Here is a 66270-nt window from a genome sequence, read left to right as displayed (position 1 = left end):
CTGGACAGCACACACACACACACACACGTACGCACAATAGGGATGATCTCTCTCTTTCTCTTTTTATTTGTTGGACACGAGACCGCCGCCACGGACACCAGCGCCCAAGCAATAAAACTTCTAATCCCAAGATGAACCGCGCGTGATTCTTCTCGCGACGTTTACGCGTCGCCGGCGCGCACGAAATTGGGGCTAATCTTCACTCGCGTGATTCTCTCGCGTCTTATTGGCTCTATTCGATTCTTGTCTAATATAGACGTATTATTATGAATAAATAAAACAGATTAAGTTCGTAAGCGTTACGAGAATTCTGTGCCGTCAGAGGAGAACGACCGATTTTGCAAATAATTATGGATGATGATTCACTGGGAACCGTGTCATTGTCAACGAGCCTGTCCGATCATTGCGTCACGTGTACGCGAATTAATTTCGCAACGTTACCGTGGTAAGCTCCATATTTTTTGGTAGTCCGCGTCCGATGACCAGGCGTTCGCAGTGTTCGTCCCCGATTCGATCCTCGAAATAGAGCAGCAAAGGTGCAACAGATGTTACAAAGATTTACATTCGGGATGCCTGCGCCTTTAAACGTTTGATGTCTGAAGATCCTTCCGCGCCATCCGACACGAACTACCAAAAACCGTTCCGCGTATACTGTTCGTTACGATTTACGTACTTCGATTCTCCGTCCCGCTGGTTCCGCTGTCGACCGCGGTGGCGCAGGCGAGGATCATTTGCGCGGGACCACACGCACAATGAAACAAGACGAGACTCAATTACTTCGAGGAATCATCGGGACGCCCTTTGTGCCGCGCACTGCTTTTACGATCGAATTCTGACGCTGCATCTTGCGTTTTCGCAGCTACGGTTGACTGGCGCGGAGAGAGAGAGAGAAAAGAAAAGGAACCAGTGACGGATTATAACACCAGGGGGCCTCTAAACCACGAGCAAATACAGGGTTTTCCATTCGCGACGATAGAACTTCGATCCTCGAGTTAAGTGGATCTTGTAGAATCGAATGCACACAAGTCCGAGGAATGTTAACCTCTTAAAAAATTTCATGGATTGGGTCTGGCGGTCAAAGCGTTGGAAAAAAATATTATGGGCCTCGAGTCGAGAACGGATCAGTGTGGTTATGAATTTTGTCCCGAACGCCCATATACTCGTCACGCTGAGCGTCAGGCGTGAAAAGGATCATCCGGCCCGAGGACCATTCACCGGGGCACGGCTATGACAAATGTAATAGATTCTTGGCGACTCGGGGGCCCCTCGGTATAAGGGGGGGAAAAAAGCATCGCAGGAAGGGAGAAGGATGGGTGTTCCTATTGAATGGTAGACGAACGGATGTAACGCCTTCGTTGGACCCTTCGCTGTCCCTTCTAACAATGATATCCCAGCTCGCCGCGGCAAAGGAGAGCCGAGAAATAAAGTCAAGCCCCGAGTTGCTCGCCCTATAACGCAGATACGCTCGCACAATGCTTATTGTCGTCCCCCAGGAATGCGGGGAGCTCGGTATTGTCGGCGCACGCCAAATGTATATCCCCCTTTTGCCTGCCACCACCGTTCAACACTGAGGCGTTCTACGTACGTACGTTCCTTCTTCCACGCACACCCAGGCGCCATCATTCTCTTATTCGTCCGCATATTAACGTCGATTCTCCTCCTCGACGTCCCTGCCTTACAATTCGATACATCGCGAGACGTTTATATCTCGGGTTCTATGCCGCCAAGGCTCTACGATCGCTCTCGAGGCTCGTTCTTTTCCCTATTGTCCTTCCCCGTTGCAGAGATTCTTAACACGGCCATGCACACGCGAACCTCCCATTGAAAACTAACATTCATTGGTCACAATTAGAGATGGGATCAAGCGTCTTGGAAGCAGGCTCGAATTTTACGAAAAGGGAAGTTCCCCTAACGGTGAACGGCAGATGATAAAGCAACTTTCCCGAACAAGAATGTATTTAGAATACCGAGGAATTATTTGTCGACAAATATTTTCGTATTATTTCGAATCTGGTTTATTAAATCGAAACTGTAGGTATTCAAGCGCCGTTTAAATTCTTATGGGATTTCATCCAACTTTCAGCGCGGTTCTACGTTGATCGATCGCAAGAATCGAAATTAATCTTCCATTAATTCTTTTCCACTTTCACTAAAGGCTCGGTGGAAGGCCAGATTTTATTGGACGATGGCTGGAGTTGTATAAAATGCCATTTACATTCAGCGTGTTTTATGTATGTACTATGAAGTAACCACGCACGCTCGTATCGAATACTTGGGCAAGATTAGTCGAGTTATGAAAGTTGCCGATTTCCACGTTCCGACTAATTCCGATTTTGAGATTTTCAAACGACCTCCGCATTAAAAAAATACAAATACCAGATATATTGAAAGTCTCTTCATATCAAATCTAATACCCTCAACAATTCTAATCTCGTAACGAGAGATAGGAATACGTCGAGCAAAATGGAACGCGCGAGTCAGACCAAGGATACAGTTATACTACTGAACTAATAGTACACGTCAGACTATCCTAAACGTCTTCACGCTCTTATTATTAACACATTGCTCAACTGCAACTTATCCACATTTTCTTTAACGTCCCCTTTTTATAATACCAAGAGTGTCTAGGGTTAATAATAGCCGACGAAATAAAGTTAAAAGCTGCAATGGGGCGTGTAGGCCGCGTGCCACGCGGAAATCTTGATTGCAGAGTTCGATTTAATTGCGGTCTTAAAATATGACTCTCTAGCGACATACGGAACAAGATCGATATATCCTTGGCCGAAGTCGGGCTGGCCTTTGGTTTAAATTAACACGCCGGGTTCCGGCTTGTCGTTCGAATTCAAAAACACGCGGCGGCGGCGGCCGCGCTCGTGCGCGACACATTATTTTGTCGTTCCGATAGTCGACGGTAGGGGTCGATAAACTAGGTCCTGGGGGCCTGAAAGGGCCCTATCATCTATTATTGCTCACATTGGCGGATTTAGAAGAAAAAAATTGGAAATTTAGATAATTCGATGGGGTCAATCTTCCGGAGCTATATTTGATATTTTCTGACCTGTTCTTTCGGGGTTGCACAAAAGAGCAACGGACGTGACGGGGGGTCCACCGGGATGATTAATTTCGTCCGCCAATTAACAAGTCCCACCGGGCCAGTGCGCGTGCCGCGGTGAAAAGGCCCGGGTTCGTGAAAGCGGGACGATAGAACGAATATCACCCCTCGGGACTTAATTTCGTCGGTCAGAGCCGTCTGAATGGGCCCCGAAACGAGGCCAGGCCACCCTATCTTTTTCGCGCCTCGAGGGACCGGCGTGACCAGCAGTCCAGGGCATTGTGGGCCCAGTGCCTAGTCGCACAATGGATGCGAAATCTCTTCCCTGGGGTCTCTGGCTGCACAGGGCCCGGGAGGAACGGTTTACGCGGCACTATTAATCTCCGAGACAATGGAGAGGGTTCTACGAAAAACTGAGGCGGGCCAGCGTCTGGCCCCGAACGAATAAAGTTACTACGGGCGATGGTAGTTTCACCTGGCTGTACCCCCGCGACACGGATAATCCCGCGGTCGGGCACGGAAGCACGTTCGATCGCGCGAAACACCGGACAACCATAAGCTCCCGGTCCGTCGGTCGTTCCGTACGATTTAAGACGTTATTACAGTGTAATAGACGGTATTTGCCAATGTTTTTTTAGCGTTTGTTTATAAAACATTTAGCAGTGAAATCTCTCTTATTGTTAGACCCTATATATATATGTATATGTTACAGTTAAAGTGTGAATTGCAATGTGTACGGTTACACAGTCCCTACAGACTTCTGTTTACAAGACAATCATCTGTAACCACGAACCGAACAAGTACAATACTATTTCTTACTATACATTCAATATGTACAATATATTACAATATGTCAATATGTAATATGTCAATATTACAATATGTACAATTCGACTTACGCTGAACGCTCAAGAACGAATAAAGATGTGGAGTTACTTGTAATATTGTCCAAACGCATTGTTCGGCTGGTTGAACTTTAAGAAAATGTCACGGAAACGGAAGAATCGACGTCTGTTGACCCGAGGAACGAGAATAACACCGTGATTCCCAAAGGTTAGGCCCTTTCCCTGCGGTCGGATCCGATTTCAAAATTTTGCGCAACTGGCGCCTGTCCAAGGCGCCGGGAAACTTATTGCAGAGAAACGAACGCAGCCGCTCGATCGAAACAGAAACATGGTACCCGACTATACGTATAGTGTTTGATCACCGTTCCTCGTAGCGCCTCGTTCGTATTTCTCTATGTATATCCAACTACATACCATCGATACATCATTCAGGTGGCGCGACCAACGGAATGCCAGACTTGACGCGCTTGATGTTCGCTACAGCTTCTCTTTTTCCTTCCACCTAACGTTATTAAACGAGAGTTGCACGTTGTGCAAAGAGCATACCCGCGTCACAGGCCGTGCAACGCCGTTGTATTTTGTCGGGAGTCGCGGCTTGATTTAGATAGAGACGTTCCAAGAAGATTCCAAAGTGTTGTATCTCGCGAAATCTATTCTCGTTAAGTTCGATGTCGTTAAAAAATCAACGAGCAAGCTGCGAACGTTCGACCCGGGCAGTGTATGCATTATCGACGATGGTATAAATAACATTTTCCTGGATAGAAATTATTTTCCATTCGGCCACGGGTATCTGGACCGTTAATTCGTCGAGCGACAGTTACGACGTTGTCTGACAATGGAACAACCGACATAGGAGCCTGGACACGCTCGAATCCGATTAAATATGTCTCCCGCGTAAAGCCAGCCGACCATTAACCCTGTCGATCTCATTTCACGCGCTGTCACGAACCTTATCTCGAAACGACGATAGAACAACAAACGCGTCGAGCTAGGAGTAGGCCGCTCGTTTACATTCGATTTAGCCGGCCGTACTATGTAGCCGACGGTGCCCACAACGATCGCCGTTCCGAGCACGAGATAACGATTATTATTGCTCGTCGTCGATCTATTCGTGGCCCCACGAGCCGTTAATTAAACCGGATCGAGGGCGACGCCGTGTACGACGCGTTTCACGGATTTCTCCGCGGCTACTCGGCGCGCTCGATTCGCGTCGTTTCCGAGGACTTCGCGATAAATCCCGTCACCGGACGTTCTCTGACGTCCGGGAAAAAAATAATGTTCTTTCCGCGACCGGGTCTCGTCCCTGGCAGAGGTGTGCGAATAACGTTGAATCTGTACAGAAAGAAACATCCAAGAGAAAACACGACCTTACGATCAAACAAACATCTAAATTCTAACCTAAATTCTGTTACGCTTAAAGGTATTCATGATACGGGTATAATTTAATTTATCTGTACCTGGCACTTTCAGAGATAACAAGGCGATGTCCCAACATTCCAGCTAGCGTCTAAAGAAGTCAATACATAGTAAAAATTAATAAATATTCGCTCAATACGTAAGATAATCAACTGTATTTCGGTACAAGTCCGTGGTTAATCTATAATTCATGTAAATTTATCAAAAGTATTACAGTGTAATATCTGAATTAATACTTTCCATTCAACATAACCTCATTTTCCCTACCTTATTTACATCGCGACCGTTCGCGAACTGTCCCAACGACCGATAATCACCGATACGCTACCGCGATTTCGTTTTCCACGCGCTTCGAACGGCACGGGGAATATACATAAAATCGAGCGAAGAAAAATTCGGCGGCCGATAGCGTTATTTTATTTACGACGTCGAGACAAATTCATTTCGATAAGCAACGGAATAAAAACACAGCCGTCGAGCCGCGGCCGGCAATGAGGTCAATTAATTACGGGCGCCGCCGTCGAGAAGGAAAAATTCAAATGAACGTACGGACCTGACCAACGTTGCTCCTTTTTTTTTTTTTTTTTTCTTCTTCCGCGTTAAACACCAGTTTCTGTCGTCGTCGCGTTAAATAATGACCGACACGGTCGCGGGGAATTCGAGTGGCTCGCGTTCCCCGCAACCGATACGAACTTCCCAGCCGCTCGACAAATTTCCACGCGCGCTAAAAGGTTATGTACGGCGTCTCGTGTGACAGGTCCGCGTACAAAAACGATTTCTCGACGCCGGTATTACGTCGCCGTGCGAGCAATAAAGACGAGAACGGTTTCTCGATACGGTGTTACGTTGACAATCGGTAATAAAGATGAGAATCGACGCAATTTGGCACACCGTAATCGCGTATCGTCGTCGCAGCGAACCCGTTAATAACCGTTAATTAACTCGCACCATTGACGCGCACGATTCTGCGCCGTTGCAACGCGACTCGATTACGGGGCATTCAATACGCATAACCCTCCGGGGTTTCGCAACGATAACGTTTCGTTGAAAATCGACGGTTAATAACGACCGATTTACGTCTCGACGAGAATAACCAAGGACGGCACGGCGCCGAAAGCACGAACTTGCAGCCATAACCTCGTTCTAGGCACGCGAGAAATTTTGGCGCACCTATCGGGCATTACCATACCGTATGTATATTGGTTCTCCACAGGGGTCGCTGCTGTGGAATCTGTGCAACGCGGCCGGACGTTACGGATTTGACGATATCCGCTCTGCATTAATAATTTTCTCGGTTAATGGTCTGGATTGTGATCGTTTGACGGTTAGAGCATGCACAACCGACCCAAATGCATACATTACTCGCGGTGAACTGTCTCTATCTTTTATGAAACATGTACACCACGGAATAGTACCTTTCCTTAATTACAGGATCAAAACGATAATCTCGTTCGTTGTTGTTTTCAGTACAATGGAACACCGTTTATACGAACAAGCTTTAAATATACACATTTGTTGTAGTTTTAACTATACGTTTTTAGAAACATTAGGACTTACCTGTAACAAAAATGTTTCCAATTAACTGCGTGCGAACGTGTCCGATCAGAGACATTTTTTCCAGGGGTTGTGCATACATTTTGTACACGTTCGTCGAGTGGAGAGGAGCTGGTGTCGGTTCGTGTTGCCCCACATCCGAGTTTTGCAAATCTAGTCACATCAAATCTGTGTCATGTCGCGTAAACATACTATAATAATAATATACTATAAATACGCTGCAACAAGAGAGGCAGAACAAAGATCGAGAGACAGAGACGCGTGCAGGCGCCGGCGCCGTCGGACGGGCACATTACACGCGCCAAGGAAGTATTATCCGTCCCACGTAAGTATTCAACGTGTACGCGTACCCTTCCCTCTTTTTTCCCCCCGCTCTTTCCACCGCCATCGTACCGTCTCTATCCCTCCGCCTACGTTTTCCACTCGCTCGACTCGTTCGATTCACTTCGCGCCTAAGCGTTCGCTCTGTCCTCGTCTTTCCCGTCCCGACGCTTTTTTTCATCGCCCCCTTCCTGTTTCCAGGCTTCACCGTCTGCGGCCCACTCACAGCACTCACCCCGTCTCACCCCTCCCTCGATGTTCAATGGTTTGCTTTGGGGCGATTTTAATGCTTGATTCTCACTGGCGCTTCGAGTCCCACCTTTGAAACGGTTCGAGGTTTTTAAGGTTATGATCGTTCGAATCGCTTCGAATATGATTCAAAGCTTAGAACTTGTAAAAGTCTTGATAGATTTGGGAATGTCAAGAGTTTCGATAGCAAGTTACAATGTTCTGCCTGCTTTGTTTCTATAACCGTTTCATCGTTTCTCGTGCATTACTTTTTCTATTGTTTCATCGTCTCTTGCCCGTGTGCTGTCCGGCTAGTCGTCTGTCCAACTCTGGACCGTACCTCGAATGCCAGTAGGAACGAAGCTTAACTCTCACCGTGTTCCTCCGCGCGAAACTGACCGGATCACGGGCGCCGTCCGTTGTAACTGGCTCGGTTGAACGACCAACCAGCTCGATCTCATCTTTCCGTTCCTCCGCCCTTCTTATTTGTCCCGCGACCAGGCTAGGGCGACGCTCGTTAGACGTGAAATCGATCTTAATTTCGCGCGAAACCGAGCCTCGCTGTGTCCGACTGTCAGTGTACGCCGCGTTCGATTTAGAGGCTCGCCGGTGAGGTTAGTTTTTCAGAGGGGTTGCTCCGACGAGTTTTAGTAAGCAGACGCGATATTTATGACAACCCAGTCCCCCCGACACGAACCGAAAGACCCAATTACCGTCGCTACTATTTCACTTAAAATACCAAATAAATCCTAAAATTTTATACACGAAACAATGTAAAATTTGACAACACTATGATTACCAACCGGTATAATTATCGTTAAATTCTTAAGTAGGTCTTAAGTAGGATTTATATTCATAAGAAACCACGCAGAAGTGGACTCGGTTATCGGTGATTTTACGTACATTAGAAAATCTCTCAGCAAGAAACGAGAGTTTCTAAATCGAGAAAAAGAAAACGGTTTAATGCTTATTGCCGATTACCGAATCGCGACTGACTTATCCCGCGTATCTTAGACGGGAAAGCGTATTATTATAGTAAGATATTACGACCCCTAAAGAAAGGAAGACGAAAATAGAAACGTATCTTGGTTAAACCTGGTTTTAAGGCTCTGTGGGTCGTATGTTAATTGTTCAAAAATAATCCCGGAAACGAGCAACCCCTGTCTTCGTATGTTTCGCAACGAGTCTAAAATTTATTAACAACGACGTGTTGCAACGGGACGCGATAACGCAGATGGAGAACGACTGTATAACGATGCGCCGAGACAAAGAATTTACAGCCAATTACGTGCTTCCGACAGCGTAGAAACGCTTGCATCAGGACACGATTAATTAACTGTTCGAGTGGAACGCCGGTGAAAGCCCCTGATCATAACAAGCTGACGTTTACGAGGGTCCGTCAGATCCTTTTTGTGCGCCGACATCGTTTCAGGACACGGTTCGCGTGAGCGATACCTAAGCGCGTCAGTTCGTGGGAGAGTACTGCCGGGAGAACGAAAGATCGTTCCTGAAAGGCGCTGCGTGTCGCGTCGGTCCAAAACGCAATGACGGATCCAAAATGGCGGACCGTAAACGCGAATTGTTTTGTAATCTCGTTCCTGTAGTCTACGTGTCTCGGCTATATGACTAAATATTATTATTATCACGTGCATTTTAAGCGTCTTTTCAACCGTTGGCTAATTAATATACGGCAATAGGCGCGGTTCGGGCATTATTAATGTCCCCGCGGACGGCTCCGTTCTAATTTGCTCCGGTCGCGCTCGATTTCTGCCGTTTTATCGGTTCTCGGCGGCTCCCCTCGATAAATAGAGACGCTTGACACGCATCCGGAAAAAACGCGAGATAACGTCAAGACCGTTCTGCGAGCCGAGAATAGAAATCGATATTAAAATTAACTGCAGTAGGCCGTGGCTGATTACGACATCAATGAATAATCTTGCCGGCTCGTCGCGGATGCTTTTCCATTTCCGTGAATCTTCGAAGGAAATTTAATTCGAAACACGAAACGCGATAAGATTGTGTGCCGTGCAAGATGCGTCGCACGACCAGAACGTGTTACAAGGCACCGAGTCGTTAATATGTAACGTAAATTAACGCGTATGTAAAAAAAAGACAATTAACGCGTTTCAAGTATTTTTCGAAACTGTTTATTTGAATCGGAATACCGAGATGGAAAGATTTCCGCCACGCGAGCCTCGTTCATGTTTATTAAGTTCGCGTTGTATGGAAACCGCGTTATAGGAGGTCTCGTGTGCACTGTAAGGCGCCTATTAAAACCTACTTCTACATTATCCTCGCATCCAACAGTCTCGGCGACTTCTCTGTCGCGACGCAGTACATAAATATGAAATGCACGTATGCAAATAAAGCGTTGTTAACGTATGTGCATAATCGGTCCAAGTACACACCCTGCGCATTGATACAGGCCTACGTGTTCGGAGCAGAAACATTCGCCCTTCTGCATCCACAAATATATATTCCTTTGGATCTATTAGTCCACGCCTGCGGCATTATGTGGACTCGCATACTCGCGTTCATACGTGCGTCTCGGATGGGATAGGATCATGATACGCGAACAGCAACTCGAAGACACCTCCAGCTTTTCAGTTGGACGTTCTACGTTAAATTTGGTCGATTTATTTAACACTAGATTGCCCAAGGAAGTCACTTTGATTGCTTCTTAATTTCAATTATAAAAACAATTATTTTCAATTTTGCCGAAAAATTTGCCCATCTTCTTGAATTTTTTTCTCGAAAATGGTTAGGAATTCGAGGGTGTGTCTATTTACCGAAAATGATCGTAATCGACCTCCGCGACCGAAAATAATTTTTTTAGAACGATATGAAACTTTTCAATTTTGCCGAATAATTTGCCCAATTTCTTGAATTTTTTTCTCAAAAATGGTTAGGATTTCAGGGGTATGTCTATTCACCAAAAATGATTATAATTAACCCACGCAACCGAAAATAATTTTTTTAGAATGATATGAAATTTTAATTTTCTCGAAAAACTTCACACATTCCCGAATTTTTTTCTCGAAAGTGGATAGGATTTCGGAGGTATGTGTATTCACCAAAAATGATTGCAATTGACCCCCGCAACCGAAAATAATTTTTTTAGAACGATATGAAACTTTTCATTTTTGACGAAATATTTGCCCACCTTCTTGAATTTTTTTCTCGAAAATGGTTAGGAATTCGAGGGTACGTCTATTTACCGAAAATGATCGTAATCGACCTCTGTGACCGAAAATAATTTTTCCAGAACGATTTGAAATTTTTTAATTTTGTCGAAAAACTTCACACCTTCCCGAATTTTTTTCTCGAAAGTGGATAGGATTTCGGAGGTATGTGTATTCACCGAAAATGATTGTAATTGACCCCCGCAACCGAAAATAATTTTTCCAGAACGATTTGAAATATTTGAATTTAATTGTTAATAACTTTTTAACGAGGCCTCGATCAACAAATTACTATTCTTTATTTTCGTCTTATTTTGGCCTCTAGAATCGCCCATTAAAATTTTTCCCCGATAGCTGAACATCCTGTACATCGTATCAAAGAATTCTATAGTGTTGGTTAGGATTGCAACATCGGAGAAAGATTATATTTTGGCGATCGAGCGCGCGTCAGGCATATTTTTCTTCGTAGGGCGCGCAAGTGCGGTCCCGACGTTCTTAATGTTCACACTTCGCGTCGCGGATAACGCGTAAGTCACTCGGTGCGTACGCGGGAAATTTACATAAACACGTGCACACCGGCTAAAACGCATTCGACATAAACCACGGGAAGGATCGACGCCGAGCAATAATAACGACCGGGGCCGTGTGGGACGAATAATGCCTCGGCGCTACGTGAACCTATACAGCCGAACGCGGTCGATGCATGGTTTTAGACACCGTTTCGCGGACGGTCGTAACTCACGACCGTTTCGTTATTGGGTATTCTCTTTCGGAATCGCGAATATTCTATTTATAAATCAACGCGGAGACTCTGCGGTCGCGATTCCGACGCGCACGGATCAGGATTTTACGAGGGCAACGTCTCGATTTTCTAGACAAATTTCTTTTTCACTCTCGAAATACTTTTATCACTTATACAGACACGTTACATCGAAATGGTGAAAAAGAAAATGTTACAAACGCCGTCGAATCTCCACGGAGAGTTTAACGACCGATTTTCTGGGTCGAACGTGAAAAAAGACGACACGTCGACCGTAGAACATTGGTGTCGATTGATTTAACGCGCCATGTTGATTCTAGAAACATAGTCCCCTTGGGCAAGGGATTACGATACGCTCCAATTGGCCCACCCACACGCCACACATGGCCACGGATTACCATTACGCCACCGAGTTGCAAGCTACCAGGTTGCAAGCCCGTAGGTACTCAGACTGGTCGTTACAAATCATTTCTGCACCTTTGCCGTATCTACTGCGACCGTTGACGCGCGCAGCCTAACTCCCACGACGCGCATTAGCTCTTTACTCGCGATATTAGGCTACCACCGGCCGAGACAGGTGAAAGGCGAATAAATCATCCCGTTTCCGAAGAGAACGCGCGACGATGGTTCCGTTGGGAAGCAAATGACCAACGACGGCGCGCCATTTTATTTATTCTAGGTTTCGCGTACAAGGTTGCTGTGTCGTCCTCTACAGGATACATCCATTAAACCCATCGGTGCAGCGGATGCAATCAATTTTCTAACGGCGTACACGTTCGGGAACTTTTTGCCGAGAAAAGAAGACATTTTCGAATTCGTTTTTCTCGAAGGAAAGCTAAGATCGACTGGAGGAAGGGTTCGGTTTCAAGTAACTCGTAGTATTCTTGAACGATAGCCCATCCCGGACAAATAAATATTTACTCGAGCAACAGCCTAACGCCGACGTTCCTCAGATTCTGTGGGGTTCGAGGGACGGGGAAGATCGATGGCCGGCGATTCCCGAAACCCCGGCGAACGGAATCTTGGAAGACCGCCGAGCTCGTCGTAAAGTACACAGCCAAAATTGAATTCCAATATTTCGGACGCCCGTCGACGCGGTTTTCGCGAACCCGATGGTTTATCGAGCGTCTCGTATCGCCCGGGGGCACATCTGGTTAACTGAGTTACGATGCTTTGAATCGCTCGACGAAATCCCCGGTCGGATTATAGAAATGTTTCGGTGTCATGAATCATCGATGCGACGTAGAAAATACAGAGTACGGCGCAAAATGTAGAAAACGACCGAAACGACCGGATGTTTTCCAAGTAGAAGGGATTCTACGCGTGATTTAAAGTAAATGCATGATGTTTGACGGGACCAGAAATATACAGGGTGTTTCAGATTTCAATGAAAAGGTAAAAGAAATACATTTCTCCAGAATAATTTGAAACTTTCCATTATCGTTGAAAAATTTGTCCTCGAATTTTTTTTCTCGAAAGTACGTAGGATTTCGGGGGTATGTCTATTGACCAAAAATGATTATACTTAACCTACGCAACCGAAAATAATTTTTTTAGAATGATATGAAACTTTTCAATTTTGTCGAAAAATTTGACAACCTTCTCGAATTTTTTTCTCGAAAATGGTTAGGATTTCGGGGGTATGTCTATTCACCGAAAATGATCGTAATCCACGACTGTGACCGAAAATAATTTTTCCAGAACGATTTAAAATTTTTTAATTTTGTCGAAAAACTTCACACCTTCCCAAATTTTTTTCTCGAAAGTGGTTAGGAATTCGGGGGTATGTCTATTCACCGAAAATGATCGTAATCAACCTCTCTGAACGAAAATAATTTTTTTAGAACAATATGAAACTTTTCAATTTTGCCGAAAAATTTGACAACCTTCTCGAATTTTTTTCTCGAAAATGGTTAGGATTTCGAGGGTATATCTATTCACCGAAAATGATCAGAATCAACCTCTGTGACCGAAAATAATTTTTTTAGAAAGATATGAAACTTTTCAATTTTGCCGAAAAATTTGACAACCTTCTCGAATTTTTTTCTCGAAAATGGTTAGGATTTTGGGGGTATGTCTATTGACCAAAAATGACTACAATTGACCCTCGCAACCGAAAATAATTTTTTTAGAAAGATATGATACTTTTCTTTTTGACGAAAAATTTGACTACCTATTCGAATTTTTTTCTCGAAAATAAGTAGGATTTTGAGGGTATGTCTGTTGACCAAAAACGATTGTAATTGACGCCCGCGACTGAAAATAATTTTTTCGGAACGATTTGAAACTTTTCTTTTTGACGAAAAATTTGTCCAACTACTCGAATTTTTTTCTCGAAAATGGTTAGGATTTCGGGGGTATGTCTATTCACCGAAAATGATCGAAATCAACCTCTCTGACCGAAAATAATTTTTTTTGAAGGATTTGAAATTTTTTTTTTCGTCGAAAAATTTAGGTACCTTGGGATTAGAAAATTCTTGGATTCCAAAGATTATTTTGGGGGGTTGGTTTCTGATTCTCTCTTAAACTCTTGTAGATTCGCTCCCCTGCTCCTGGACGCGGGTCTTTCGATCCGTAACTTTATCTGTTTTCTCGTGAAACACTATCATCCCTATATCGAGCGACCGTTCCACGCTACGCTCTCCAGTCACGAGGACGTAACGACGCGAAAATCTTTCGCACCTTCGGAATGGGATTCACTTCGTCATCGAGGAGCGTGCATCCGAGCCGACAGCCAATATCACTAAATTCGCGGGAGCGACGTGAATTATGCGGCTGTAAAATAAATTACGCGCAGCTTGCACCTAGCGCGGGTGGTAAATCACGACGCTAAGGGTTTCTCGTGTTGTATCACTGGCGAGAATGTTATCGAACTCGTAAAGTCGCTTCCGCTATCCAACATCTACGAATACAAACAGGGTGATTCTAGCAACCGAACCGTTCCTAGCGAAACTTTTTAAAATAAATTATCAAATTATACCTCTACTGATCGAAAGAGAACGCATAAATAAAGAATCCTCCGTTGCATCGTACAACCAACGGATCCCAGAAAATGAAGACAGAAGAAAAATGTTAGCCGTACGGTATCTTCGATTTTCATCTCGGAAAACGCGAAATGTCAAAGAGGAATCTATGTTTAAACGTCGCGCGAAAACGTATATTTCTTGCTTGTCTAGCCGACGACGATTTCCATTAATCGGATTTGCATGAGTGGCAATCAAGCGTCAATTAATAGCTAAATTATACGACATTCCTGTACGCGTACGGATTTACCTGCACCGCGGCGAGAGAACAGCGATCCTGAGTGCGTGTTCCAACCGCGACTAATACAACTTCTATTCCTAATGGTCGATTCCCACTAGCGTTCAAAGGACACCACGTTTCTAAAGCTGGTTAGGAAAAAAACTGTAAAAATAATCGGTGACCACAAAGTTCGGATCTCGCGCGCTACCACTTTCCTTCCCGCGAATAACAAACGACGAAACATGTGTTAATAGTGTGGAACCACCGTGGAAAATTTATTACTAACCACGGGCCTGTAAAGTTGCGTATAAAACCCTCGTGTGACCGGCGACCGTGGCCATAAAAGTCTTTAGCACGAATGCCGTATGGATCGTGTTTTAACTGCCGGTAGTCGGGGTTGTACAGTTTGCGTGGAATTGGCAATAAAAACCGCGTACAAGGTGTCCCGTACGCGATAACTCGAAAGAGTTTGAAAATTGGATAATTTGTCTCGCGAGATAAACAGTTTCCTTCGTTACCATCCATTTCGATAAAAGTAAAGGAAAAATCAAACGAAGGTGGATAAGGGTCTAAATATTTTCTTCTTCAGGGATTTCAAAAATCTATAATTTTTTTTGTAATACAAGAATCGAGTCGTTCGAGTATCGTGGCTCTAGAACGCTAGTGGGAATCGAGCTTTACGCAGCATACCACCCACACAACCGCGTGCCTCGTACCGTTGCGTCGCGCGAATGCGTCGCGTTTCAACGTTTCACGGCGCATACGCGTGTCGACAGATGGGAATGTTGGCGCCATTCTCATAGCATTATGCATATTCATGTCTATGGATGGCACAACCGAACGATGATGGGTCGAGTCGAATCTCGTTCGATACTCGACCGTGCACCGCTGGAGATCCGATATCGAGATCTTGAAATATCGGGTGTCGATCGTTATCGTTTACGTTAATAACGTATTTCACAGTTTTGGGTCGACGCGTCGAGTGGCAAGAACAATCGCCCATTGATAATGCGCCCTCTATGGAGACAATGCAAATAATATTCAGTTCATAACACAAGGACAAAGACATATCGTAAAAACATGATGAAAAATGACACACCTTGGACGATTAAAAAATGTAATGATTTTATAATTTCCTATTTTTTTATATATCATAACATTTGTATCCATAATCAATTAAAAAAATAATAACATACAACAACTTTTCTTTCAAAATTGCTTCGAGTTGCTGGTCATGCGAATGAAAAAAAAAACTTCGAGCGCAAATGGTTAAAAACAGTCGACGCGACGAGTCGAGCGAAATCCAACTTGAAATAAACTCCGTCGTAAAATAAATTCGACGGCCGCGTTGACGAACCCCTCTAAAATTCTAACTCGGGCCAGGTTCCAGGATCCACCCCTTCGGAATTTCGCCTCGCTGGCGCAACAACAATCTGGCCTCGGACTTGGAATAATATTTTCCCAATGTCCGTGGGAAATTGATAACCACGCCACGTCGAAGTGAAAACACAGACGGCCGTGTAAACTCAAACAGTTTATCGTAACGGTGCGCAGAAGCCATCGCGAGAATGTTCGACGCGCGCATTTTTGGCAACGTCGGTACAGCGACCGTGCGGATTTTAATGAAACTCCACCGTGCACGCCATTCTACCGCGAAAAGAAAATGGGTGGCGCGGCGTAAAAAGAAAAAAGAAAAAAAAAGTCACAGGCGTTATGGCCCGGGTCGCGATGCATCCATGCTCGTTAATGTTTTCGCGCCAAGGCCGAGCGAAACTTCTTCGACGCGTTCTAAATATAAAGGTTTCCGCCAATAACAACGATCGCACGCGCCGACAGATTTTTATATTCGACGATGGCGCGGGATCCGTTTCGAGAGTATTCCGCGCCGCGTCGGAGGAAAGTCGAGACTTTTAACGCTCTCCGGGGCTCGACGGGAGAGAAAAAAAAAACGCGAAGAAACTTTACGATCCCCGGTCAGTTATAAACACGAATACGCGTAGTTTAAAACACGTGCTACGAAAACTTTGTATCTCGCGATAGTGCCGGGCCATTTATTTCTACACTTTCAAGCCTCGCGCAATAATTTCTAATTTATGTTGCGCGTAACGTGACCGGACACGTCCTCGATTTGACCTAACCCCCATCTATAAATTTCCAAACACCACAACGTTACGGTTAAACTAAATTCTTTTTATCGAATGACTGTGAAGGGACGAACAATCTTTGAATCAAGAATTACTGGCTCGGTAACGTTGCAGGCGACAGGTTGGGCGACGACTTGTTTCAACATAATAACAAAAAACTAATACATAAACGTCACGTGACAAAAAAATAATCGCGTTCCACGTTTACTTTCCAATCAACGGTTTATTTATACTGGTACAGAAAACAAGAAGAAATCGACCAAAAAATGCGTACGCAGTCCCGTGACTGACGAACATTTGTACGGGTACACGCTTGATAACCTCGAAAGGTTGAACGACAGTGTCAAGAAGTACATACGTTACCGTGCAAGCAATTACCATTTCACGAAGGATATTGCGCTTACCTTGCCGGGCGTGCAAGCATCGAAACCCTTCGCTTCGCTATTTGTTATTCGGCGATCAACAGTTTACGCCGAGGTTGTGAAAAGACGCACGATCAGAAAGGCAGCGATGACGAGTACCGAACGCTTCGTTATTGCCGACGAGAAGATGCCTGGCGCCGTCTGCGAGGCATATCTATCACAAACAGCTTCGTCTGACATTCAATACGTGATCGTTACTCTCTCGCAGGTTGTTAATAATTCTAAAAATACGAGGGGCACCGGCTTCGCGCCGTTTCACAAGCCACATCCACATAGCGCGCGCGGGAACCATAAGCATGATGAATAGGAAGTAACGTTGAATAGATACGAATGACGAGTGGACACCATTTGATCGATAGCGCCATCTTTTTTTCCTAATTGCAGTTTCCGACCGAAGTAAAAAAGAGCAACGTTCCGTCGTTGCATCGATATCGTAGTTTCCAATATGGGATAATTCTTTTCCCGCCACATTTTGATCCTATTAATTTTTACCAGATCTGATAGAAATATTCGATTTTATTCCAACATCACAAATATTTACCAATAGAAATGATTCCCTCCATTATGCATGCTTCCCGCTCAATCTGAATTTACGTCCTCTCATTGGCCCGTTCAGAAGACGTTTGTTACCAGGATGTTGGAGCTTTGCTCGATCGTAGGAGCATTAATTTCGTGGTTTTGAAAATTACGTTACGATGTCGCAATCCCTAATAAAAAAAACTATTCGAAAGATTTATACAAATACCTTTATTACGACATGCATTATCTCCGCGTAAAGTGTTTAATGTTTCATCCTTTAAATACTTATTCAATTTTATGGTTAAGTTACAAATTCCTATACTAAATGGCATACCTACGTACGTAAGGTACATGTACAATTTGTATCGTTACGTATTTCCGAGACCTTGTCTAACCAGATATATGTATTTTCATTTTAAATGTATCTATAACAAAATATTTAAAATTCAACGAACCACGTAAATTCGTTCTAGAAACAGCATTTTATGTGTGTTGCACAATTTAGGAGACATCTTTCCACGACGACTATTTTCAGTCGTGAATCGAAACTTTTTAACACGAATGACCAAATTGATTAAGTAATCGAATAAATTAAAAAGAAATTATCGTAAATTTAACGACGGCCCGTCCGTTACTAAGAATCGATGCTTTTTATCATATTTGCCTAATTTATTTATTGTGCAAACATATAACGAAACCGGATTTGCTCGCACGGTTCAAGTTAAATGACAATGCACCGTATTGGGTACTTACTCATACAGCGAAGGTTATGCGCGGGAAAATGTCACGACACTGAGGTCATGCACATAGGAGCGATGTCATGAATGCAATTTATAAGCATTTAACCCATTTATCGTTGTCGTGACGATAACGCAACATATATACGTATAATAATATGTAAATTTCAATATCGATTCCCGATCAACTGTAATCGACAGATAACCTAACCGGCACAAATGACACCCTACGAACTAATACAAAATTCAAGCAAGTCGATAAACACTAAAACAAACGTACAGAACCAATGTTTGCAATCCTATAAAGTGTTTTGATATATGTGTAATGAATCAATGAAACAAACTACGTATATACAACTTCCATAGAATTATTCGCAGATCTAAAAATTTGTGGGATTCGATCATTGACGAGATGTATGAAATTTAGGTAAAGAAACGTCCAACTCGTGATGGAAACATGTTTCGATTGATAACGGGGTTGTCGACCCGTGTATCGGTAATAAAACTTTATCATACACCTTAAATATTACGTTCTTTATTTTTGTTCTGACAGAGCTGGGGAAATAATATCCTCGTTAAAATCCATAATTATCTCTAGTCGTTAAACACACACACACACGTTATTAGAAATCGAAAAAAAATCTGTCACACACAATCTACTAATAAAACTTTCATGTGAATTTTCTCGTTTTTTTGTCTCCGAAATGATAAAAAATATTCATAATTCGTAATTTATCCGTAATTAAACTATAATTAGGAGGATAAAAAAGAAAGGTAGAACTTAAAAGGCTAAATGAAACATGCGGTATGGGCGGTGCGCAGTCTTTAGTAACGAAAAAAAAAGTAATCGTGCTTGTAACTCAAGTACCATCGTCTGAATAAGGGATGCGTGCAGGCTGAGCGCGAAGCTACGAGGATAGAGGTGCATTTGCTTCATCCGTTTATAATATATATATGTATATGTATGTATGTGTATATACATCTGTATACATATGCATGTATATGAATATATATATATATTTTTATATGAAAGTGTATGTACCATGTGTATATATATTTATAAATCATTGTTTTTTTTTTCTTGCACGAGTGCAGAAATCCCTTTATCCTGATCATTCCCTGCACAATATGCATGCACCCCAAATGGAGGACTCTATATATCCTATTCATAACCAGCCAGAACAAAAACAAACTATTTTAACGGCAAATAACACATAGACTACATAAAGCACAATTACAGTATATTTCACAAATTGTTTAAACATTCATATATAATTATACGAATCTTCGCATATGACGGAAAGGCGATTTGATCAGTTAGGGGAAGATTATTTCGTAAAAACAATGTATTTCGAGGACAGGAAAACATTAGGAGATTGAAGGGCTTGCGAAAATGGCTTCATCTGGCAAATTGCCATGCCAGTTTGAATTGCTGGCTTAGAAATTGCGAGGCCTATCCTCTCTTTGCTGCGAGAGGTTCTTTCCTAGTTTCTTTTTTTTTTTTTTTTTCTTTACTTCACGTTTCTTTTTTTTTAAAGCATCTTTCTTTCACTTTCTTCACTTATTTAAAAATGATTCATCTGCATTTCCCGCCACGATCGATGCATAATTTCGGAATGTTGACAATATTCTAATTTTACCTTATCAAGGTGCAATAAATAAATGATATCTCTTTTACACTGAGATATACATGGTTGACTGGCTGTTAGTTTTATCGCAAACAGGTGAAGGGGGGTGCAACTCTACACCTGCCGATAGCCAAGCAGTAAGACAACCATTTGTATATAGTTTCGCTTTGCATTTTTCGACGTATACCACTGAAAACTTAAAAAAATAGAAACAAACTTTTGTAACTAGAAACAGTAAGTCATTGCACCGTCAGTTACCATTCACTGCATTTAAACATGTCAACTGATGGGCCAATGTGACATTTTGTAATGTAGTGGACAGAGCAACATTCTCTCATCTATTGATCACATTTTTATCATCGTATTTATATAATGTAATGTACAATATGCAGCTACATTATGATAATCAGTATGTCCAACGCGTTCAAACTGACAACACCGTGGGTACTTCACTTTTTTGTTCTTAAATTTTTTTTTCAAAGATATTCAAATTATTAATTAACGAATGTGTATTGTATGTTTCAGAGTTAGGTACTTTAATACAATTACTTCCAAGTTTTCCACTTTTCTCGTGGTATCTCTGTGTAAAAAGTGTAACTATAATGCTAATATAATAATAATTATAATAATAAGTTGCACAAGGCAATAGTCCTGTGTGGCCGTTCGAATGTGTGCTTCCGGCCGTTTCCCCACTCCTCTCCCCCCAAAAACTTCCTGGCACAATGACAACTTTCGATAATCTCTCCACCCTCCACTTAAGATCCAAGAGATCTTGTAGTTTGCACTTAGTATTACCTTTTTTATATTATTACTCATTCGTGGGGGGGGGGGGACAGGTGTGCAGCTGATTTTTATGATGTTAATATAGCAACTGAATGTTGACAGAACAACGTTCCAATTAGCGATTGGCATTTTTGAGCTGATTGGAGAGCCAATCAAGGCCCTCGTAAAGTCCATCTCCACTTGTGGCACACGTTGCTTGAATGTACCAATTACGATTACGCAAAGAGTGCAAGCCCAACTTATCAGTTATCTCTGCTGCATTCATTGCATTTGGGAGATCCTGGAATAGTAATTTAAGGTATGTGGACCGAAACGTACAATAATCGGATTTAACTAATTGATTTCTTCCTAGCTAGTAATTTAATAGACTATACTAGCTTTATCGTTAAATTCTCATTTGGCATATATCCAATATGTTTATATAGTATATGTTATTTACACAACAAACGCTTTATACGTCTTAAATTTTTGAATGCTTTGTACGTTACTATACTATAAGAAAATATACACGAGTCTAAATATATTAATAATTTCAAAGCTGTACTTACTTGTTTGTTAGCAAATATAAGAAGTACTGCATCTCTAAGCTCATCTTCTGCTAACATTCTCATCAATTCTTCGCGCGCTTCACCAATACGTTCCCTATCATTACTATCAACAACAAATATCAGTCCCTGTAAGTAAATTGCTATTAATGAATATGTTCATTGCGGGTTACAAATAACTCGGGCAAATTATAAAAAATTGTTAACGAAAAATTAAAAAAATTATTTAACCAACGAATAACGTACTTGTGTATTCTGAAAGTAATGTCGCCAGAGAGGTCTGATTTTGTCTTGGCCACCCACATCCCATACAGTAAAACTTATATTCTTGTACTCGACTGTTTCTACATTGAAACCTAAAATTTATAATTCAGTGTCAGTAAATCTTATCACCAAACACACAATGTTTCCTTCCTATAATCGCCAATGTGTAAAATCACATTGAACGAAACATACAAGATCGGGAAACATGTACATGTAATGTATTAATAGAAAATATTGGTAAAAATAATGTTTTATATTTACCTATAGTGGGAATTGTAGTAACAATTTCCCCTAATTTTAATTTGTACAGAATTGTAGTTTTACCAGCTGCATCGAGACCCACCATCAAAATCCTCATTTCTTTTTTGCCAAAAAGGCCTTTAAATAATGTCGTAAACATATTCCCCATGGCTAGTGTTGGTTATATAAATACCTAAAACAAACAAAACACCAAAATTTAATTACCAACATAATAAAATTTTGAAAAGTATAATTCATATATTCCACTTTGCATGCTTTAATTTTACATAATATATACTGTGCAATTTAAATCATGTCAACAAGTTAGTTGTCTATGATACAGCATGATGTTACCGATTCTTTATTTTCTTTCGTAGATGGTATTGCAAATATGAAATTAACTATTGAACATAGCATCGAATAGTTTTTAAAATTTTGTCGTAACTAAACCAATACCTTGTTTAAAAATGTGCGTAAACATTTATAAAAGTATGGCATACTGACAAATTAATGCAGGGGCAAGAGCATCGTTTAAAAAAAAAACAAATACGATACACATAATCACGAAATTATAACTACGCATCGTCCGAATTCAGTGCATGAAATTAATCTAAAAAAGAGATAAACTATGCTCGACATATGCAAGTCCACGATGCACGACCATACGACGTGCAATACGTTGCTGTATGAAATTTTATTGGGACGAAAATGAAACGATAATTTTTAGCAAAACGAGAAACAAATAGGTCAAATAATCGAAACGAGCGAAGAATTCCAGACGCATAGACACGAGTGAACAAAAGAAGACACGTTTCGCAGACGTGTAAAACTGAAATTACGCCAACAGAGCCAACGAGCAGAAACATGCGTGAAGTACCGATACGTTGCTGACACAAAGCCGAAAAAGCTAACCTGCACATATACGTGGAACGTTCGATAAAAAAAAGGAGTACAGCGAATAACATGGATCATAGATTTCGGTTTAACGAACGAAACAAATAAAAAAAGAAAAAAAAAAAAGAGAAAAAAAGAAGAATGTGTAGAGGCACACACGAGATGCTCACGCTGCCCGCTATTGATTCTCATTTTAATACATCGCTATGATTATCGGACTAGCATACCGTCAGGGATCACTTTAGAGTCTTTTGTCGGTGGTCTATGCACTTTTAAAACGTGATCGGCTACCTAAAACGCCAACACCGAGGTATTGCGAGCAAGGCGGAAGATATTGTGCGGTTTGCGAAGCCACTGCGTACACCCGGTTGTCTGTCACCTTCGACCTACTCCCCAGCGAATCGTCAAAGGTTCCCCGCTCAAACTTCCATTATTTATAAACGTCGTCTGATTACCGAGACTTTCCCGTAATGTCACGTAGCCCGTATAAGTCACTTGCGTTACTTACGTTTCAGTAAAAAAGATTATTTTCACGAGAAACGATAAAACATAAAACCAACACTCTCGAAAAGTACCGTATGTCAAAATGGCGGACGTGGAAAGGATTCATGCCTTATGCCACGTATAGGGCCCTCGAAATTCTCCAATTGGTTAGGCCGGTCACGTGACAGTGAAAATTCTACGTTGTGTCGCGTTTACCGCGGTAGGTGGCGATACCGTACGGTAGCCTCGGTAAGTCATCAAAAATTCCGTAGATGTGTGGGTGAGTAAACGTCACGCTTTCGGAGAAAGGCCCACGTTCATGAAAGCGAAAACGCGTTTTTCCTCGATTAATACATTCCGACGATGACATTCCAAAGAAACTGATTATTTCATTGATGACCGATAAGGAAATGTATTAATTTAGATATTATCGAACTGCTTTAGTTTATACGTTATATCATTTTGAATTTCTCGCGAATAAAATATTACGTGCATGCATGGTGCATGGTTCGAGCATGTCGTGTTAAGTGTTAACATTGGAATAAGTAAACTGTTAACGATAGAATGAAAAGCCGGTAACGAAGATGAGTAGAACTTTAACTTAACTTTACTAATGTTTCTAAATATTTTCGTTTTTTCTCCCACATCACATTTCTATATTGTGATGAAAATAGAGGATATGTCATATTTATATTTTTTATGTTAAAATTATAACCCATTTGCAGCGGACGAAAGATCCGCTGTGTGCGGAAGACTTTTTCGCACGTTCAGTGTAATGCACGTTGAACACTCATAGGCGTTTACCGCATACAGTCGATTAATTAATCGAATATGTGTTTAAGCGCTGCTTGGCGCTGTTCACAGTCAAAGGGTTAATAAACAGGTTAGAATATTTGGTTTACTCATAATTAAATTACAAGTAATAAAACGGTAGTTGAAAACTCGGTAAAATTAAAATATTAATTCTATCAATTTCGAATTAAATCCGTGAGAGATTACTTTTGTATAAGATGCTTGTTTTATTGTCATAAAAGCGAATTTAATGTCGTTTTCTGTCCATCACATATTCTTTCTTCATTTATGTTCCTGGAATATAGTACTTTTCATCTAAGGATCCTTCTCCACAAAGTTCACATTCTTCCATAGTATGTGGATTGTCAATTATTATTTGTAATGTTTCAACAGACTGTCCAGCCTTTCTGTATATAAAAAGATTATGCATGATTATCAATGTAATCGATAATAGTACATTTATTCTTAATACGTGTACTTCGGTTGGAAAGAAACTGTAATTGCAATGCAACTTCCTCCGGTACAATGACTTGTTAATGTTCCTTCTGTTTGATCAACCATGAACTCTTTGTTTTTCGATTTTTTTATAATGTTGAATTTGTAGCTGCATACTGTTTAAAATTTAATCGTAGTAGCACATTATTGCAAAAAGTAGCTTATCCGATTGCTAAACAAATCATCATACATAACCATACTTGATAAATTTTCAACAACCAATATTAACTTCTTAGTGTTGCCTACATATACAGGACCAAACTCTAATGTATATACGGATAGTTTTAACGATGGTAACCAAATGTGTAGAATTAACTCTACCTCCTGAAATTTTATAAGGAGTATATACTTGTATTGCTACAACAAAATAAAATGAAATATCCAGACCTGAGTGCTGTTATCAGAATGTATAATGGTCAATGGCTCTTTCACTATAAGTGCTGCACCATGCAAGTCTTGAATTTTATTTGTGTGCAGTAAGGTTTCAATTAATTCTTCCTCGACGATGCATGATATTACTACCTGCAAGGGCAGTGTTATTTGGAACATTTCTGCTGATTTAATGTATGGAAGAATAAATTACCTCTGCACATCCATGGCCATTTATACATATGTCTTTTATAGGGCTGCATATATTTGCTTCTGCATAAATTGAAACAGACGCTATATGAAATGGGTTGTATGTTGCAAACGAAACACTGACCAAGTTACTACCATTATTATAAAAGAAAAATGTTTTCTTCAATCTAAAATTGGAAAAATTAAATTTTAATCCAAGGAATTTAACACCGAAACGTTCGAAATGAAAGCAGAAGTGCTGTTTGATGTACATTAATGCTTTCCATCTAGACTGCATCACGTCGTTAGTACAGCATGCGAATGTCCTATCGTATGTAGGTATATCAAAAATTAATTGTGGTTTAACGATGTTCGCAGTAACATCGATTTCTATGGGAGTTAAATAGGTCCCATCTAGTCTAGCATAGCAATTATCTCGGTACCTGTAAGTTCATAGAATATTTTATAGCCAGATAGTACAATTACTAGAAACTATATACGAACTTATCGCTTGGAGCAATCCGTGGAAATCCCAAAATTTTGCAAAACAATTCTCCTGTAAAATTCGTGCCCGCGTTAAGGAAATCGCATTGATGAGGCTGCACGGTAATGGTCACAGAAGCATTGTCTTTTGGCGAAATAAATATTTCTCTGGGAGTGACCTTAGGACGTATCGAAATAGTTCCTTAATGGTTCTTGAATACCATACTTAATATGTGTAATTATACTGCAAATTTCCTTACTAAGCAAACTTTTGTGCCAACCGCGCCGTAGTAAGGAAGTATCGAAATTTTAAATTCGATATCATCCTTTACATATTCGTGACTTTTCGAAGACTCAAGACTATTCAAATCGCGATCATTCCACGTCCAAGATGTACTCAACTTCGAGGATATTCTAAATGAATTTGAAGCAGGGCTTGTGAAAAGGTTCCAAAAATAACTGTTTCTAACTAACTGAACAACTGCTATGACTTATATAATAACAATAATTGAGAATGTAGCGCGATCAAGGGCTCGATCACGTAACCGTCACGTAAGAATATTTACGTGCAACTACACGTCGTTGCCTCGTGAGAAGCACTTGGCGACGCGCTCGACACTTCCGTGGTGCTGTCGTTACTTCCAAACGAATCAGATCCGCTTTTTATTTCCGATTTTACAGAGTTCGTCGCGTGTTCCTCCATGCACGTTTCGCTTTTGCTTTTCCATTCGCTGGCTATCAATTGTCCCGCCATTTTGTCGGTGAACGGAGCGCAGAGGTCGAATAGGACGTTAAAGGGCATTGTTTCCGTTTTTGGCACGACCAAGAACGAATGCCAATCCACAGCTATAGGTACAACGCTGGTATTCTTCACCGATATCTTCCTGGGCTGCAGACGAATACCTGTTGCTACCGTTCCAAATCTACAATACGTTTTTTTTTTCATTTTTGTTATAACAGTTATGGTCCCTGCTGTTAACGCACTTGATAACGCATGTGTTCGCTGAAGTCCTCTCGCAGATCGATAACGATATAGGCAGTTCAGCGACTTGAACGCATATTGCTAACGTGTATCGTGGTAATCCTGCAATATCAATGTCTAATTCGTCGATGTAAGTGCCCCAAGTATCGGCGAATACGTAAATGTCCACCGGTACGGCCTCGAATTGTCCAATGTCGGAGTTCGAAGGATCTACGTAAATTACCACACCCGATCGAGGTTGTTTCAGACGACACAGCGTCTCTTCTGAAATAGTAGCGGTGCACAATGTTTTTATTAGCCCCCAAAAAAAAGAAAATAATATATTTTGCCGGTTCTACCGATTAAATCCTTATTTCGACCATAGACTTGCTTGTATATGAACTTGATACGATCTTCTCGCGACTTTCGTTCGCACGAACAATCGACAGGATAGAAGTTCTTCACGCGTAGCCGGAAGTTGCACGGAATCGGAGTCTCGTTTTTTATAACAAAGGTTTTCTTTTCCACTAAAAAATTATTTCACTGCGAATCGTTTCTAAATTTGAATTTCTTCGCTCGTGATACCTGTTCTTAATGGCAGGCCTAGAAATTCGATTACATTGGGCTGCGTAGGCGGTGGAAGAATCGTTTCGAGGAAAGGTACGATGTGTTTGGACGAAGGAACGTATACCTTCGAATGTTTTCTATTTTCCGTTGCCAGGCGGCTCATCTGCGATCGTAATTCGTTTAATTTTCAAAATGACCCTGCCCATTCACTGCAACAGGGTCAATAGGTCGTGTCGCGTGGAATTTAGCACGATTTTCTTACTCGAATGATTTCTGAAGTACGGGTGCTCGAAGACGATCGCTCTTGATTCTCGACGCTTACGTCAGACACCGAGGGACCCGCGGAAACTTCTTTATGAACGTCCCCTTGATCCAGATTCGTGTTCGTTAATTCTCGTTCCTCTCGCATTCTGTATTTGTTCAATAGCCTCTGCAAAAACGAGATGAAAACTTCCCAACTGTTTTTTGTTTTGTTTTTAAGCCACGCGGCCTACCATGCCTTTCTTTGAGCGTTCCGCCATGTCGAAAGCAACTTTCAGACTGTCCGTGTGCCATTCAACGCGAGTAAAATTATTTTTCAGTTCCACAGGCTCTTGGTTGTTCAGCGGAAGATAAAATGTGACGTAGAGCGACCGGATGAAGCACTCGACTCCCAGCATTATTATTTTATGGGAATTTCCAACGAAACACGGCACGTGCAAGAACTGTACGACACCCTAAAAATTTTTGAGACGCCATCTTTTTCATTCATAAATTCATTTGTAAATTGGAATCTTATCAACCAATTTTCGACCTCCTTCATTGGCGTGAGCGTGATCTTGATCTTTTCTGTGCCCTTAGCCGGTACTTCCCCTTTCTTTGGACACACACAGAGTTCCATCTTCTCCGCATCGGATCCATTTGCATCCCCCCATGCGTAAATTAAAGAATTCTCAGAGATGTTCTTCACGATCAAAACGTAGGTTTCTTGGACACCGATATGCAGGATTCTGTCGCGTGTAACAATTTTAAATCGCTGAATATTTTACAGTAAACTTTCGAACAAACATGAATTATAAAATTACAAGCCTCGTGGGTCTGATGATGCCCATGCTTATTATATGCTCCCATAGAAGGGACTCGAATCGTTTCAGGTTCATTATATCGTAATAAGAAAACAATTCGTCCGTTACCTGCGACATAATTAGCAAACGTGATTCATTTCTGTTGTAATTGATATTAAAAATGCAACGGTGATCGTGAAGCGACTCACCAATCGACGCATGGACTTGTACTCTTCGCTATCGTCCGTAGAATCCGATGTCTTTGTTCGATCGTCGTCGGACGAGTACTCGTGATCCGATGCAGTCTCGGTTAAACTTTCGAACAGTTCTTCGAATCTATCAGAAAATTTAACAAGTTAATTCTTTGATGTGAAAACATATTAAAAGTTGACGCACGTTTCCTTCTCGTCGTCCTTCATATGTTCGATCCAAACTTCGACGTCGGCCACCCAAATGTCTACGGACTGATAACAAGCGTTATAGCGTTCCGATAGAAAGTTGGTTTATTGGTCGATCAATAAATCAAGATTATTTACGATCAAACATTTACGTCGTCTCGTGGTGCATTCCTTGATATGCAATTCTAGTTTCTTCGGAATGGCTGCAAGTGGTATATCTTCCACGTACAGTCTGAAAATGGTACCGACTTAAAAGGTACCCTTTCATTGGCGTCATCGTTGTTTATCTTACTGTAGAACGGACGAGTAATAATTTGGCTGCAGATCTTTGCATTCGGCGGTCACGTTGAAATAATGCACAGAAGTTGGGGACAGTATCCCGTGATCCGGGTCGATACGAAGCTGATTCAAAGGGAAATCATTGGACTCGTTCGTTTCATCTTCGTTAGCTTGAACCTTTCGTTTTTCCCATCGACAATGCATGCTTATCTCGCTTAATACGGGACAATTTTGTTTCAATATTATTTTAAATTAATTTCTGGCTGGGCCACGAAAAAAATAGAATCGTTTCTAGCATGCGTTACCTAATATTGCTCACGCAGATCGTGCATTGCCCAATTTCGTCGGGAACACTTGTGCTTAATCTTACGCAATGACGGGCACGTTTATCGATATCCCTCTCGAACGGCCATACTTTTTCTAATTGCTGGAAATTTTATCTTTTGTTTGTATTATGTTGGATGTTTTTTTTTTTAATTGCATAGAACTGAAACGAGTACGTTGCGGTTGCAACGCAATTGTACCACGTACTCCAACGATACGCTAATGATACTATTTGCAAACAGTGACGTAGATACTTTACTAAGCTGGATGAAGTCAGTTTCGTATATTATGCCGTCACCGATTATTTCTGTCGCCAGCATGTTGCAGTTGTCGCTGAGTATGTACAGTTTGTCGACCTGATAAGAACGAACACGATAAACGGAAAGAAAATATGTTTTGAACAGGGCTTGGAATCTATAATGTAGGTTTGTCTTGAAACACGTTTCATTTACATGGATCCCGTAACAGTGGGGCAGGAAGTAAGTGTGCAGCGTTATTATTTGCTGCGACTTCGCTGAAAAGTACGCTGGCCAGAGGATGAACGAAGGTAGTATCAGCACGTTCTTATCGGTGATATCCTGGTATGAAACATTTTTAAAAGAGAACACTACATTAGATCAGAGAAACGGCAAACAGGCGGGGGAAAAAATTGCGTAATGTGTGATGTAACGGTACGAGGAAGCAATGATTTTACTTCAATGTGCATCGAAACCCAGTCGATTTCACTCATTATGAAAAACGTCCCCTCTCCACCGATGTTCCTGAATTTCATTGGTACGTGAATTTCTTCTCCGACGAAGCCTTTTTTGCAGTCGAGGATCATGCTTCTAAATATTGTATGAAATTTATTCCAGCTCATCTCGCTCTCGGAGCTACTCGACGTCGTGTCCTACGAAACAATGATGTATACAGACAGTGGTAGAAACAAGGGAAGGTGGCTGCTAAACAATTTAAATAACTACATTACAACAAAGAAACAAATGTTAAAAATTAAAATGCTAATTAATACGAGATAATTGAGAAGTACGTTTGTGTTGTTCAACGACGGTAGTAATTCCGTATGCAAGGCGTGACTGGAGTACTTTTTGACGTGTTCCAAAGAATTCGGACATGCCTCTTGCGTTCCATCGATTCCTGCAAAATGAATCGGGACGTTCAGTTTTACTAAAACAAATTCATTCATTTTACATTATATTTTATAAACGTTTTTAAGTAATTTGTATCATTTGGTACCCATCAGGATAGGGGGGTCCTTGCATCCATGCAATCTGATGGCCAACGGTTTGCCATATTGTACATTCAACACCAGCATTTCCTCCGGTTCGTCGACGACGTTACAACGAAACAGAATGATTAAATGTATCTGCATACCCGGGGGAACGATGCTCCTGTTTGTCTTCACAGATTTTATGAATACTTGAAACACAGAGCGATAAGGCCTAGCTGCAATTTGAAATCTCGCCGGTGACGTGGTAACATTTTGTAACGTGACTGTTTTCTATTAACATCGGTAACATTAATCCAAGCGAAATTATACCGGTCCAGGTATTCGATTAAAATTTTCAGCGCACCTTGTACAATCGGTTCAATTTGAAGTTACGAAATTGCACATAATTCGTGTCCGCGACCAATATTATCCTTTGCATTTCCATTTTTATTATGCTTCTTTTCGCCAGAGCGCTTAAACGAGGTTTCGACTTCGATACTTGCCTAATTTTTACGACACGCATTAAACATAAGATCAATTGTTTGCTATGTAGTATCTATAAAATAGTATAATACTCTATCAAGAACGTAGTCGTCTTAAACTTCTCTCTTCTACTGTACCTATCGATACGATGCTTCTGCAGAGACGTTACATGTGTTAACTCTGGTGTTCGATCAGTCATCGTTTTTGGGATTGATCGTGCTAATTGTACCAATCTTCTGTACTCGTCCCAAGTTTTTATTTTCGACTCTTCTATCGCCGACTCTCTACGACTTACATCTAAAACAAACCATGAATTTAATTAGATATGTTCTAATACTACTGATACTTTAATTACAGTAAATTGTAACTGTTCTATCATTTAATTTTGGCAAACGCAGCTTACAATAGTGTAGTTATTATACTTAAAAAAGACACGTTTCTTCATATTTTTTTTTACCTAACTTGTCTTCATGTTCTTCATTGCCAACGTTATCAATACTTGATTCATCTTGTTTACCGCTCAAATCACCATCCTTTTTAACGCTATGTACATAATGTTTTAACAATTTTATATCGTTAGGACACGAATTCTGTAACTTGTCTCTGTAAGTCTATGAACATTACTGTAAATATTATTTCGATCTTACAACGCTTTTATTATTTAATATACGAAGGTACTAACGTAGAATACGATAGAAGATTTTTGCTGGAAGATTATATTTTGTTGGCCAGTATTAATCAGATTGTACGATATATTCCAATTATATATTTTCTTCGCTCTTCTTTGGCTGGATTGAGCATTTTTCTCAGTGTTTCTGACGAAACTCGAACATACAGAAGTCATTTTATTTATAAAATGGTACCATTAACTAATGCCCATATGATTAATGTTTGACAACCATTCGTTACAATTGACAAAAGAACGTTTAATCGCTTAACACTTCGCATTGAGAAATATGATGTAGTATACGACGTTTGACAAAACAATGATGCGACGTAAAAAGGTACACACAATAGTTTTAAGATTATGATTTATTTGGAAACAATTTTTATATAAAGGTTTAGAGAATGAAGTTCTATGTACAAAAGGGTTACGTTAGTAAAATACTAGGATTTTATATTCCTGGCCGTACATCGGTGCAAAATAGTTTCCTCTTACACTGAGATATATGTATAATTGTTTTTTTTTCGTTCCGTGCAGTTCTTTCTCCTTTTTTTTTTTCATTATTGCAGAGTCCAGACTGCCTATAATTAAGCTTGCATCTAGTTTAACCCTATGAACGCCGGCAAAACCACTGCTTTTGTCGGATGTGACGATACAATCGCATAAGGTACACTTATTACATTATTTATCATGATTCGTGATCCGTGAATACGAAGAATCTTTCCGTTTTTTTTTTTCTTTTTTCATTTTTTGCTTTTGAATCCATATATCTCTCGACGCGCGTTAAACATCGCATAGAAACCTAATTGATGGTTTTGCATACACGACATTATAGATTACGCTTCGTACAATCTAACAATACAAACAAGCGAGAAAGATCGTTTAGAACATATATCCAACCAGAGCATGAATCTTTTACAACATTGCTACGCGTTGCGTAACGATATTCCGTCGTTCGCAACTTTATTTAACATACAAAAAAAAAATTAATACATTTTGTTTGATAGAAGCATACAGCGCAAAGCGTTCTTTTGTTTCTCTTATATACGTATATTTTTTTTTTTAATTTTCGATAAGCGTCATATAAAATCTGAATAAGTTTCTTAATGTAACGAGTCAGCTGAAAAGGAATGGGCTTAATAATGAGACGCGCGTAATGTTCCATTAAACAACACTGTATTTTTTCTTCATCGTTAAGCCTTATAGATTCAGAAATTATGTGTTCTTCGATAAGAGTGCACTTATTTAATCTATAGATAAGCATACACAGTCCATTGAAACGCAAAACATGTTTTTGCGTTTTTTGCGTGAAAAAGAAAATTGAAAGAATTGACATTTAAAAATTTATGAAGCAATTTATGCACATAAGCGAAATTCGAACTGAAAGGAAAGGAAAGAAACGTAATTGTTTCGCATCGATCATACGATAAAAAATGATCGGCACAGAGTCAAACTAGGTTCAAGCTTCGCGCGAATGATTTGTTCCCGATGGAAGTATTTCAATTTTGTATTTACACTCTTTTGAAAAAGCTGATTATTCGTACCGATAATTATTAGGATTTTCAATTTGTCTGGCGACTATATCCATGCTGCGAAATTCGCCAATAGCGGCCGGGTAGCTTGGACTTTGTATGCAAGGTAATAAAGATCATTCGTTAATAAGCCTATTATCGTTTGGAAAATATAAAACCCCAGTTTATACTTCACTATCCTACAAATACAATGCTTACTTCAAACGTTGTATAATGGTGTTTGTTATCGAAGATGTGATACTTCCTTCCGTTTTAACCCTATGCAATCTGCTCCTTCTCTCGTATCTCATAAATTAAAAGTAAAAATTAAAATTTTATCGGATCGTTTTACACCGAGACATGAATTTCTAAAACATAGTTCATTTATCGTAATCTAAATTCTAGATTTCTGTATCTGTGATTCATCCTCTTCGTAGGTTTTTTCCTGTTTTTATTTCCTTTTTTTTTTTTTCCTGTTTTTACAATACACCAGCTATGTTTTGTTTGCTTTTCACATTTCGCGACTGTTGTAGCTGGAAAATGTCAATAATTTTTTTTTCTTTTTTCCATTGCAATTGTACGAAGTGAACGTTCTTACATATATACAACCCACGGTCACCCTTAAGCGTACAACTTCCATGTAAAGTGTATAGTTCGATGCATGATCGTTTGTTTTATTCTTTCCGTGTGTCTCGATATTTAAGCGTTTCTTCACTTGCCGAGTCCTAGTGCGGCATACTGCTCCTCCGTCACTTCGGTCATCATCAGATTCCCGTCGGGTAAGAGTAATACTACTCTCCTGGTGCCACCTGGCGTTAAAACAGAATAAAAGTATAATATCAGTACCGCTAAAACCGTCGTCCTCGCGCCCACTGTACGTCAGAGTCAAACAAAACAACCTGATTCAATTTCTCACGATATTATTTTCCGTAATCACACGATAATTACACCAAACACTTGGTGTCTGATGTACTAAAATCACATTACCTGGAGTAGGTTCTTCTGCTTGCACGACCTGAGCGACGACCTGTCCGTGACCGTCGCCATCTTCCTGTCCCTCGGTTACGTCAGTCGTGCTTGCATTATCCATGATGGACATCACCATTGGATTCTCGGCGGGTTCAGTTCCGCTCTCCTTCACGTAAAATTGCGAAGCCAAGTTCACTTGGTCGGGTATTAATTGCGCCACGGCTTCTGCCACGGCGTGGTCCAACGTCAGGACGGATCCGTCATCCCCTTGCTGTTCCGTAGTAACGTACACGCATTGTTGCTCGCCGTCAGCGTCGCGCGTCACCAGCAACGTCTGGCCGTCCTCGGCTTGGCCCGTCACCTGATAAACAACACCGTCCTCGCCCGTTATCGTGACCAAGTTCGACGCGTCGTCGGCCACCTTCCTCTCCTCGGGCGCTTTCTCGTCATTCTTGGTCGCATCGGCGGACGTGATCGCTATCGTGCTGGTGGAGGTGACCGTGGCCGTCGACAAGCCCGCGGCAAGTGAGGACTCGCTGGCGGGCGTTGTTTCCGTCAATGGTGTCGCCGCGGTGGTGGTAGGTCCAGTAACAGTCGGAGCTGTGTCGTCCAGACACGGAAGGTCCGGGGCGGGAACCGCTACGTTCGACAAGTTGATCTGCGCCGGTTCGGAAGTTTGAACGATGGTGCCCGTCGTTCCGCCGGGACTCATCTCGACTCTCATTATTCCGCCGGCATCCGTCAAGGAATCGAGAGAAGGTAGAACCAATTCTGTGGCCGCGGCCGCTGGGTTAACGTCTATGCTCTCGGACGCGGTGGCGGGCGTCGTCTTGACGGTGGACAACGGCGTCGTAGGGGGTTCTGGTTCTGGTTCAGGTTCCGCTGGCTGCTCGACAGGCTCACCGTCCGGCCCGATTATGCGTCCCGTCAACGGACATAATGTGAACGGCCGCGGCGGACTGTCGGGCTCCGCGGTGGCTATAGCGTCGGCTTCCGGCGGCGGAAGTTCCGGCTCGCCGTCGCTGCTACTCTCCTCCGAGCCCACTTCGTGGAATTCCATGTGAAGACCGTCGCCCTCGGCCAATTTGCTCTCTTTCGGTTTGTTTCCCGTGGCGGACGCTGGCACCTCTATCAGTTTCCCCCTGCCGCGGCTGGCGGTAGCACGAGCACCCACCAACAGTCCACGGCTGCCAGGCTTCACGATGCCCGCTGCTTCTTGGGCTTTCCGTTTCGCCATCAGCAACTTCTGCTGCGGAGATAACAACGACTGTGGCTTACCGATCGGTGTTTTCGGCGACTGTTTCGCCGTTTGTGCCGGACTAGTTCCAGCCTTAACCACCTGCTTCGTTTGCGGACTGAGTACCGTGAATTTTGGTCTGATCTGAGTTACGTTTCCAGGACTCACCGAGTTACTTTGCGTGGTGACGGTCGTCGCGCGTTTTTGTAGCACCTGGCGCGTCTGCTGAGGCGGGACTTGTTTCGGGGCCGGCGCTCTGACCGGCGTGCGAATCGTCGATCCGATACCGAGAACGCTGGTCGGCGTCGTGGCGCGTAACGGCGGTCTCGGTAACAACGGGCGACCATCTGCGCTACGTTGGCCTGCAACAGGTCCAGGACGTATTCCTGTGCTTAGTCGCGGTTGTAAGGTTAGGGGGGCCGGCACCGCGGTCACCACGTGTATTTGCGGCAGCTGCGTCGGATCCGGTTTCGGTTGGATTTTTATAGGCTCTGTTTTTTGGGCGCCGCCCGGTTTACCCGCTACAGGCTTGGAAACTACTTTCATCTGTGTGACCACTTGGTTCCCGTCCATCTTCGAGACCACTTTAACCGGCGTGACCGAGTTCGACTGCGAGGCGGATATTACTTGCTTCCTCACTACGTTTGCGTTGTCACGATTTTGAACCATCAGAACACCCTGCGTGGTCGGCGAACCCTTTACGGCCAGTTTTCCGCTGGGAGACGAGTCCAACTTGATGATCCCGTCCTTCCGTGACATTACGTACACGCCAGACGTTAAGTTTGGCATTTGTTTCGGATCTACTTTAACGACTCCTTTCGCGTTCGCTACCAGGACCGGCGGTTGATTGGATTTCGCCCCTTCGGGAGACTGAAGTCCCAACGAAGTCGCAAGATCCGAGGACGAACCGCTCGCTCTATTAGAACCGTTTGATTGGACGTTAGCGCGATTAAATGCTTGTTGAATTACGTCGCTTCGACTCAACATTCTCTCTTCCTCGGACTCCCCGGTCCAATCCTCGTCGCTACCTGTGTCACCTTTGATTCGTTTTGCAGCACTGCTGCCACCGTCCTCGGAATCGCTCTCGGAATAGTCCATTCTTCTTTTCCCCAACACTAAGATAAAATACATGAATCTTATTTTGTTGCCAGTATATAGTTCTGTAATATATACGAAGCGCATGGAACATTCTACAGTGTTTACAAAATGCATTAAAATATACGTACAATCATTGTCTTCGTCTTTCATTGAACCGCACCATTGCTTCACTTGGTCCATGGCTTTTGATTTACTTGAACGCATTGGTCGCCTATATATTAGAATTTATCAAAGTATAATAATTGTTACGAAATGCAACCGAAACGTGTTCATGTTCATTGAGTAATAGGCAAAATCTAGTTGCCTTACCCTACTTGAGCTGCGGTACTTGGTCCAGGTTTTGCATCTGCTTTTATAACTGTTTTTTGAGCAAGATGGCTGCCCCTCCCAGCAGCTTTTGCGTTAGCCTGCTGTTGAGCCGCTTTCAATTCTTTTTGTTTAGCAAGATTTCTTTCAAATTCTTCTAATAAATGTTTACACGTAGCCACGTGTTCAGCAGGTTCCCATGTATTATGCTCGCTGTAATTATTTAATGTCGTAATTGCTTAATTATATCTATGAATAAATAACTCTTCTATAAATTAAACTTACTGTCCATATCCTTCCCATTTCAAGAGATATTCTGAACATCTTTTTTTTGGATTAAAACGCTTTGCTAAAATTTTTTCTACCGTATATTCTTCGTCACTTGAGTCCCTATCTTCGTCACCAGCTTTACTTGATTTACCCTATAACCCATCGAATAAATTATTAGTTTTCGCGAATAAGAATGAAAATGCGGATCATTCGATCGATGAAACAATGCAAATAACCTTGGGTTTTATAGAAGGTTTCAACTTCGGCTTTTCCTTCTTCTCTCCTTCTGTATCAAAAGATTCGTTACTTTTTTTATTCTTTGTTTCCGAACCCTTAGTATCCTTTTTGGCGTCAGATTCTTCGGGTTGTCCATTTCTAATAACCTTACGTACAACTACCGGCTTTCCTACGAAAGCACGAAACAATTAACTCCAGTATACTTCATATTTAAATTACGTCAGAATAATTTTTCACGCGATATTCACCTTCTGCATTGGTACTCGTTTGATTTTGTCTTGGTGCATCCTGCATCTTTGCATTACTGATTTTTGTAAACGTTTGAATGGTCTTCCCGGCCGCGATCCAGGAATCCCTTATGTGCGTTTCCATTTTGCACCATTTCTGATAGAGCTTCCACGAGTTTGTGGAGTCTTTATCCGTACCTTCTTGTTGAATTTGAGAATCTTTCCATAAAAGGAAAGCCCAGACTTGTGCTTTTTGTTCATTCTATACAAAACATTTATAAGATAAAAACAATTTCTTTTATGCCGCTATCCTTCGATGTTAACATTTATAGAATTTTCGGAATGTTACTAACATTACTATTTTCACGAAAATGCGATACTTGAGTACAAGCGCCTTCCTTTGTACGGTGCTCTTGAAATTCCTCGATAAAATGAAAAACTGAATGGCACTGTCCACATACAAGAACGTCTAACCTTCCCATTTCTTCTTGTGCAGCTAATAACATAAAAGAATCTTATTAAAAATGATAAGATGAAATAGAAATTATAAAAAAATTTTCCTGCATTTACAAATAACATTGAAAAGGGTCGGTAGATCAGGTTCCCTGATTCTATATACCAGTGAATTACCGACTTGTTTACTATATAAATATACCAAATATTAATTAGAAGACTGTTCAAAAGAACATGTTTATACAAGTTTCAGATTTTAATAATCTCCTCTGTTCCTTGATAAATATCATAAATTCATAGTTAATTGTGCTCCCTTGTTTACAAATTTTAAATGTGTATCAACCTTGATAAATCTCTTCGTAGAAGAACAATGTAAATAAAGATTAACAGTCAATATAGAAACCTTATGACATAGGTGAACTATAAATATTACCTTTAATAGCAGTAGGATTGCTACTGATGGCTGAAGGGCCATCGCCTCCCTCCATTTTGTTTAATACAGTATTTGAGTCTCTATCCGTAATGTTTCTTTCTAAAAATTAAAATAAACTTATTCTTTAGGCTACGAAACTTTGCATACATTACATAACGAAACATGTAAACACTAATAAGGTGCGTGATTTAATTATTTAAAAACTATACAAATATTTGTTTTCTTTTGAACAATTATACAAATATCATATCACGAATTTAAATTTCACTTGTTGACGATACATTTCACACAGTGAACTAAAATTTTAATAAAAAAAATCGGTAAAATGGATTGATAAATAAATTCGTATGCAAGAAAATCAAGCGACGGGAAATTATTTGCAACAAGATCAGTAACGTTTATTGTATACGTGGTGAAACGAATGCCACGCGTTTAATTTATATTAGTCGAGCGACGCGTCGGAAAATTTGAATAATATAAATATTTCGAGAGGTATAAAAAATTCGGTGAAAAAAGCATGTTCTTTCAATCAACTATGCTAAAAATAGTCGACGCATTATTCTCGTATCGCGGTACGAACGCGTTAGGAAAAGAATGTAACATTCGTATTTCAAAGTTTCGCGGGTTACGGAAAAATTTACAGGCAACATGCCGGTGGAAATCGAACTGCGAACATTTTTTAATAAGACACCACTGCCGTTGTTACGGTGTTTCGTAGGTTCACTGCACGCACACACACCGCTACCGTTGTTAATTTCGCAAACCGCCAGCGATCCCGGCTGCTAACGCGAAGCGTATACAGCGAAACTTTTTATTTAAACCGAAGAAATTCCCGCATAAACGGTAAGACAGTCAGAGCACACAGCATGGAGTCATTGTAAACGCGGCCAGTGGCGTAAGTTACCAACGAATAAAACTCACGGATAATTCGATCTTGTAAATAGTAGCCGGCTCACCCGTGAAAGATCGTTACCGATTAGAAGCGACTATTCTAACTGGATATAACACGGCCGTTCAGAATTTACAGAAACATTTAGAAACGATGCCATCACTGCCGCCACCGTGGTCACCGCCGCAGACTCGTCCTCTGTCTATCACGAGCAAGCCGATGCTCGTCAAGATGGCTCTCGTCGCGAAAACTCTCCCCGACTATTCACTTCCTGTCTACTCCATGAATATTTTTCGAACACACTTGTCCGTTACCGATTTCGACCAGACCGAGCCTGAAACCAATGATATCGACTTACGCCCGCTATACCGTGGAAAAATCAGACTTTCTTGATCTGGAAAATTGCCGTTGCCGCACGAGATGGGATGAAAACAGTGATCGCGTCTGACGACGGTGGCGCCATTACCGCCTACCCGCCACGGCACAACCTACCTTTTGGCGGGAAAATTTTACTCGTTAATATACCTTTCCGCTCTATTATCGACGATTTTTCTTCTATAGAATCGTGTCCCGCGTTTCGAATATCGTCTTTAAGATGCTTTGTTATAGAACAAATAAATAATTATGTCCTGAAAGATGATCGAATCGCGAATATTCTGTTATTGGCTTCGAATCTGCCGCTTTTATTCATCAAGTTCACCTATGTTCCGGCATTGGATTGAGTATAGAAAAGGCAAGTTTATGTTAATTAATGTCAAGACGATTTCGTAAATAGTCATTGGTTATTGCGCGCAGTTTTATGAACTGTACATGATTAATTGTTCTTTCCCTTAGATGTTCCCTGTTTATAAGCCAACGGCTTTAATTTTAATTTACGACGAGCTTATTTTGATTCGGAAGGGAAAATTTCGAATAAAAGATTCTCGTATCGACCAGACGCACGTTGTGAAAGTTGCATGCTAAGTGTATGCATATTTATGTGAATTAATTGTATTTTTTTAAATAACTTCCAATTTAATTAGGATGTTAGAATTGTTTTAACAATCTTAAACGACTATGAGGTTTCTTTCGATTGTAATATTGACATGTCATTCTCAATGTCGATGATATAAACAACATTAACCTAATTTGTTACGATTTAGTCTATAAACAGCCATGCTCTCAAACATACACGTAAAAATAATTAAACTACAGTGTTTGGATTAAGTAGACTGTATCATTCCTTGTAGATTTTAATTAAAAATTGAATAATGGCTGATGAAGAAGAAGAGAAGGAATACCGGTGGGAGACTGGTTATGAAAAAACATGGTACTAATTCTAATAGAATCATAAGTATTTCATTTTGTTCCAAGTTCAGTCACAAATCATACAATTAATTTTTGTGAATTCTTTGTAGAATAATGAACAAGTTATTTTATTGTAAATAAAGTATCAACCCTTAATTGGTAATGTGGAGTATTTCAACATCCCAGTGACTACATTTATTTTATTTATAATCAATATTCTGCTCCATTATTTTGTGTAATTAATTACATAAAATAAAGATAATTATATTTGGAAATTGATGCTTCTTATTTTATATTTTATATACATTTTCAGAATACACAGAATATCATTTAAGGGTTAAAAAACAATCTACCAACAGAGTTGTACAAATTTTACATCCATTTGTAAACTAAACTCCATTTACAATTCCATTCTATGAATTAAAAATATTTATTTATGATTTGTAAATAAAATTAGGTATGGTCATAGTTAGAAATTTCATGCATTCTTCTTTATATCGAGTATGAGAACATAATTTTTCATTAAGGGAAGCGCTTAAGGAAGATGACCATGGATTACTGGAAGCATCTATCGCTGATATTATTCACAATGCTAAGAGGAAACGTCAGATGGATAAAAAAATTGGTGCCAGATTGGGAATGATGAGACATGTCTATATAATCCTTGATGCTTCGGAAGCAATGTCCAATCAGGATTTAAAACCAACTCGTTTTTTATGTTCATTGAAGGTGCATGATAATAATTTAATTTCAATTTGATATCAACTATATTTTTTATTCATTATTTCAACATGCCATCTATTTCCAGCTTTTGGAGGATTTTGTCGAAGAATTTTTTTATCAGAACCCCATAAGCCAGTTGGGAATAATTCTTACAAGAAATAAAAGAGCAGAAAAAATAAGCGAATTGGCGGGAAATTCTAAGAAACACGTCAAGGTAAATTCATCTGAATTATAATTCTATTATTTTCTTCTCTAAATATCATTGTTTCTCTTCCTTTTCAGGAAATAAGAGGCATGCAACAAATTCAGCCAGCTGGCGAACCGTCGTTACAGAATTCACTGGAGCTAGCTTTGAAGTCTTTACGGCTTTTACCGTCGCACGCCAGTAAAGAAATACTTGTAATCATAGGAGCACTCACGACGTGCGATCCAAGAGATATCAATGAAACTATACAAGTATGCACTATTGTGCGCATCATGATAATTACGTCGTAATAGTTATAACAACTGGCTATGGTTTCAGAACATGAAATCAGACTGTGTAAGGTGTAGCGTGATAGGATTGGCCGCTGAATTGTACATTTGCAAAAGAATGGCGACGGCAACTGGCGGCGAACATGGCGTTGCGCTTGATGATAAACATTACAAAGAGCAATTGAACATGCACATAGATCCACCGCCAGCCGCAACGAGATTGGACGCTGCTCTTGTAAAAATGGGCTTCCCGCATCATGCTTTGCATTCTTCCACGACCGACACGTGTATGGCAGTGTGCATGTGGTATATAATTTTTAGATTATTTCTCCCCCCGAAGGAATCAATTTTCCATTGGTATACGAAGTATATTCACTTTTGACGGTAACAGCAAGAAAATATTTTTTCCAGTCATGCGGAAAGCGCAGACGAGTCTGTTAAACTTACGAGCACAGGATATCTTTGTCCTCAGTGTCTAAGTAAACATTGCGAGCTTCCCGTAGAATGTAGAGCGTGTGGACTTACTTTGGTATCTGCTCCTCACTTGGCTCGTTCGTATCATTATTTATTCCCTGTTGAGCCTTTTAGAGAAGTACCATTTACTGGGGCTTGTTCAACTTGTTATGGTTGCCAAAAAATTATCACGCAAAAGGATAAAAAGGTATGCATTGAAAAATATATATATATATGTATACATAATATAATTGAAAACCGTATTTATTTCCAGGTATACATTTGCAACAAATGTAATCAAACATTTTGCTTAGACTGTGAAATATTCATCCACGAATCTCTACACACGTGTCCGGGCTGTGCTACAAATCCAGATACATATCAAAGATCCATGAACAGAACTTAATTAACTCTATGTATGTAGAATAAAATTAATAGTTTTAATTATTTTATACCAAATACTTGAACAGGAAATATAGTCATTCATGACCAGTTCTATGCACGATAAACTATTACATCGTAGAACTGGCCCATTGATACTTTTATACAAAAAATCGCCCCTCGTTTAAGAGGAATAAACGAACGAAAAGACAATAATAATGGATAAATGTTTATTCTTCTCTTTACAGAAACCATTTTTCATCGAACACGTACTTACACAAAATCAAACAATTTATTTATTACCCGATAACAAAGTTATACCGCGGTATGCGAGTTCAACTAATAAATGACGCGTATCATTTTAATAATATTCGATAAGGTGATAATTAATTATCAATGAATCTTGCAAATTTTCTAAAAAAAAAAAAAATGTTTACGATCTTTTCGGTGTGAAATTTCGTGTTTGACGGTAATCGCGACGAGATATCCGCCTAAGCGAAAGGAAAACAAAAGAGTAGGAGTTGTTTGTATGGATTTAAATGATACGTGGACTTCTTTCCCCCAGGCGGAGAACTTGAAGTTTTTTCAAGCGTTAACGCGGCCGCTTTAAAATCATGGTGGGAGGTGATTGAAGTTTATTAGCTAGCGGACAGGTAGAAGCGAGCATCGTTATATTAGAGCACATTATTAGTTTGCGATCGTACTCCGGTGCGACCGGTTCCACGGTGTCGACCTACTTCCGATTCAGTTACGTATGTCCATCCTGTCTGGATAAAGTGTCTTTGTGCGTGAGACGTTTTCCCTTGCGACACGCATCTCCGGAATCAGGTAAGACCACATTGTACGCGCCGTTACGGACACATTTATGCGAAATCGAGTAACAAAAATCCAACAGGGCTTTTTTTAACATTCCCTGTGTCTCGTTTAAAAGTTTCCGCGACCGGACAAGCAATATTAAATAATTGAATGTATCTTTTAAAAAAATTATAGTATAATTTCAGTAAACCCAATGAGTATTCCAAATCTTTAGTATTTTTACTGGCAATTGTTTCCAGTATACCTTATATACGTTTTTATTGGAAAGTCGCTTGGTCATTATTTGTTTGTCTTTTTTATAGGTAAACTTTAACGCAACAGTAATGTTTCGCAGGCTAGTGTACACAAACACACGTGCTCGTGTGCATATGTTAAGTGTCGTACGTGTGCATACATTGCTATAATTCGTAGCAAAAATGGTCAACTCTCAAAAGCGAAATATTTTATTGGTTCGATAAAAATATTCATACAACGATAAGTCAAGTGCGTTTTTAGAATTTGCAAATTAGTGAAAGTACTGGAACTGTTAACCGTAATATTAAGAGCGGTAAAAAATAATTGAAAACTGAGCATTTTGAAATTTTGAACAATTTCACCGGTCTATCATTGTGTGTTGACGGCCTTAATTATGCAACCAAACAAAAAGGCGATACTGAAATAAATTATTTTTCTATCGAGCCCGAAAGTTTTCTAGAAAAACAATATATTCGTTGACCTTTTTTTTTTTTACGGAAAATATGTTTCAATGAAATTTTTTTTTTATTAACACGATTCCATCTAAACGGCTGAATAGATCATATTTTCATCCCAAGATTTAATTAGATTTTTACAATTTTTAATTAGATATTCAAGTGCTCGAAACAAAATGGAATTAAGCAAACGAAATATGTACGAAAGTATAGATTTGCTTAAATAATTAATTTCGCCCATTGAGATAGCGTTAAAACGATGTGTCTGTTGATTTATTACAATTGTGCTGCGCGGGCACTGAAAGAATTCCTTTCTCTTTCATTATTGCTTTCAGGCCGCGTAGCAATAAACTGGTTGCGTGTACAACATTTGATATCCTGGCAAGGAGAAATATCTCAAAAAGGGAGTCTTGCAAGAGAATTAGTCTTACGACATTTTCCTGCGACTTCGTAACTTTTCCTCGCCGCGGTGTAACGATAATTTACCATTCCTAGAACGAAGCAAGTTTATCCCCGTGCTCGTTCTACTCGCGACGTTTCAAGTTTACGTTCAATTCTGTTCCCTTTTTCATACCTCGTGTTTAACGTGCTCGATATCGTGTCAGCAGGTATTTACACGATGCACGTGTATGGCATAAAAGTATCTGAACGCGTCTCGTGATTTATAATGGCCACGGAAGTAAAAATATATCCAGTTCCTGCTTTTAGCATAAAATGTCAGATTCGTTGATTTCAAGGATCAACGAGTAACGAACCGACGTTACACGGTCACGTGATCGAAACATAGTAACTGTTCCTTCCATACGTACACTCGTACACGAAAGTATTTGAACGCTTGCATTTATAACATACGACTTATTCGATTAATAATCAGCAACGCAAGTCTATACGTATTTCTTTCTGGGACTGATCAGCCCCCATTGATTCAAATTGTGATCCAGTTTACAAATAGTTTACAAGAAAATTACAAGTTGCGTGACTCACTCTGTACATTATCTAATTTCGCTTATGTAGTCTTAGGTCCCATCCCTTGTTATATGTAATCATATGGTATCAAATGGTTCGGTGTATTTTATTAGTTGAACGGTGTAAATGTAAGTGGTCGAATATTTTCACGGATGAGTGTATGCAACGAGATTTGTATACATAGAGAAAAATTACTGAGACAATTGTTGGTTAATCGGTACGACGGGGTCTAGCATCGTGCGCTTGTTATTCGCTTCGATTGTTGTTTAAATATTATGTTTTTATCGTGCAGTTGTTTTGAAAAAGCTTTCGACGATCGGCGCGATGCGTTCGTGTATGAAACATTGTCGAAGCGTGTCGGAAATAAGAATAGTAGGAGGGATAATGGATTTAGTCCAGTCTCTATAATCCGGATTTTCGTTCAGCTCTGATGATTTCATTGTTAACAGAACTAAATCGAAGCAATTCGGTAGTTCGATAATTAGTTTTTCTTTAATTAAGTTTAATCGACGAAATTTTATTGCAACATCTACCAAAGGTGTGGAAAGACACTTTGTAAAGTTTCATAATTATTTCATAATTCGTGTGGATGTGTGCTATGCTTATTTCATTTTTTGACTTTGAGGAACAAGGAATAATTACTTTCTAAATTCCGCAATTCCATGTAACTACGTTCAAAGTATTCTTAACCTTCGAATTCTGACTCATGCCTTTTCTTAGGTTATTTTACTACAACGTACTCCGGACATTTATCCCAAATAATTTGCAAACTTACTTTTATTACTATTCATTGGTTCCGTTCACACCGCCCGGTTCGCACGTGTCCCACAATTACCCATTGTAATTCAATGGCGAAGATTCGAAGCGGCGTGAAACGGAAAGCTCAACGTGGGGAGCATACAACCCACGCGACAGGGAACGCGTTAACCGTCTAGTGACAAAATCACATTTATTGGCTTCTGGTTTTCAAGCTATCATCCCGTAAAACATGTTGTCGGCGTAAAAGTCAATGCTGTACAGTAGTCTTTACGATACAGGAAGTTCGTAAATGTCTTCAGACATCAAAGCAGATATGTAACTTTGTATACTGGTAAGTTTCGATAACTCTTTTAGCCAGAGTACATAACATATTATTGTCAGAGACCCAATATTTTTCGGGACAAATGCGTAAAAATCAATCAGTATACGCAGTTACAGTTAAATTGGCGGCTCGAAGGTCATGCACTTTGCTCGTGACATAAACAGACGCGAATTAGGACTCGGATCACGGTCAGGACTGTAGGAAGAAATTTTTCACCCAGCGTCAATTTATCTACCTCGGAATTATTTACGAGATTGAGTATTATTAGTTATTGTTCTTGTCTACTTACTATGTACTTACGATATATGAAATCAATGTCTATGGCGCATATGCACGTTTGCAGGACATCGGCGGAGAAGCGAATCGCCGAAACGCGTCGAAGAGTGTCATGTTCGGTGATTGTTAAAATTGGTAATTGGCCCGCGTGCATATTGTAAATAAAGGGATTATATCGTGGATGGTTCGAGGGGAATCGTGCAATGGGGACACGGCACTACGATGTGTCGCCTTAATTGGTCTGTAACCTTGTCGCGTTGACCAGTCGCCGGTAGCACACATTTTGTTTGGCTCCCCTTTATGCCAATGTCACTGGAGATCCGTAAATTTCGGTCGAATGCTCGTAAAACCGGTAAGCAATTTTCTCGGATAATTAGATCCACGTCGACTTAAAAATACGCCAAGACTCGTGCGACGTATTGAAAACCATATCCGGTTACTGTCATACTCTGACTTACGTCGTTTCTCACTTACGTATACATACACAACAATACGCCAAACTATCTTTTAACACTAGGTTTAAATGCTCGTAAATCTAATGCAATGTTAATATAAATAGATATATGTTAAATCTGTTTCAAAGGTGGAATAAACATCGAGACAGTCAAGTGGTCGATGAATATCAGAAGAACAACAACCTTAGGAATGTTTTATATCTGTATTTTTAACATTATCTTATACATTGGTTGTTAATTTCAAAGATAATGGTTCCTGATCGTTGAATTCAATTGATTTTTGTTTATTTAATAATTTACATATATGTATAATCGCTTGCAGCGTTCATATGAATTGAATTATCAAGATACTCGAATGAAACGATAGCTACGTGTACGAAGTAAACGTCGAGGATATTCCTACGGTGTGTTACTTGTATAAACTATTATTTTTCATTCTTGATATTTCGTTTGTCGCTCGGTCACGAAATCGTCAGATTATTTCGAACATGTAATAACATTAATATACATTGTACATGATAGGGACTCGAGGCTGCGGAAAATAATCGAGGTTAAGGAACGAGCACCGAGCAAGAATGATTTCACTTTTGTCCAAGCTTTTGCAGCGGCGATAAAATATAATTACTCGTAAAATGCATCGACGAGGAAACAGAAACCCAACGCATTTTCCTCCATTATGGCAATGATAATTACCTCTAATTATGGAAACGCCTGCATCGCGAATATCGGGCAATTATAGCAAAGTATCGTGGAATCTTACCTACGGTCGTGCCACGTGTGTGGTTAGAATATATTTTTTCTGCTAGGAGGGATTCCCCCGCGTAAAACATTGAATACGTAACGACGAGTCCATTCTTCTTTTCAATTACCGATCACGATCGCTGCTTAAAGAGATCAAGGTAAATAGCGAAGACGTAAACGACCAGGGAACCTTGGGGATCATACGTATCACATACATACATTCAGATAATTTAATTTAACAATCCCCGATAGTCTAAATAACGATGTATACCAATTTAATTAAATACACGATAGTAGAGACCGTTAGTAATACATTGATCTCAGATAAGTAAAAATGTATTATGGTATCAGTTTTATGAGAGCTACTTAAATTAATATTCTTGTTTACCACGAGCGAATATACTTATACCAGTTTCGAGCACCTATCGCTGTGCAAAATTCTATAGAAAAATAGGCGTCGCACGTGGGTAGGTTTTTTTTTGTAAGTGAACCACGAAACGGTAAATTCCTAGAACACCAAACTCCCTTTCTAACTATCGCAGATTCTAAAAAGCCAACACTACAGAGTTGATTACGACGTAGACACGTAGACGAGAAGCAATTATTTAGATCTACACGCGCAAGAATTTCACAATATTGTCCTCATCTTGAATGATTTAATGGCCGTACAATTAGCGTAAACATCCTTGATGCCGTCCTAAAAAAAATATCTCGGACAAAAGAAACTCTCCGGTATCCGGAAGAGAAAACGGCGAACCGCGATGACAGCATGCCCGTTATTATGCTAACAGGCTGATTTACATTGTCAACGTCTTTTATCACATAATCCTTTGATTGCTGCGCGTTTTAACTGAAAACCGTCCGCTGTATGCAACATTTTAGTCGCGAGACGGTGAATTAACTGAGATAACGCTAGTGCTTCTATTATTTATTTTAATGTTTTAGGAAAAATCTCTATTAGCATTATTTCTACCAAAGGTGTCGGAGGATACCTTCTCGCCTAAATATCTGAACAGACCGTTTTGTTCGTACTTTGTTTATTAACGTGAAAGTTTAATTTGTCTGAAGCAAAAAGGTAATTTTTTTTTCTTCATCTTTGGTCGTTTACGAAATATCGTCGATTTGCCATTTAAAAGGAGCATAATGTACACGTAGCTTGCAAATGAGAAACTAACGTTTCCCGCAGCAAAAGTGTTGATATCCCGTTTCTCGGGAAATTAGCCTTGATCGCCGTGGTTTCCTACGCCTGCACAGACGTGACGCGCTCTATCGCGTAAAAACGTTCTTGAACGTAATTTCGTTGCATGATCGACGACTCCGAGAGGAAGAAAAAAAAAAATAGAAAGATCTTACCGGTTAGCACATAAGTACTTGTGCAACGAACATTCTGACACCGTGGAATAAATCAATCATAATGTAATTCGCGTCCGCGGTGTCGATACTTTCTTGCGATAATCTTACGCTTAAGAACATTAAGCACTTTCGTTTCTCAACGTTAATACGATTGTTTATGCAAATGTTGCAAACACAAATTACTCGTAAATTTTCCACTATGTAAAAAGAAATGAATTAGTCTGAAATTAAAAGGTTTCGAAGGGGACATGGTTTGGAATAACTATTTGTGTTTTTTTTTTAGATGGTCACGTAAGGTCCACCACTCGTTTCTGGCTGTCTTTGGAAAATTTAACTTTATATTCTCTGATAATGCGTGAAGCAACAGTGTATATAGATATAGTTGAACGTATGTCAATAAGATTATCAAGAACCGACACGTGGGTGGTTTAATCGTTCAATAATGCAATTCACACAAAATGAAACAGGCATGTCAACAGTGGAACATATTTTTGCCCGAGGACCAATTTGCATGAAGGATTCATTATCATGTCGGCGAACCGTAGCAATGCAACCATTTTCTCCACAGTCAAAAATATTTTAACCCTCTGTTATTCTGCATGATTTTAAAATCATATACAATAATGAGAAGACGCTAAAAATATATATATTTAATAAAATAATTAGAATTATATTTAACGTAAGGGATAAGTATATGATTTGAGTAAGAAACTATTTTTTATCGCGTTTTTCAATGTGCATCGTTCGAAAGAAAACGATCAATAAGGATAATTATCGAAGCTGTCAAGAGTTTGTGATTTGTGTTATCTATCATCGGAATTTTCTACCCATATCATCCTCTCGTATACTAATCCCTATTCGTTAGTTTCAAAGAATAGATAATGCACGATAACAGGCACGATCGTGAAAATTTATTAATCTGTCGCGTTGATCGTCCCATCTATTAATTGTCGAGCTTTGCTTTTACACAATTGGTGTTCCCTCGTTACGACGAGGCGTCATTATTATCATAAACGGTGTTTAATATTTACACGCGTCTATCGTGGAGAAATGCATAAATATAGAATATCCTACGCAACCGGGAAAAGCTGTATCTCTAAAACGATACGTTTCTGAGCACCACAACCATTCTAATTATATTTAATAAATAAAATAAACATAATTACTTTTTCGTTAAACAGTTAATCTTACACTGATCGATATTAGACCTAGACTCATGTTTATAAACATTCTAATAGTGCAACAAAAATTATAGAGTTTCGTTTAAAAAGAGGATGCAGTGCACTTTTTAGACTCGTATGACTTTTTTTGTATTTGTAATCGCTTTAGTGATACAGCCTTTATCGGTTACGTGTGACATCTTGTATTATTTATTTTATATTAACTTGTTGCCTCGGCCTATCGCGTAGATCGATCAACAGATATATCGAACAAATGAAAAATGAGATGTCAAATCACGGGTACGCTCCAGTGCTGTATAATCAGCACTCTTTGTAAAGTGATATCGCGATAGTCATGCACAATGGTTATCGGCGTGCAGAACTCCGTACTACATTGTTATCTAAATCCTTTTTCTCTGCTCTTGATTTGTTGTTTTAATGAAACTTACTCGAGATGAGATAGTAACGACGACTCTAAAGAGAGATGGGTTTCGATGGTACTGGAAGTATATTTGTAATGCGTCCAACGATAAAAAGATAGTAAATATTCCACTTAGTCGGTCTATTTATTTAATTAGGAACGATAAATTGTAGCGCTTAAGTCGTAAGATATAACGGGTGGCCATGTTAGGAACATCGATCATATCAACACTTTGACGGCCGCTGTCACGTATATGTGACTTTGAGAGCCAGCAGACGTCGGCCACTGTCACGTGCGCGTGATCTACTGTATCAGTTACCATTTCATTAAAGTGTTTAACTGTTTAATTAAAATAACCGAAACTAAGAATATAAATATTAATTGAACGTCTTCTAACATACCTTTTGACGCCTAACAGTTATAGCTAAATTTTAAATAAAAAATGCGAGATAGATAAGATTCAAGAAGCAAATGTAATTAGATTCCACAGAAATTGTTAATGATATAAATCGTCGCGTGACGATATCAGACCGTAGATCGGAGATTGATCAAGATGTTCGATCGCACCTGGCATATTTATCAGACATAACACCTTCAGACTATGTACCGTGCCACTTTCTTCGATCGATGCAGCACACTTTGTTTCGCGAATATTTTTTCAAAGAGACACTATACTAGAAACCTCGTATCGATGATCAGTCGACACAAAATTGTAATAATAGAAATTAGCAAAAAATTTTTTATTAAGAAAAAATCAGTCTTCGATTTGTTGAATAAACGTGCATAGCTTTTTTGTGCGTCGATCGAATTGGGTGTCCGATTATGGTTTTTGGAATTTTGTTAAACCTGTTTTCAGAGAAGGGAGAAGAACGTTAAATTAAAGGTGGCTCGGCATGGCGAGTCGATTGTGGAGGGCACTGTCCCGAAGACGGATCGAGGAGAATCACGAGAGCAAAGGGGAGTTGGCTCGTGTTTTGGGTCTGTTCGATCTGACTGCCCTTGGCGTTGGTTCCACCCTCGGTCTCGGCGTTTACATACTCGCTGGCAGCATCGCCAGAGAGACAGCTGGCCCAGCTGTTTGTATCTCCTTCCTCATAGCCGCCATCGCTTCCGCATTTGCCGGTACAATTTTTATTTATCGTCTAGCTCGACAACTTTATACATCAAGTAAAAAGAAACAAAGAAAATGTACTGTGCAATGCTGAAAAGTTGGCACTTGGAAACACTCTAACAAAAATCTATATAATCTGTATAATAGAGCGTCCTGCATAATTTTTCTAATGAGTTATAGTCTGGTCCAGTTACTGAATACTAGAGGTCCCTAATTCACTCTATCTCTGCTAAATGCACCCAGTGCATTGGTCTATGTACGAGTAAAGGAAACGTTCGTTTGAATTTCAGGAATGTGCTATGCCGAATTCGCTTCCAGGGTCCCCAAGGCAGGATCGGCATACGTTTACAGTTACGTGACAGTGGGGGAGTTCGTTGCTTTTATCATAGGATGGAATTTAATTTTGGAGTACGTGATCGGTGCGTAAATTGATTAATTTGATAAACCCATAGGAATCGTACGGATCCATCCAACACGACGCGTCAAGTTCGCTTGTTTTGATGTTCAGGTACCGCGAGCGTTGCGCGAGGACTTAGCAGCTACCTGGACGCGTTAATAGGAAACGTGATAAGCAAAACGCTTCATTCGGTCATGCCTATTCACGTTTCGTTTCTGTCCGACTATCCGGATTTCTTCGCTTTCGGGGTAGTGGTACTGCTTATAGTCTTGTTGAGCATAGGAGTGAAAGAGTCCTCGATCTTGAACAATATATTCACCGTTGTGAATTTAATTACCATCGTCATCATTATAGTCGCAGGGTCCATTAAAGGTAAGAAAGAAATCAACAAACTGATTTTTTATGCAACTTATTTTGTTTGAATTTTTAGCGGATCCTGCGAATTGGAGAATACCGATAACTGATATACCGGACACGGTAAAACATGCAGGATCGGGAGGATTCATGCCATTTGGCATAACTGGTGTGATGATAGGCGCGGCCAAATGTTTTTACGGTTTCGTAGGATTCGATGCTGTGGCCACTACCGGCGAAGAAGCTAAAAATCCTCAACGCAACATACCTATAGCCATCGTCGTGTCCTTAGTTATAATTCTGTTGGCCTATTTCAGTATTTCCACCGTGCTGACTATGATGTGGCCTTATTACGATCAGGTACACGGGTGCCTTTTTCAACTCTTTGTCAACCTCAGATGTTTCATGGGATATTCTAGAGGTCAAAATACGACGAAAATCAAGAATACCAATTTGTCGATGGAGGCTTCCTTAAAAAGTTATTAACAATTAAATTCAAAATTTTCAAATCGTTTAAAAAAAATTATTTTCGGTTGCGGGGGTCAATTACAATCATTTTTGGTCATTACACATACCCCCGAAATCCTACCCACTTTCTAGAAAAAAATTCGAGAAAGTGTGAAATTTTTCGACCGGGAAAAAAAATGTCAAATCGTTTTGGAAAAATTATTTTCGGTTGCGGGGGTCAATTACAATCATTTTTGGTGAATACACATACCTTCGAAATCCTATCCACTTTCGAGAAAAAAAATCGAGTAGGTGCTGAAATTTTTCGGCGAAAAAAAATTTTTCAAATCGTTCCAAAAAAATTATTTTCCGTTGCGGGGGTCAATTACAATCATTTTTAGTGAATAGACATACCCCCGAAATCCTACCCACTTTCTACAAAAAAATTCGAGAAAGTGAAATTTTTCGATCGGGAAAAAAAATGTCAAATGGTTTTGAAAAAATTATTTTCGGTTACGAGGTTCAATTACAATCATTTTTGGTCATTACACATACCCCCGAAATTCTACCCACTTTCTAGAAAAAAATTCGAGAAAGTGTGAAATTTTTCGACCGGAAAAAAAATTTCAAATCGTTCTAAAAAAATTATTTTCGGTTGTGGGGGTCAATTACAATCATTTTTGGTCATTACACATACCCCCGAAATCCTACCCACTTTCTAGAAAAAATTCAGTACTAGCGGAACTTTAAACGTTAATAACTTTTTAACAAAGCCTCCATCAACAAATAGGTATTCTTGATTTTTGTCTTATTTTGGCCTCTAAAATCGATGGACAGAACTTGCAGGAGAATCTAATATTTTATGTTTAGGATGTCGACGCGCCGTTTCCGTACGTATTCGATCAAATCGGATGGCCAACGATCAAGTGGATCGTTAATATCGGAGCAGTGTTTGCATTATGCACAAGTTTACTCGGCGCAATGTTTCCCTTGCCACGTATACTTTACGCCATGGGCAGCGATGGGATAATTTTTAAACGACTAGCAATGGTACATCCGAAAACGATGACACCTATATTCGGAACAGTGGTTTCCGGTTTATTCACAGGAGCCATGACACTCATATTTAATTTGCAACAGCTAATAGACATGATGTCTATAGGCACTTTATTGGCATACACTATAGTGGCAGTGTCTGTTTTAATATTGAGGCAAGTGCAATAAATATTACTAATATAATACCAAGCAAAATATAAAAAATAAATTGAACACATTTACTATCATTAGATATCAAGGGAAAGAATGTACATCTAACAATCATGCTATGACTACAATGAATAATTACGAACTGACACCAGTCAGTGTCTTAAAGCAAATGTTCAATCTGCACAATCAAAAAGAGATAAATGAGATCTCTACGAAAATTGCAAAATACGGTATTGCGATATTGTGTAAGTTATATCACTCAAATTCTTATTCAGAGTTTCTAACATGGCCGATATATACTTTTATATAGTGTCTTATTGTTATTGCAGGTATTATGGTATTTGTTATTGCGTTATTTATTAATAATGTAGGCGCAAATGCCTTTGGCAATAATCTAATAGAGACTGTGATACTAGTCATACTTGTGATAATATTATTATTGAATTTAGCGGCCATCGCGAGACAACCTGTTCAAGAGATTGAAGTAGCATTTAAGGTACATAGGCTAATTTGTTTCCATAATGAATGATGAATAAAATCTCTCTTTAGCGATTTTTTCACCAGCGTTACTCTTATTTCTAGGTACCATTAGTGCCACTTCTCCCATGTTGTAGTATTTTCATAAATTTATATTTGATGTTGCAACTAGACGCTTTTACGTGGATCAGATTTTCCATTTGGATGCTTATTGGTACGTATCTATGAAATACTGATAGCAATTGAAAAAAAAAGAAACAAAGCAAATTAAACGTAAGTACAACTTTGTTGTTAATTGTTATTGTATTCCGTACAGGTTTCAGTATTTATTTCCTTTACGGAATATCACACAGTGAACAAGGACAAAGAGACAAAGTGGAAGCTGAAATGATAAAAAGGAAATATACAGATCAAGTAAGAGTTGTAACTATATTCTGATAATCAATTTGTAATATGTGATATTTGGTATGAATGTAAAAACAAAATCTTCTCGGAAGAAATCTTAGGTATTACAGAAGTGATTATCGTTTCGGTGTCAAAATACGATTAACTGTATTATTTATATTAGCACGTCACTAGAAAAAAAGGACATTAACATTCCGACGGTATAGAATATTTTTACGTATTATTACTAAAAAGCAGGGCTGAATAATAGGTTCCGAAAATAATGATTTCAAATCGTTATATAAGTTGAAGTTCTTGCATTAGCTCTCATGTGAACTGAATCTATACACACAATATAAATATTTGTCGTTTACTGTTTTCGATTGATCAGATAAAACCTATATGATGCAAGAACTTTAATTTAAACCAATACAATCCGAAATTTGGATTCTTCGTGACAGTTATTCGGAATAAAAAGTTTTTCATAGCTGCTTCAAAAACCTAAACCTGTATTATAATAGTTTTCAAGCCCTGCTAGAAAGTGAAATACTTGTTATCATAAACTTTTAACACGCTAGTGAACAGTGATCGTTTTTGAACATTACATCAATCCATCCATAAATTATTGCGCGTCATAAAGTTAATTCATTAAATCTTATAAATATACTCACAACATTATTCCGTTAAAAAAAAAAAAATCTGATCCACTATATATATAGAATATAAGGATCGTGTAAAATTTGTTTGTTCCTTTTTATATTTATACATATATTGTAACATACTGATATAATGTACATATTTCTTAAACAATTTTATTACGTTTATTGATTGTTCAAGTGCCGCTGGCGCTAATGAAATATATTGTTTTATATTATATTGTCGTGTATTTATTTCAGATAGTTCGAAAATTATTTATTAAAAATTAATAGAGCAAGTTTTAATAAGTTTTTAAACATTTTTATTTTTAAACCTTTCTCGATTATGATAATATAAGGATGTTTATATTTTTAAATAATAATTTTGACACTTAGGCACACTGTAATATAATGTCGAATTTTAATCAGATTTATTCGTTCACATAATTTAATCAAATCTTGAAAGCTATTTTAATACATATTTGTCAACGAAACATATACATTAAATAGTATAGGCAGTCGTGTGATAAGAATACATTATCAACAGAGTAAAGCTTAATATAAAACAAATATTTATAAATTATACATCAGCAATAGTGTTTTAAAAATACTACCTAAATATAGCACAATTATTGTTGTAAATATTTACGATATCCTGTATTTATAGTTTCGAAAATATAAACGTTTGCAATTTTTTAATACTTCTTATTTTTTTTTTTTTTTTTAAATAAGACTACGAGTAGTAAATGTAAATGTATGGTTGTCGCATTACAAATATAACACGAAATTGATTCATTACAGGAACACTTATTTAGCACGTTCTTTAAAAGGATCATTAAACGATTGATTCGATAAAAAAAAAATATACATATATAATTGGTAAATAATTAATGTGTTTAAAACATTTATAAATATCCATTTTCGTTCTCGACGTTAGTGGTTGTCACTAAATTTCGATTTTCTAAGCAACCTTCCTAACAATACACTTTTTTTTTTAATTGATTTGTAGTATAAGATGGAATACGTAATACATAGAAAGTATTAAAATAAAAATATGCACGATCTTTTGCTTTATCATGATTTTAATCTTCGAATACTTCCACTAGCAGTCTTTTATCATTCTAAAATCCCGAACTTTCTTTACTATACTGTAATAATCAAAATAATTTATTCATAGGCAAGGCAAGTGGTACGTACAATCAACTTATGCTTTTATAGTGGTATATGATTATTAAAAAATAAAATTAACCTTTCGTACTATTATTTTTTCTAACGTCGCTAGTATTATATATCCAATGCTTATGCAAATGCATATTATTTGGAATGTTTCGACGACAAAACAATACGGGACAATTTTACTACCAAATTTGATAAATAATCGTAAAAATCCTATAATTTTTAGTCGAGAAAAACATTCAGGGAGCTTTCATCGGGTTGAAACTCTCATGAAAATCATTGTCCGACGGTAGACAACAATCTTCGCGTGAAACTTGCAGTCACCAAAGTGTTAACAAAGAAAGAGCGAATTTATATTACATATTCAATTATTGTTACCGGTTTGTATACTTTAGACATCTCTTTCGTTCGTTAGATACGTCGTGTGTCAAGCTTTTACGCTATTAAATTGAGTTTAGTTGCGAAGCTAAGCCATATACATTATGGAAAATGTTTATGTCTCTTATATGCACATGCATTCACTTTCACGTACGAAAAATTTTCCTGTGGAAACAGAAAGCTAGAATATCACATTGCTAGATAGTTATACAATAATACTTTGTGTATCTTATTACAAGAATCTTCATTGATCGAAAAATGGATCGTTCATTTCATTTTATTTACAAGTCCTCCCACACTTATATATTGCCAATTTGCCTGTTAAAAGAGTAATCGTAACATTAAACGTGATTTAACATTACCATTGACCCGTGATAGAAATGATCGACTCACCCCAATACTGGTGACCCAACCAGTTCCGGCTGGATTCTGATCGGTAATTCCAATTCTACGGCAAAGTATTCCAGCTCCAGAGACCGCCCATACTTGACCTTGCTCTCTGGCAACGGCAACATGTCGAAAGCCTTGTTTCGCATTTATAACAGACATATCTAAGACAGACGACGTAGGATTACACACCGATTACGAGCGAATTTTATTTTACAATAACATGAAATAAAAAAAACAAACGAAAGAGAACATGCAGGCAAGATAGAAAAAATTAATTTGCAAGCTTACGGTAAACACATAACAAAATTGCAATTTATCTGAAAAAACACATGTGAACTAGAACGTGTATTGTCTACGTCGCAATCATAAACGCCTAAAGAATACCTATGGAAGAGGGGTCAGAGAATGTATCTAAATTAACAGGTGTGCTGTCTATGTCAGCGTTTCCCAACGCAGGGCTTTTTTTGAAGGGCATTCTGCGGAGTTTTCCAAGAAATACAGCTTTTTGGGGTTTCGTCTGACATTTGTCTGGAATTTTTTCAGAAAGCAATTAACTGGTGTATCTCTGCGAAATTGTTCAGCGCTATACAGACTATATGCGTCGTTTGCTAGGTCTGACCATTATCTAACTATACAGAGTGTTACGGATTTATGTGCCAAACTTTATCAGTACAGTCTATGAATCTAGATAAGAAAGGAATCCTATATAAACGCAAGTTTAAAGCTTTGTTACAAAACTATAATACTAAAATGTTTTCGAGATATTTAGATGTGAAATTTTCAAATGAACACTGATGAAAAATGATGAATGATGAATGATCGAACGTGAAATGACCCTATTATTGGACACTAAAAGGTTGGGAAACGCTGCTCCATACAATGAAGAATTTCAGACTTACCTATGTGAATAGGATCGTTTGGCATTGCAGGAAGTGTTTGCCAATGTGTTCCTTCCGGGAAAATGTTCGTTTGCACTTCACGGCGTACGGACAGTCTACCTGTTGTATCCAATGCCCACACTACATTTTTTCCTACAGAAATTTGTTTTAAATGAACGCCTGCCAACGGTTCGACATTTTGCCATTGTGCGCCTGTAAATTTTTAATAACAATTTATGAGAATCATGGTCGAACAGACGAATACAATAAATTGTAGAAACTTTACGTTATAGTCTTTGTACCTGTAGGTTTTGCAGGGCTGGTGCCTAGCCTCCAATAAGAGGAACCGTTCTTTCCTACAGCCCAAACTTGACCTTCCGGACCACACGAAATACCTATTAAAGCTTGATCGCTCGGTATATGTTCCCAAGAAACTCCCTATAAATTAGCAATAAACAAATAGTTTGAACGAGGGCTCGTAGGGCTCGTAGGCTCGTAGTCAAGCCTCAAAATTTTCAAACTACCGTTCTTGAGATTTTCATGTATTCCAACAGCTATAATTCTTTTCTAGGGACATAAGCTCAAAGTAAAGTCGATATTTACAATTCTAAAGCTTGACTACCTCGTTAAGTTTGTGACGACAAACTTTTGTATTTATACCATTGGACAGGATTCCGAAACTCCTCTCCTAAATAAAGCTTCACCGTTAGTAGCCACTGCCCATATGTAAACTTGAGCGTCTGTACCAGGTTTTCCAGTTGCCTAACAAATGCGACAATGCATTGTTATTTACTTATATTTTTATTATTATTATAGATTCTAAATATTTCATACATATAAAGAAACATCGAGCAGCTTTGTGTTTCCTAATTCTTGCCATGGACCGCTAGTCGTCAATTGACATCTTCGAAACCATCTTCTTCTTCTTACGTAATCGGTAAACTGTTTTTTACCGTGATACTGAGAAGGAAAATCAGTGGCGTATTGCCAGCCATCCCTATCAACGCCTCCAGGCGTATGAAAGTCTACTATCCAATCTGATATCTGTTTATGGGCATGAAATTTATTATGATGATAATGAAGGACATTTTTAAATTTATAGTACTATTCGAACTATAATAGAACTCACCCAATGCCAGTGCATCGATAACAGTTTAGTATGTTCTCGAGTACGTCTATGGCGTCCGGTCGCGTCACTCCACATGTAACGGTCCGTTGGAAGACCATGAGACGTGTATCCAGTCAACGGATTCCAACGTTGATATTCGTAAACGTAATAGTTGTGAGTATCTACCATAGTGTTTATCCCCGTATTGCTGTCTAATCCTGTAATTATTGATAAACAATATTACTGCCTCTGTTTAGGTTGATAATTAAAATACATTACCTTTTAAAAATAAGCCACCCCAACCACCAGTATACACCCACGCGGTATTATCATAACCTATACCCCATGTTACACCAACGGTACAAGTTTCAACTTTCTTCAAATGCCCGCCCATTTGTCTCCAAAAGATTGCAATCGGATCGATGATTATCTACGTAGAATAATAATCATGTTACAGCTTCTTTTTATTCTAGATTGATAGAGTAATTGTTACACAGCAATGCACAGTTATCAAGATCATTACGTACAGACTTGGATCTATAAAGCACACTGCACAATGTCATTAATCCCTTAATTCGTAAATGAGTAATACTTTGCGGTAGTATTCTATGGCTATAAAAAGTAAATTCCGCGTCGTCGATCAAAATCCTATATCCTCGCTCTTCGCAAATGATCTCTAACGTGAAATCGGAACCAGCTTTCAGCGGACTATTTCCGTTTCTTTCTTCATCGCCCCACTGTCCATTTTGATATGTGTTCCGTACGATTATATTCTCTTTGAGTCTTGGATTAAAGTGTAATGCCACATCATGGCTATCCACCACAGATTTTTGTTTTAGACTTGTCATCATATAACAGACAAGATTAAATGACAACCTGATTTCAAAAACGTCGAATAAAGAACTTGGAAGTATACGAAAAAATAACTTACGTAATTTTGTTTAAAATATTAATAATTTCTCACCTAGAGGCATCATCGTGGATACAAACTGTCATTTTTAAGGAACTACCACATACGAAACCATTTTGTAATATACATTCGAACGGCAACTCCTTCCCCGCGACGTCTAATTCGTGCACGTAAGTATTATTGACGAGTTGATTTTCCTAGAATCAAGTCATGAAAGGTAAACACCACTGTGAAACTTTATTGCATAATATGTTTCACTCGTATCGTGTATTAACATACTTCTACGGCTGCAGGATCGTAAACGTACACGTCTCCTAAAGCTGTGGTAGCCCAAATCGAGTTGGAGCCCGGTCTTCCATAAACATTATTCATTTGGCAAGAAACTAACAATAAGAGAGACATTTTTAAATTTATATAGTTATATCATGTAAAATAAGTATAAGCAAATCCTGTATAATACGTATATATACCTGAAGTTAAATGCGCTAACCAATCTTCCATTTCAGTGTCACTGGAAAACTGTAATCTAAGAACTTTAGAACGTGATAACCGAGGAGTATGAATTGCTATCCGTGGATTACCTGGTTCGCTGCAGCATACTACGCACATAATTTCGGATATAGGAAACTGAACCTGAAAGAGGACCATTAAATATCGAGAGACGTTTACAAGAAATTTCTGATAATATTTATGTCTTCGAGGGCTTACAATCGTTGTTGCTCCGTCGGAATTCAAAATAGTTACTGTCCCGGAATCTAAAGATCCACTATCGCTGCTTATCCACTCTAATTCAATAATACAATCTTCGTACGAAGTATTACCCTTAATTTTACATTTTGCATCACCATTTTTTACCCAAGATGATCTGCAATTGGTCATTACGAAATACAAAACTCTTCGATCGTACGTATGCGCGGTATATTAGTTATTAATTTTATAAAATTTCCAAGACCTCACTTTTCAACAGCTTTTTCATACATTGACGCGTCAAATTGTACTTTTTGTAATCTTTTCCTCAGTTCTTCTAACACGTATATCCTCCATGGCTCCGCGATATCTCCGTGATTTGCGCCATTTGTGTCCGCGATCCTACGCATTTAAAACAGGAGGTAAACTGGTTTTTTTATTGTTATGATAAGGAAATAAATCAAGAATTTAGTGTAGCATTAAATATACCATTTTGGAGGATTGGATGGATCAACGAAACAAGCTCCAGCTTCTATTTTGTACCAGGAAGCATCGCATTCGGCCCAATACATTGCTCCGGAACTTTCATCTTCTCCGTAGACTCCAGAATCGCTGGTTAAATCAGGATCGAATATACTTCCATCCGTTTCCGGATGAGCTTCTACACCTACCATAGAGCCGACCGAGTGAACAGGACTCCATGCAGCTGGATTGATCTATATTATTTTAATTTTGAACATCAATTTCAATGAAGAAAGATAAATAGTACATGTGATTAAACTCTCTATTAACCTTGACAGTACTGCCCATCCCTTTCCCAGAGACTATTATGGATTCGCCAGTTTTGGTCAGTGACTCGTTCGATATGGTTATATTCGCAACACTAGCTTCGGTCAAATCACCCATATCTAACGAATTTGTACATCTATAATCATTTAAAAAGTGGTGATTTAAAAAAAAATGATAAAAATAATTCCTGTTGAAAATTTGTGGTAAGACTGTCTAAAGCTATGTTAAACGGGTTAGCAGGGCTTTACTGTGTATGTTTACCTCTTTTTGCCCTCGTTCAGATATATGTCCTGGAATGATGTTTGTTGTGGATTTTTAATATAAACACCGTCGTTTGAGCGATGCCATAATTTTAAAGATGTTGGTGTTGGTGCCGAATGAGATTGTTCTTCCCATTCTCTGATCAACGTAGTCCCCTCGCTAGTGCTATGCGGCCGATTCTAGAAAAGAATATTATTTTTTTCCTATTACACGGTCAAACACGAATTTTTTTCTGAAATGTCCACTAGATGTTCCTGGTAAGATAAATACCAACGATCCCCAGCTTTGATGTCTCTGTTGTTGAGGAGTACCGCACATACTGTGCCTATTATTCGATGATAAACTGGCATTACTACTCGCTCTGCTAAGTTGAAGAGGCGCGTTTATTACTCTCCACTTTTTACCCGTTAATTCTGATCGTGTAATACCAGTACGATAGTATACACACCGATCTTCCTGACCAATAGCCCAAACCTAATGCAATAGCAACCATGTGACTAAACACAGACACACAAAGTCTACTGTAATAAGAATCTACATGTTTATGATAAATTAAATTACCTGATCGTTTGGAGCAACGGACACTAATGACATTTTGCTTAACATTTCTACCCATCCAGTACCAGTAGCCATCTGTTCGCAAAGTCCACTCATATCGCCTCTGATACCTTTCCTAAACCATACTCCCCCGTCCTGCGACACAGCCCACACAGCATCCGTGCCCACGCTAACTTGTACTAATTTCAAATCTTTTTGAGGAGGCTCTACCTCCGACCAGTCTTCACCTATAAAGTAAATTATGCTTATTCCTGCCAAATGATTAATCCTTTGTACTCCGCTGGTACTGTTACGGTGACATACTTATAATGCACCGCAAGCTATATTTACGGTAAAACAAACTGAATTAACAAGGTAAACGAATAAACTGTAAATTATGAGTTTTCTTTTCTGCAAAAAGGAACACCTTTTAATTTTTCGAGGTGGCATCGCTAAATTGCTTTAAAGTTGCTAGCTACTCGTACTAAGCAAAAATCTCGGAGTGCAAAGGGTTAAAGCAGACAATAATTTTGAAATTCATATAAAAAATTATATACCCATTGGATTTTCTCTAGTGACACCTGTACGCACCAGTGCTTTACCAATCATTAACACAGCCCACACAAGACCGGTTATTCCGACACTGATTTGACATACCTCGTAACCAGTGGCTAATTTTATAGCGCTCCATCTTTGCCCTTCAGGGCATGTTGTACTGGTACCAACGCGAAACATTACCTACATTTTATTTATAGTTCTCATTAACTAGATATTTTACTTTTCTTAAATCATAATTATTGCAGTAAACAGAACTACAATAGTGCCTACTTAAGTGTCCGCGCTCGGGACCGGCCACGGACGCTTAAGTGGGCACAGGTCATGTAACTCTCCGATTTATGAAAATGCTTGAGTAGAATTTTTTTTAAAGTTATACCCTTCCATGAGCGGTTACTGCCCAGACTAGTAGGCATCCAGGATTACCTCCAGGCATTTGGTTTCCACCCACAGATATATCAATAAACGGTTCCTGAAAACATATTGCAACACGTAATATAACAGTGTAAAAAAGAAGTAACAATTTTTGTAAATGTTTTACCTCTGTTGGATCTTTATGTAGAGGTGCAATAGCACACCACGAATTCATGGCACTGTATCTCCTATACCGAACCCATTTTCGTCTTCTGACACAGGATTTCCATTGTTTTTTTGTGGTATATGTAGTTGGAAAATCAACCGCATATGTCCATCCCTATCAAAATATCAGATTCTCTGTGACCAGTACAGACACACTTTGTTTCAAAGTTGACAACAGACAATAAATCTACATACAAACAGAAACATATAAAGAACACAACAACAAAAATAAATGTTTCAAATTAAAATAGATGCAATTATGTCCCAAATTAATCATTAATCGAAAAATTATTTCAAATAGTGTTTACTCTGTTTCAAAGGAAAAATTGTATAACAAACAAAAGTCCTGTGTAGGTGGAGGTAGACAACCTATATAAAAATAACTAAATTCACTGTTATAATATAAAAATTTCAACCATATTTACATCATGATCTAATGGTTGGCCATCTAATGTAGTCTCTATTTGCCAGTCACCTTCCCACTGCCAGGCCATAGATGGTAACTTTACTTTATCTCGACTACGGTCAACTGTACCATCTTGATTAGAAAAGTTATACCTATCTGTAGGTAATAATCTTCCACTAAATCCATCTAAGGGAAGCCATCGCTGGAAACATTAAATGTTGCTTTAAATGTATGTAGTACGACTGAACTTTACTTTAATGGACCAAGAATTATTAAGATATTTTATATTATGTATTTAATTCTACATAAAAGTATAAATAAAATCATCACCATCGACTTACTTCATTTTCATATATTTCTTCTTTAAGCCTTATAGGTACATCCAAACCATGTACATGTACGTAAACTTGACGATCGCAGCCTATAGCCCACATGAAATGCGGTACAGCTGATAATTGTTTAAATTCAATACCCAGGTACGTAAACTCCCGCCACATGTTCCCAGACGTTGATAATCCAAACACACGTCCTTCATTATTTATGGCGTACAAATATGAATTTGGCATTTCAATACTTTACCGTAAAAATGTTCTGATTCACCTGGCAAACAATGTTTTTAATTACGCTCTTAATATCTCAAACGATTACCCATTGTAAGATAACAAAAGCAGAGACTTCATCAAACAATTATGTGTACACAATTCTACCAAATTTTCAATATCTAATATACATATTCATAACCGCTTTAGATAGCAGCAAGCTTTAGTAATGAATCGGCGATAACAATAATTTACAACGTGACGAAACACACACCGCAGCACCGACAATCTATACGCTTACGGAATACAAATATATATATATATATATATATATATAAGATAGTACCTTCTTTTTTCCCAGAAATATCAATTTATCTTTTCTGTACGGTAGATAGTGTTAGTTTACAGACATACTTTTCTCTACATAAATATGATACAATCAAACGATTGTTCGATCGTGAGAAGGTGGTTATGGTTATGTCGAATTTTTATTACATTTTACGTTATTCATCATGTATCGTACAACAAGAACTGCATTAAAACATAAAAGTGATCAAATAACTTTAACACGAAAAATTAAGCATATAAACTGTTAATATTGAAGAACATGTTTTTATGATGACACACGGACCAGTGTAACCAGATTTGACATAATTGAGTGCATCGACGGCGATACTAGTAACGACGAACTTCCTTAGCATCTAACGGAGTAGTGGGAAAATCGAGAAAGAAGGTATACAATTTCGAATCTCGAATGCCCTAGCATTTTTATATTTCGACTTTTATAGCACATACGTATAAGCAAAAAGCATAATGAAAAAAAAATTTACACAGAAATACAAGTTTCAAGAAAAAAAAGAAATTTTTGTTCTCATTCTTATATATGTATACACATGTATATTGTCAATACGATTGAGTATAAATAGCTGATTGAATTTATACTCATACGTGAAAAGTAGACTTTGCTCATGTTCATGTTCAAAGGAACCAGTGGACAAAAATTTAAGGCTGTCGATAATGTCGGTAAGTAGGATTTGTCATGTTGCGTGAGAACCTGCCGCAACCTTCCGCGCAAACGCAGCTGTTCGCGGGTTGCCATTCTACAGGCGAAACTTTAAACGTTAATAACGTTGTAACGAAGCCTCCATCAACTAATTGGTATTCTTGATTATCGTCTTATTTTGCCCTCTAAAATCGCTCATTAAAATTTTAACTATGGGTGGCCGAGCACCCTGTATATGTGCCTATGTGGGTTGGAACGTAAAAATGTCTGAGCAGTCGAGATTCGAAATTGTATGCCATTGACGCGATGACGGACTTCAGCTGTTCAAGAGCAAGAAGAAAGGCCCCCATTCACGTTCTTTGTCGATTTTCCGAAGTTGCGTGAAGTGCTGACCGTGCACAACATGTGCCTCGTGCGGTAGGTTATGTCGGCTTTCCCCACCACTCCGTTACGGTAAGGAAAATCGTCGTTACTAGTGTCGCAGTCGTTATAATTTACCTTAGTTTCGTTACTTCCACGAAGCTAACATTGAATTCATCTCAAAATACATTTAAAACCTTATCCTAGGTTTGTATGTTTACCAAATTGGTACATATTTTGATAGTATCAAACCAAGTACTCTAATTTTGTACTTGCCATCCTA

The 66270-nt window shown here is 39.2% G+C and overlaps 8 protein-coding genes across 17 annotated transcripts; 2 read left to right on the top strand and 6 right to left on the bottom strand.

The window, feature by feature from the left end:
- Positions 1 to 5341: 5341 nt before the first annotated feature.
- LOC122395296 lies at positions 5342 to 8840 on the bottom strand. Its single transcript, XM_043392738.1, has 4 exons — positions 8807 to 8840; positions 7424 to 7552; positions 6871 to 7020; positions 5342 to 5404 (listed from the first exon to the last, which is right to left on the bottom strand). Exons 1-4 carry the CDS (start codon positions 8838 to 8840, stop codon positions 5364 to 5366), a joined length of 354 nt encoding a protein of 117 aa, XP_043248673.1. The 3' UTR covers positions 5342 to 5363.
- Positions 8841 to 19647: 10807 nt separating this feature from the next.
- Positions 19648 to 23421, bottom strand: LOC122395120 (ADP-ribosylation factor 1). Of its 3 annotated transcripts, none has more exons than XM_043392476.1 (5): positions 23286 to 23421; positions 21905 to 22076; positions 21626 to 21735; positions 21383 to 21508; positions 19648 to 21114 (listed from the first exon to the last, which is right to left on the bottom strand). In XM_043392476.1, exons 2-5 carry the CDS (start codon positions 22050 to 22052, stop codon positions 20950 to 20952), a joined length of 549 nt encoding a protein of 182 aa, XP_043248411.1. In that variant the 5' UTR covers positions 22053 to 22076; positions 23286 to 23421; the 3' UTR covers positions 19648 to 20949. The 3 variants fall into 3 exon arrangements, with proteins under 3 accessions (XP_043248411.1, XP_043248412.1, XP_043248410.1); XM_043392477.1 differs by having other exon boundaries at positions 23069 to 23392; XM_043392475.1 differs by having other exon boundaries at positions 23005 to 23391.
- A 393-nt stretch (positions 23422 to 23814) lies between these two features.
- On the top strand, positions 23815 to 42659 carry LOC122394953 (general transcription factor IIH subunit 2). 2 transcript variants are annotated; one of them, XM_043392159.1, is made up of 8 exons: positions 23815 to 24143; positions 40374 to 40453; positions 40959 to 41160; positions 41240 to 41368; positions 41437 to 41610; positions 41678 to 41934; positions 42040 to 42289; positions 42356 to 42659. In XM_043392159.1, the coding sequence occupies exons 2-8, from the start codon at positions 40395 to 40397 to the stop codon at positions 42485 to 42487; spliced, it is 1203 nt and encodes a 400-aa protein (XP_043248094.1). In that variant the 5' UTR covers positions 23815 to 24143; positions 40374 to 40394; the 3' UTR covers positions 42488 to 42659. The 2 variants fall into 2 exon arrangements, with proteins under 2 accessions (XP_043248094.1, XP_043248093.1); XM_043392158.1 differs by lacking the exon at positions 23815 to 24143 and adding an exon at positions 39850 to 40109.
- On the bottom strand, positions 24346 to 29243 carry LOC122394952. Its single transcript, XM_043392157.1, has 16 exons — positions 28556 to 29243; positions 28369 to 28495; positions 28185 to 28288; positions 27910 to 28105; positions 27611 to 27832; positions 27379 to 27546; positions 27135 to 27279; positions 26909 to 27076; positions 26573 to 26834; positions 26155 to 26511; positions 25849 to 26002; positions 25610 to 25767; positions 25378 to 25548; positions 25131 to 25293; positions 24935 to 25069; positions 24346 to 24871 (listed from the first exon to the last, which is right to left on the bottom strand). The coding sequence occupies exons 1-16, from the start codon at positions 28576 to 28578 to the stop codon at positions 24692 to 24694; spliced, it is 2733 nt and encodes a 910-aa protein (XP_043248092.1). The 5' UTR covers positions 28579 to 29243; the 3' UTR covers positions 24346 to 24691.
- Positions 29251 to 32589, bottom strand: LOC122395294. The gene is made up of 5 exons (XM_043392737.1): positions 30732 to 32589; positions 30394 to 30658; positions 30188 to 30294; positions 29855 to 30049; positions 29251 to 29738 (listed from the first exon to the last, which is right to left on the bottom strand). The coding sequence occupies exons 1-5, from the start codon at positions 30888 to 30890 to the stop codon at positions 29310 to 29312; spliced, it is 1155 nt and encodes a 384-aa protein (XP_043248672.1). The 5' UTR covers positions 30891 to 32589; the 3' UTR covers positions 29251 to 29309.
- Positions 32705 to 39583, bottom strand: LOC122394951 (proteoglycan 4). 4 transcript variants are annotated; one of them, XR_006258947.1, is made up of 11 exons: positions 39177 to 39583; positions 38256 to 38354; positions 37723 to 37865; positions 37391 to 37631; positions 37142 to 37311; positions 36921 to 37057; positions 36639 to 36848; positions 36458 to 36540; positions 34013 to 36346; positions 33624 to 33834; positions 32705 to 33558 (listed from the first exon to the last, which is right to left on the bottom strand). XR_006258947.1 is itself a non-coding variant. In XM_043392154.1 (10 exons), the coding sequence occupies exons 2-10, from the start codon at positions 38308 to 38310 to the stop codon at positions 33737 to 33739; spliced, it is 3471 nt and encodes a 1156-aa protein (XP_043248089.1). In that variant the 5' UTR covers positions 38311 to 38354; positions 39177 to 39583; the 3' UTR covers positions 32705 to 33736. The 4 variants fall into 4 exon arrangements, 3 of the variants coding, with proteins under 3 accessions (XP_043248089.1, XP_043248090.1, XP_043248091.1); XM_043392154.1 differs by having other exon boundaries at positions 32705 to 33834; XM_043392155.1 differs by having other exon boundaries at positions 32705 to 33834; positions 39212 to 39583.
- Positions 42660 to 43001: 342 nt separating the features above from the next.
- LOC122395393 (cationic amino acid transporter 3) lies at positions 43002 to 60462 on the top strand. 4 transcript variants are annotated; one of them, XM_043392915.1, is made up of 13 exons: positions 43002 to 43290; positions 49123 to 49130; positions 51277 to 51542; positions 51822 to 51950; positions 52040 to 52300; positions 52359 to 52642; positions 53600 to 53940; positions 54017 to 54180; positions 54265 to 54431; positions 54518 to 54626; positions 54729 to 54826; positions 56609 to 56620; positions 60330 to 60462. In XM_043392915.1, exons 3-13 carry the CDS (start codon positions 51314 to 51316, stop codon positions 60453 to 60455), a joined length of 1920 nt encoding a protein of 639 aa, XP_043248850.1. In that variant the 5' UTR covers positions 43002 to 43290; positions 49123 to 49130; positions 51277 to 51313; the 3' UTR covers positions 60456 to 60462. The 4 variants fall into 4 exon arrangements, with proteins under 4 accessions (XP_043248850.1, XP_043248849.1, XP_043248852.1 ...); XM_043392916.1 differs by lacking the exons at positions 43002 to 43290; positions 49123 to 49130 and adding exons at positions 45912 to 46272; positions 46358 to 46642; XM_043392914.1 differs by lacking the exon at positions 49123 to 49130.
- A 532-nt stretch (positions 60463 to 60994) lies between these two features.
- On the bottom strand, positions 60995 to 65277 carry LOC122395391 (tectonin beta-propeller repeat-containing protein). Its single transcript, XM_043392913.1, has 13 exons — positions 64971 to 65277; positions 64427 to 64685; positions 64105 to 64287; positions 63642 to 63794; positions 63480 to 63572; positions 63103 to 63283; positions 62570 to 62793; positions 62279 to 62482; positions 62009 to 62187; positions 61751 to 61883; positions 61448 to 61674; positions 61224 to 61360; positions 60995 to 61136 (listed from the first exon to the last, which is right to left on the bottom strand). Exons 2-12 carry the CDS (start codon positions 64649 to 64651, stop codon positions 61225 to 61227), a joined length of 1938 nt encoding a protein of 645 aa, XP_043248848.1. The 5' UTR covers positions 64652 to 64685; positions 64971 to 65277; the 3' UTR covers positions 60995 to 61136; position 61224.
- Positions 65278 to 66270: the final 993 nt, after the last annotated feature.

The sequence above is a fragment of the Colletes gigas genome, unplaced genomic scaffold (genome assembly GCF_013123115.1).
Source record: "Colletes gigas isolate AHSC1104 unplaced genomic scaffold, ASM1312311v1 Colletes_gigas_Sc00005, whole genome shotgun sequence".
NCBI classification, from domain to species: Eukaryota; Metazoa; Arthropoda; class Insecta; order Hymenoptera; family Colletidae; genus Colletes; species Colletes gigas.
This window is presented reverse-complemented; position numbering and strand designations above follow the sequence as displayed.

Bases quoted from the DNA above. Each gene is read 5' to 3' on its own strand.
- LOC122394953 (XM_043392159.1), top strand. From the start codon at position 40,395: ATGGCTGATGAAGAAGAAGAGAAGGAATACCGGTGGGAGACTGGTTAT. The intron at 40,454-40,958 runs GTACTAATTCTA...TTTTTCATTAAG, and splicing joins ACTGGTTATGAAAAAACATG to GGAAGCGCTTAAGGAAGATG. The intron at 41,161-41,239 runs GTGCATGATAAT...ATCTATTTCCAG, and splicing joins GTTTTTTATGTTCATTGAAG to CTTTTGGAGGATTTTGTCGA.
- LOC122395120 (XM_043392476.1), bottom strand. From the start codon at position 22,052: ATGGGGAATATGTTTACGACATTATTTAAAGGCCTTTTTGGCAAAAAA. The intron at 21,736-21,904 runs GTAAATATAAAA...TATAAATTTTAG, and splicing joins TACTACAATTCCCACTATAG to GTTTCAATGTAGAAACAGTC. The intron at 21,115-21,382 runs GTAAGTACAGCT...TTACTATTCCAG, and splicing joins TTATATTTGCTAACAAACAA to GATCTCCCAAATGCAATGAA.
- LOC122395391 (XM_043392913.1), bottom strand. From the start codon at position 64,651: ATGCCAAATTCATATTTGTACGCCATAAATAATGAAGGACGTGTGTTT. The intron at 63,795-64,104 runs GTAAATATGGTT...ATATTTTGATAG, and splicing joins GCCAACCATTAGATCATGAT to GGATGGACATATGCGGTTGA. The intron at 61,361-61,447 runs GTATATTTAATG...TTAAATGCGTAG, and splicing joins CCATCCAATCCTCCAAAATG to GATCGCGGACACAAATGGCG.
- LOC122394952 (XM_043392157.1), bottom strand. From the start codon at position 28,578: ATGAAGGACGACGAGAAGGAAAC. The intron at 25,294-25,377 runs GTACATCAAACA...TTCCAATTTTAG, and splicing joins TCTAGATGGAAAGCATTAAT to ATTGAAGAAAACATTTTTCT. The intron at 24,872-24,934 runs GTCTGGATATTT...ATAAAATTTCAG, and splicing joins ATTCTGATAACAGCACTCAG to GAGGTAGAGTTAATTCTACA.
- LOC122394951 (XM_043392154.1), bottom strand. From the start codon at position 38,310: ATGGAGGGAGGCGATGGCCCTTCAGCCATCAGTAGCAATCCTACTGCT. The intron at 36,541-36,638 runs GTAAGGCAACTA...TCTAATATATAG, and splicing joins AGTACCGCAGCTCAAGTAGG to GCGACCAATGCGTTCAAGTA. The intron at 36,347-36,457 runs GTACGTATATTT...ATTTTATCTTAG, and splicing joins GAAAGACGAAGACAATGATT to TGTTGGGGAAAAGAAGAATG.
- LOC122395393 (XM_043392914.1), top strand. From the start codon at position 51,314: ATGGCGAGTCGATTGTGGAGGGCACTGTCCCGAAGACGGATCGAGGAG. The intron at 51,951-52,039 runs GTGCGTAAATTG...TTTGATGTTCAG, and splicing joins AATTTTGGAGTACGTGATCG to GTACCGCGAGCGTTGCGCGA. The intron at 53,941-54,016 runs GCAAGTGCAATA...TACTATCATTAG, and splicing joins GTGTCTGTTTTAATATTGAG to ATATCAAGGGAAAGAATGTA.
- LOC122395294 (XM_043392737.1), bottom strand. From the start codon at position 30,890: ATGCGTGTCGTAAAAATTAGGCAAGTATCGAAGTCGAAACCTCGTTTA. The intron at 30,659-30,731 runs GTGCGCTGAAAA...CGATGTTAATAG, and splicing joins AATTGAACCGATTGTACAAG to AAAACAGTCACGTTACAAAA. The intron at 30,295-30,393 runs GTACCAAATGAT...TTCATTTTGCAG, and splicing joins GGACCCCCCTATCCTGATGG to GAATCGATGGAACGCAAGAG.
- LOC122395296 (XM_043392738.1), bottom strand. From the start codon at position 8,840: ATGTCGGCGCACAAAAAGGATCTGACGGACCCTC. The intron at 7,021-7,423 runs GTGAGTGCTGTG...TGATGTGACTAG, and splicing joins CGAGGGAGGGGTGAGACGGG to ATTTGCAAAACTCGGATGTG. The intron at 5,405-6,870 runs GTAAGTCCTAAT...TGACTTCTTTAG, and splicing joins TGGAAACATTTTTGTTACAG to ACGCTAGCTGGAATGTTGGG.